Genomic DNA, 72,089 nt, shown 5'->3' with positions numbered 1-72,089 from the left:
TCATGACAGCACTAGGGTTCACTCTTACTACCGACAAGCCCACACACAAAGCAGGACACTCCCTTGATCTAACATTTACTAATCATAAACACTTAGAACACATCAACACCGAGCATACACAGATCCCTTGGTCAGATCATTTCCTCATTAAATCCTCCTTCAAATACACAGAAAAACAAAATAAGGGGATTAAGTGCCTCTACAACCCGCATCTAACGTGGAGTGAATCTAATAGCCTCATTCACATGCAAATGCATGTGAATGAGGCTATTAGGCATTCACTCCCGATGCAAAAAAAAAAAAAAATGTGCATCTAGGATGCACATTTAGCGATCAGAAATTAACGCCTGCTTGGAGCATCCATTAATAGCTGAGTGCTCCTTAAACCAGTACAGAAAAGCAGAAAAAACTGTTTTTTTTGTACTGCCTCCTACTTAATATCGTTGCGATATTAAGTAGGAGGAAAGACTAAAGTAACTTAATTTAAAAAACAAAGTGCCAGCAGTCAGGTGCAGGAAACGGATGCTCGATTGGGAAGCGTCCCTTTCCTGAACCCCTGGCTGTGCGGCCTTTAGCTAAACCTGCGCCGATAAACTCGGCGTCGATTTTCCTAACCGGCGGAGGGCCAACGCACTCGGGCTCTCCCTGCTATCGTGACCCCCTAATTTAAATATTGCATGGCGCCCCCCCCCCCCCCCCCAGGAGGTGCGTTAAGAAAGCGGGCGCAGACAGTTCAGCGCCCGCTTGCTGCGCCAAAATATTGCATCGGCCCCCTCTGTGCTGTTTTATATTTTCTTCTTCAATCTGTGCAGGAATGTCTAGGGCCAGAGCCAGGGGATGTTCTATCCTCCAGGACTTGGAAAAAATAGAGTCCCCGGGTGGGTAGTATGCGCTTTGAATGGACAGGACACCCCTTCCGACTGGCCAAGATTACAAAGTTACTGTCTCTGCACAGAGAGATAAACCTCTCTCTCCCCAGGGGGTGTCTTCAAGAATGTTAGGCTTTGCTTTACGCACAGTTAGTTGATTTTCCAATGTATTTATTTCTGATGCAGTCCATTTTCTTTGTTCTGCTGTGATCCCTGATGGGAGGGAACCCCTGAAAGCAGGACTGTCTGTGCTCTAGCCAGGAAGGAAGAGCAGCCAGAACTTCTTCCTGGATCTTAAAAACAAAATCTTCTCAAAAAGTGAAGATAACACCAGAGTGTATCCTTACGGCAGGTCACTGGCACCCCCTTCCTCGTCCAGGGTATGGAGGGCAGGTCTTCCCTAACCTGCCCAGCCCCAAACTCAGGAGTCCCCGGTTCCCTGGGCCCAGGAGGTGTAAGGCTCCTACCCACTTAAAAGGTTAGGACTAAAAAATGTACCTAGAGGGAAAAATCCAAACCAGCCAGGGAGTGGACTGGAAAGGAAAACCTCTCCCAACCCTGATCAGGACCACCAAACAGGTCTTGGTTGGCTCCTCTGGCTGGGCCTGTAAAACAAACAAAGGATAAGCTCCTATCTACCACCTTAACTTATGCATAAGTCACTTTTAAAAACTGCTATCGTGACCCCTCCCCCCCTCTCTCCCCCCCCCCCCCTCAAGCTCTAGACAGAGCACTGCTTTATATCCTCACCAGGGGGAAGGTCGTTCCATACCCCACTGAAGAGGGGCTTTATTTGACTGGAACCTCCCCCACGAACCATCCTGCACTAACCTAGCTGAACATAGCACCCAGGACTTACTGGTAGCGGGACAGTTGTGTCCCCTACAAATAAAAGCTTTTCAGCACAAGGAACGTTGATTACTTCAGCTGCCTTTATTGCTTGGCCTCTTTATTCACCTTACTACAATGCATCCTTATGTGTGAGAGTGCTCAGCAGGCCAGGCTCACTAATTGATCTCCATCCTCTCTCAGGGTCCTGAATCAAGGACAGAGCATCTTTTTCTTCCCTCTGGGGGAAGACAGATGTGTTTGTTTATGCCACTGTTCAGGTCAAGTAACACTTTAACCTATAATCTGTTTGCTGAGGCAAACATTCTGATGCCTGTGTTCTATAACAATACCCACAAATCAATTGAGACTTTTAAAGAATGAGTGCAAAGGGACTCTCATTGCTTATCAGTTTTGCTTACAAAATGTGCAGTAGTTATGACGAGGGTAATGTGTATTGATTTAGCATCCAGTGTCCTCCAAACAGGATTCCAGTGTGCATTTCAATTACTGTTCCAAATAATGTTGTGCTTAACTCTTTGGAGTCTGCATATTCTGTTTTGTTTTATTTTTTAAAAGTGATTGTGAATTGAACTTTAGTGTATAATTATCAGTGAGGTTTCCTCATACTGAGCTATTCGTCATGCTATGTATAATTTAGAACTGGATTCATATTTTCACCTTGAGATCAAGGTGTATAATAATCATAGCACTAGCACCATAAAATGCAGCTACATCATAGGCTAATGGCTAAATATACTGGATTACAAGCTAGTTTCTGTTAGAAAGGAGGATTAATACTGTTCTCATTCAATGATCATCTTATTCCAATCACAAACACAGTATGTAATCTGGGGGGGGGGAGGGGACTCCTGACCTCCCCAAGACTTGCCAAAAGTCCCTGGTGGTCCAGCGAGGGTTCTGGAGCGATCTGCAATCGGGTCATCGGCTGCCGGTATTCAAAATGGCGCCGATAGCCTTTGCCCTTACTATGTCACAGGGACTACCGGTGCCATTGGTTGGCCCCTGTCACAAGGTAGGAGCACAAGATGGTGCCGGCTGTCCATTGGAGAAGGTACAGAGAAGGGCTACCAAAATGATAAAGGGAATGGAACAGCTCCCCTATGAGGAAAGACTAAAGAGGTTAGGGTTGTTCATCTTAGAGAAGAGACGGCTGAGGGGGGATATTATAGAGGTGTTTAAAATCATGAGAGGTCTAGAACGGGTAGATGTGAATCATTTATTTGCTCTTTCAGATAGTAGAAAGACTAGGGAGCACTCCATGAAGTTAGCATGGGGCACATTTAAAACTAATCGGAGAAAGTTCTTTTTTACTCAACGCACAATTAAAATCTGGAATTTGTTGCCAAAGGATGTGGTTAGTGCAGTTAGTATAGCTGTGTTTAAAAAAGGATTGGATAAGTTCTTGGAGGAGAAATCCATTACCTGCTATTAAGTTCACTCAGAGAATAGCCACTGCCATTAGCAATGGTTACATGGAATAGACTTAGTTTTTGGGTACTTGCCAGGTTCCTATGGCCTGGATTGGCCACTGTTGGAAACAGGATGCTGGGCTTGATGAACCCTTGGTCTGACCCAGTATGGCATTTTCTTATGTTCTTATGATCTTAAATACTTGAAAACTCAGCAGCTCATCTTCTCTCTAATGCCCCCATTCATGATCATATTACTCCTGTACTATTCTTTCTACACTGGCTTCCTATTGCCTTCCATATACTATACAACCTGACTACCATCATCCAAAATCTACTCAACAATATCTCTTCTCTTGGATCACTGCCCACCCTGAAGCTTTACACACCTGCATGGACTCTTTGGTAATGAAATCAAAGCCTTCTCGACATCCCGTCCTACACACACACCTAGATGAGACACATAAATGCACCTTTTCAATTGCCGGCCCCTGCCTGTGGAACTCTTTGTCTGTCAAGTTACAATCAATAATAGAGCCGAAATTGTTCAAGAAGATGCTTGTGGGAAATATGCGCTTGCCAGCAAGCCATTTCATCAGGGTTTAAACACTAACTTCCCTTCTCCCTGACATTTGCCTGAATAAAAGCATCATTTGTGCTTAAGTCTCTGCCTAGGAAAGGATACCTGACTATCATGTATTTCTCTGGCTTGTGCTTAGCCCTGAATTCCTGGGGGAGGGGCTGGGTGTTCCCTAGTCAGAGGCAGGACAAAGTCAGGAGGTATAGATTTCAGCAGCCAATGAAATGATCCGTGCACACCCCCTGAGCCAAAGCCAATAGTGTAGGGACTCGTCTGTTGCTATGGGAAAGTAGCCAATCATGTAATGACACATCATCTGCCTTTGTATGAATGTACAATAAAAGGAAGAGCCTCGTGAGGGCTCACCCCTTCCCTTCTCTTCCTGCCTGCGATGAAAGCTGCCTCAAGTGTGTTCTTTGCCTCCATACTCTACATCTGGTGAGCCCGACAGTGATGATAAACTCCATGCTCATTTCGGCTGGTCATAGCTTAAGGTACATACCGTTCAACAGATTTGCAATCGTAATAATTTAAAAAAAAAAAAAAAAAAGGTACTTCTTAGTAATTTTTAAAGTATTTCTCAGCAAGTTTGTTCCCCACACTCGTGAGCATGGGCAGTGATTTGACTGTACAGCAGAGGCTACATGCCAGGGAGCTGCAGAAAATAATCAATAATCATTATTTCATCACCAGAAAAGAAATAGCGCAAGTCAGCCTGGGGGACTTAGAAAAATTAATAAGTGAAATAGCTTGCTGTTGCCCTTGGTATTCACAGGCTGGAACTCTAAATACCCAGGACTGGATTTCAATCGGCAATTGTCTTCATACGGCTCCCAGAGCTCCCATAAAGCAAAGATTAATCTGGCAAAAATGTACAGAGGCCATCGAACACATAGAAAAAAAAAGTTTAAAGACAGCAGTTTCAAACCATGTGCTTTTAGAAGCAGGCAGACTCAATCAGAATACCCTTCCCCCATCTTATGCTCAGTCTCCCTCAGAGACAGCAAATTCTTTGTATCAGCTCTCCATACCCACACCCAAGCCCATTCACACCTCTTCAGAAAAGCAACCCTTGAGCACAATTGAGCCACAACCTGGCCTGGGTGGGGCGATTAGCATTGAACTTCAGCAGAAAGAAAACCTTACTGAAAAAGAATTGTTGGAAGGACTTCAAGCCTTCCCCATCACAGAAAAGAACCATGAACAAAGGGGGACAGAAAATGAAATAGAACATCTGGGGACACACACTCACATGGCTCCTGTGGCTTCCTCTGCGTCCACCTCAGAGAAAAGGCCCCAGGAAACTGAAAACACTGAGGTCAGAAAAACTAGCCTTCCTCCATCTTGCCTGCAACCCCCTTCCCCCACCAACCACTCCCTGTACCCCCATTTGCCATTGCCTGAGACAGTCATTGATTCTGCATCACCAATTTGTCCAGGTAAATTACCATCTCAAACCCCTGCTCCCGGTAACAATTTATGTGCCACGGTCAGCATGGGATTTCACCTAGAACATGGAAATCTCACAAGAGAGGAATTATTGAAAGGGATTCAAACCTCTCCTATTACAAAAGGGATTAAAGAACTAGGTGTGGCAGCAATAGAGTTGAGTGCCATGAGCAGTGGCTATGCCCCCAGGTCTTCAAAGAAATCAGCGTATAAGACCTTGGCCCAAGCAGCTGCACTCTTGCGTTACAAGCAAAGAAAATATCAATATGAAAAAAAGGATTTAATTAGACTCCTGCGTTACAAGCAAAGAAAATATCACTATGAAAAAAAAAATGGTTTCTCTTAACAAACAGTACAGATTTGAAAAAAAAAATGGTTTCTCTCAACAAACAGTACAGATTTGGAAAAAATGGTTTCTATTAGTCTTTGAATTCAGTTACAAAAAATCTGCATACTTTGAGAGTATTTCCCCCACAAAGTGTATGCAGAACCTTATGTTAAAACTGTACTGAAATTTGAACAATTGCTGTGTGACTTTCCTGTGAAATGTTCACTTTTTACAAAATTAATTTGGCTCACATTTAAAATGACTCCATTTCTCTGAGATTTAAGTTTATAGCTTGAATTGCCAGTGCACAGAACTTCTACTTTTATTGTAATTTGCCCTACAGGAGAAAAATAGAATCTGTCTGCAAGGAATCAGCAAATCCTTGCCAAGCCATTGTCTGTGGTCGATGTTATCAATTGTTAAACAATGCTATCTTTAAGTTCCTATTGACTGAAGGATTAACTCCTTGGGTGCAGTTCTTTTCTTTTGAGAAACACTGCTCCTCCCCCCCTTTACTGTAACTCTTGCTTGCCACTCTTGGGGGAGGGAGGGAGAACTTTTGAAAAGAAAAAAAACTGGACTTAGTACTGCAGTTTCTCTCTCTAGTTTATATATGTTATAACTCAGACAGATTAATAGTAGTTACAGTCACTTTAGCGTGCAGCAGACAGAGCAGAGCAAACAGTGTGTTTAATTTCCTATTCTAATAATTATAAGAAGAAATTCTATTCTGATATTCCACATTGAAAGTAAGCTCAGAGTATTATTGATTGCAACCTGGAACAATAGTTGCAATCTATAAAGTAATGATGGGGTCTCCACTAGGAGGCGCTATGCTATTCTACAAGTTATATTATATTTTTGTTTTAATAATTCTGTTGTATAATAGTTTTTATTTTTCAGGCCTACAGACCTTCTGTATTAAAGAAACTTCAGTTTTATTTTCTTTTTCACAAAATTTATACAGAATTCTGAACCTTAAAATTTTTACTGACAGAGGTTGCTACATCTAAAGCAATCCCTCCCAAGCTTTTTCTTGCAAATCCAAATTGATTTTATTAAATTGAATAATAGAATTGATTTCTTCAAGGTTAAAAAAGTAAGAAGCTCACTTTTATCCTTACCTTAGTAATTTTTTGCTGTATGCCAGTTTTTAATATTTTCCAGATTTACAGCCTTCCTGCCATGAGGAGATGAGAAGATGAACACTTTGCAGTTTATTTTAACATTTTTCTAACACCTTTTGACTTTTGATTTTTGATCCTTGATCTAATTTTGTTTTTGATAACTTTTTGATAAGATTTTTAGCTCATATTATGTGTTATCTGTTGTCTGTCTTGATGCCAAGAAGACTATGAATGAATATTTGCAGGATGGATGAATATGTGTCAGTTTTGTGTAACATATGTTTAATATAGTGTCTGACATACTTGTCATTTGATTCTGCTTACTGCAAATGACTTTTCCTTTAAATGATTAATTTACATTTATTGCTATTTTACTGAATGAAAATTGATCACTGCATAAAAACTTTCTTGATAATGGGGTTACCCTCTGTTCGGAAAACTGATAATGGCTCTATTTACTGCAGCCATTCCTTTACATGAATTTTGTCAATAATTGAACATTAAATACTTATTTGGCATCCCCTACAACACCACAGGGCAAGCCATTGTGGAGAGAGCAATCATACCCTTAAGAGCTCTGGACCAAACAAAAAGAAAAAGGAGGGATTTCCCCCTAAGAAGGACTGGCTGAACAAGAACAAAGTATTGTTTTAAATCACTTTAAATCATCCAAACATTTCAAATTTAAGACCACAGCCATGAGTAATCATTATGGGACTAGGGTTAGTCACCCACAGCCATCAGTTTTGTATAGAATATTTAATGTCTGGTACGGTCCCGTTCCCTTAAAATGGGGAACGAGGATATGTTTCTCTGCTTGCTTCCACAGGTATATCAAGCCGTGGAAAGATGGAAAGGTGTCTAGGTCTACAGGACCCGATCCCCAACTTCTCCATAAGCCTCCACAGCCCTCAGAAGGACAGAGACTGGACTCCTTGCAAAAAGCAGCACCACATGACCTGGGGACAGATCAAGGCCCTATCCAACCAATCTGCACAACTCTTAGAACAGCAAGGCCTTGAGAAAACTCCAGAGAACTTATTAGCCGTTTTTCTTGCCTGAATGCCAACTCATTAACAATTGTGTTCTGCACCCTCCTCCTTTGCCTTATTTCTCCAGCTATGGCGATTTCAGAACAAGGACTCTGACAGAACAACATGTACATCCTCTGCACAGAACTTTTCACACCTGTTGAATCGAACAGACTGTTGGATCTGCGCACACATGCCAACCCAAGCCCGCGGAGAATGACTGATGCATGCTGTACCATTTAACCTTACAGTATGGACTAATTATCCTTTACAGAGAGGTTTTCATTAACTCTCCAGTTAATAATACCATACTACACATTGGTAGCTGTATTCAAGAGACTGCCGCTCTTTGTTGTTGGGACTATGATACAGGGGATGGGAAAGGGAATTCAGGTGGGAAATTTCCATATTGTAACCGAACATTTGTATTAATCACTGAACACTTGCATAATTATACCACATATATGTATGCAATTGGCAGATTTCAGGATGTGCAGTGGGAGACCCAAGCAGGTACAGAAAGTATAGAGGGGATGAAGGATTTACCCTTTGTAGTTATATAGCCCAAATGATAACCAATGACATGTCCACTAATCTGTTAGGAAACATATGGATGTTATGTGGGCGTAGAGCATATATGTACATTTCCCCAAGATGGAGAGACAGATGCACTTTAGGCTACATCCTCCCCTCATACTATGCAGTCAAAAATTTACCCAAAGCAAGGCTCTGTAACAAAAGGGAGGCGATAAATAATCCCATAGAAAAGTATACAGAAACTCAGATAGCTAGAAGCCTGTTTCCCCCAATGGGGACAGCTGTGAATTACAGAGACTTACACGTCCTAGCTAACTGGACTACTGCCCTATTTAATCAGACAGTCCATGCATTAAAACTACTCACAACAAAAGTATCTCAGATTAGAGAAGTAGCATTACAGAACAGCTATACCTTAGAAACCATTTTAGCCTTTAAGGGTGGTGTTTGTGCATTAATTGGATCTCATTGCTGTGTGTACATATCAGACTATAAAGCAAACCTCACACATACCATAGAGCAGATAGAAACCATGGTTGCTGATGCACCATTTTCAGACAGAATACCAACTTCTCCATGGGACTGGCTATGGTCCTGGCTCCCTGCTATTTCTGGTCTCAAAGGGGTGATTTCTATTATAATTACTGTAATTGTCTTAATTATCTGCCTGTGATGCTGTATTCAGTGCATACCCAACCTCATATCCATACTGGAACCTTGCTCTCAGCCCGGATACAAAGATGCCTTGTAAGATGCCTAATAGGGAACCATGAGCCCTGCAGCGTTGGCACACCACGCTGCACCAGCTCTGGGTGATATGGAGATTCAGGAGCTCATCAGCAGCTGGCACACCACGTCGAATTAGCTTTCTTCTCTCCATAATCCCCCTTCCCCTATTTCCAGCCCTTACCAAGACATAACAGATTTCAGTAAGGGTCTAAAGCTTTACTGAGCTGCTTAAACAAAAACAGAAAGGGTGAGATGTGGGAAATATGCGCTTGCCAGCAAGCCATTTCATCAGGGTTTAAACACTAACTTCCCTTCTCCCTGACATTTGCCTGAATAAAAGCATCATTTGTGCTTAAGTCTCTGCCTAGGAAAGGATACCTGACTATCATGTATTTCTCTGGCTTGTGCTTAGCCCTGAATTCCTGGGGGAGGGGCTGGGTGTTCCCTAGTCAGAGGCAGGACAAAGTCAGGAGGTATAGATTTCAGCAGCCAATGAAATGATCCGTGCACACCCCCTGAGCCAAAGCCAATAGTGTAGGGACTCGTCTGTTGCTATGGGAAAGTAGCCAATCATGTAATGACACATCATCTGCCTTTGTATGAATGTACAATAAAAGGAAGAGCCTCGTGAGGGCTCACCCCTTCCCTTCTCTTCCTGCCTGCGATGAAAGCTGCCTCAAGTGTGTTCCATGCATCCATACTCTACAGATGCTTAAGACTCATCTTTTTCAGCTTGCTTATCATGACCTTATTTTACCATTTTTAAGAACTGTGATGTATTTTTATTGTTCTGTAAACGACCTGCTGCTGTGAATGTTTTATTATGTACCCTGCCCTGAACTATGGAAGGGAGGGTAACAAGTATTTTAAATAAATAATAAATAAATAAAAATAATTATCCAATTATTGTTGATAGAAGAGAGGAAGAAAGGAAGGGATATGCCAAATGCCATGGTGCTGATAATAGTGCGAACAGCTATAATCCTAACTCTCAATCCTGTGCCAAGCACTAGACCACATTCTCACCCAATGACCACAAGTACACAAACAATTTCACACCTAAAGCAAAGAGGACAAAAATTGATCCTTTCATCCCTCAATCCTTTACAGGTTATGAAGAAATTTAGATTTATCTGATAATTTCCTTTCTATTATTTCTGCAACATGGTCCAGAACTAATAAGTTTAGTGCCCTTAAAAGATGATGGAGGCAGAGGGGGTTTTTTAATACCTATGTCATCGCTAGTATATACATGCTGCTCAGAACCCAAGTGGACCAGTATCCTACTGCTAAAACTCATAATTAAACTACAAAAACATCTAAAACTTCTCAACTGCACTTAGTAATTACATTTTATCAATCTGATTTATGAAATGTTGAAGACAATCATTCTCCTTATTATAAAACAGTTTAAAAATATTCTGTAAGATTTTCCGTCCTACTTTTTTTTTTTATAATGAGAACCGCAGGTGGATTTCTGGACTGGTGTAGTAGAGATAAAGGAAATGAAATTATAAGGTAAATCTAAATGTCTCCTTCATTTGCTTTCTGCTACACCAATCCAGAATTAATGGGAAGTGCCAAAGCCCAATTATTCTGGATGGAAGGATACTAATCTTGCCCTAAGAACACCTGCTTCAAAAGCAGTATGTTTCTTTGTGAGCATATCCATTCTATAATGCTTTTCAAATATCTAGTGAAATTACAGCACCTATCTCTGCCCAAGAGGTGCACTGCGCTCTTGAGTAAATTTGGAGGCTTTTTACCTTTTAAGATATAAGTTGATGTTATTGTCTCCTTTAGCTACATTGTTATCATAGCTTATGAAGCTGCCTCTCCTTTACGTGGTCTTCCGAATAGTATGAACAACTTATCTGCCCATCAGATAGTTTGAGACTTCCAAATATTTTAACAGAGTCCATCGAACATCTAAGTATTTCAATCTCTTTTTCTTTCGCTTATATTCTGAATTTGTGAATGCTAGTAGTATTATAGCATGATTGAGATAAAAGGCTGAGATCACCATAAGTCAAAATAAAGGGACTGGTCTATTTGATACTAAATCATCTGTAAATTTTAGAGATGTGAATCGGAACCGGAATTGGTTCGGATTCCGGTTCTGATTCACATGTGGGGTTTTTTTCATCGGGCCCGATCGCGGTTTTGTTTATCGGCTGCGCCCAAGCCGATAAAAAAAAACCCACCCCAACCCTTTAAAACTAATACCTTAGCTTCCCCCACCTTCCCGACCCCCCCAAAAACTTTTTACAGGTACCTGGTGGTCCAGTGGGGGTCCCTGGAGTGATCTCCCACTCCCGGGCCATCGGCTGCCACTAATCAAAATGGCGCCGATGTCCCTTTGCCCTTACCATGTGACAGGGTATCCGTGCCATTGGCCGGACCCTGTCACATGGTAGGAGCACTGGATGGCCCACGCTGAACTAAACCATCTCTTCCTTTGCTTCCTTGCTCCTTCCTTCAGCTGTAGAAATGATTGACAATTGCATTCATGTGAGTTGCCATTAAATTCATCTGGGTATCCCCCATCTTTGATATACAAAGGTATTTCTGATTACGTTCTTGAATTGGAATGTAAAAGATTTCTGATAAATCCAAATGACTGATCAAAGGGTCTCCATTCTGAAATCAGGGACAGATAAACAATTGTTTATGCCCTTTAATTCCAAAACCAGTCGATATGAACTGTCTTTTTTTGGAATTACAAAATAAATTGAGTAATACGCCTTTAACGCATGCGATAGCACCATATCGTATGGTGCAATGCAAATCCAAAAAAGAGGAGGAGTTAGGGGTGGGAGTGGGAGTGGGCTGGGTTTAGCATTTTGCAAAGCCCTATTGCATTTTGTGTTGTGTTCTCAAATGCCTGTTTTAGTACTTTTCCGGAGCACCAGCCAAGCTAGCCAGGCCCAGAGAGACAGAGAGCCTAGCCATAATGCCCCAACACTAGATAGGTATTTATATCTCTATAGGAGGCCCACCTAGTAACTCTGGGTGAGACTGAGGTATTAGTGTAGGGGTTAGGGGCCACTTTGTCATTCAAAGTGGGATGTACGAACAGAACAGTGCTCTCTTGTGAACATTTGATGACCCTCGGAGTGAGGAAACTCACTCAAAGATGAGATTTGTGCAATGTTCTCTCAACCTAGCTTGAAGAGGCCCCTAACCCCTACTCTAATTCCTAAACCTCACCCCAAGTTACTAGGTGGGCCTCCCATACAGGCCGATACAGTACAGTGACGGAGCGCACTGTTAGCCTGCTATTGGACGCGCGTTTTCCCTTATCCCTTATTCAGTAAGGGGAGGAAAACACGCATCCAACCCGCGGCACCTAATAGCGCCCTCAACATGCAAATGCATGTTGAGGGCCCTATTAGGTATGCGCGCGGGATACAGAAAGTAAAATGTGCAGCCAAGCCGCACATTTTACTTTCAGAAATTAGCGCCGACCCAAAGGTCGGCGCTAATTTCTTCCGGACCCTCCGACTTAATATCATAGCGATATTAAGTCGGAGGTCCCGAAGAGTAAAAAAAGTAAAAAAAAAAAAAAAAAATTTGAATTCGGCCCACAGCTGTCGGGCCGAAAACCGGACACTCAAATTTGCCGGCGTCCGGTTTCCGAGCCCGTGGCTGTCAGCAGGCTCGAGAACCGACGCCGGCAAAATTGAGCGTCGGCTGTCAAACCCGCTGATGGCTGCCGCTCCTGTCAAAAAGGAGGCGCTAGAGACGCGCTAGTGTCCCTAGCGCCTCCTTTTCCCCGTTTCTACCGCACCACCTAATTTGAATACTGCATCGCGCGTGCCGGGAGAACGGGCGTTCGTCCGCTCTCCCGCAGACTTTACTGAATCGGCCTGATAGAGATATAAATACCTATCTAGTGTTGGGGCATTATGGCTAGGCTCTCTCTCTCCCCCAACCCCCCAGTGGTTGTATGTAGGAAAGTTATCGTTAACTTAGCCCTTCGCATAGGTATTAGCGCAAATTGCAACAAACTGCCTAATACCATAAAACACGCCCCTTTTTCTATCACATGCGGTATTTAGTGCATTTTGATAAATCCAGGACACAGTTTTCTGAAAATTGTTTGAAGTATTTCTCATTTTCATTTTTATTTGTGGCAGTTTTCTGTTGTCCTACTCAAGCCCTTCCTCGAAGAACAGAAATATATGTTAAATAAGTAATTTTGCTTTCTTTATGCCAACTTGTACACGTTTCCCCTTCATCTTTGAGTCTTACAATCCCATTTTTGCACGTCCTCCTGCCATTAAGAAAAGTCTTGTCCCCCTGTTTTACTGTATTAGCCATTTTTTCTTTCATGGGTGCCTTCACTCTCCAGACTACTTTCCCAGCTTCTCTTAGTATTGTTAGATATTGTTGCCTATCTTCCTTTTTCTGTGATCTCTTTAGTTTATGAACATACACTCTTTCACTTTAAGGTGAATTTTAAAAGCCTGACGTGTCCCAAAACCAAGAAATACACGAATATGTTGGACCAGCGCACACTGAGCAGATTTTAAAAGCCACCCGTGTATGCGCATATCTCCCGCTGCTGACATAAAAGAAAAGTTCCCCAAAAAGGGGCGTGGCATGGGTGTGGTCGTTCCTGGATTTCGACTTCAAATTAGCCCACAGGCACACACTGGGGTCCCCTGCCGCGTAACTTTACTTCTCTATGGAGGACGTGTAAGTAATAAAATAAAGATAGATAGATCAGTGAGGTTTGAAAGATCAGGGTAACAAGGAAAAAGGGAGGCTTTTAAACTAGTGGGGGGGGGGGGGTTGGAAGTAATATATCGCTTACCTGGGCAAACTGGGAATGAACTGGGAAAATTGGTAATGGCGTTGGCTCACCCGTCTATTAAAATCCCTCTATTTATCTGGTAGCAGTGGCATTTTCACTCATAGGAGCTCACCCACTTAAAATTGTGCACACGTGTGCGCAATCAGGCTGTTTCATTACATGAGTGAATATACATGCGTATGTTGTAAAATGTTATAGATCTAAGGCTTACAAATCATCCTTATGTAAATCTACACATCCAACTACCCCAACCACAGAGGAATTTATTTATCAATATGCACGCTCAAAAATGTTTTTTGGGAAATTGTATCAGAAAAATGTGGTCTTACAGTCGTCTGGCTCTTGCCCGCAATGGGCTGCAACCAGTATCGTGTATTTGGCACACACAGTCACCTCATTTATTTTTTCCCAACAACTTTTTTCAAACTCTTTTTCATTTTCTTAAAACCCACTCCCATGACCCAAACTCTAGAACCAATTTTTGAGATACTTATTTGAACTATTGCTCCAATTATTTGTTCTCTCTTTCTTTCTTCGATGTTACTTTCACATTCTACATTCGTGCCCTGCTTGCACTTCAATCACTATCTCCTTGTTGTCCCCACTGCAGAGTGTGGCCGTTATCCAGTGCCGTTATACACACACTTCTATGCGTCCCGACATTGGCGATGTTTCGGCGGTTAACACCCGCCTTCTTCAGGGGATTTCTCTTTCAGTGCTCGGCCGTGCCCGGCTCCTTTCCTCAGCACACAAATTCAAAGATGGCACCCACCGCTCAACCTGTTATAAAATGGCCATGTCCCTGGGTACGGGCCGATGAACGCGAGCACACGCGTGCACATGTGCGCCCGTGCATCTGTTTAAATGTTAACATCTTATCTTTTTAGCCACTTCTTTAGAAAACACAATGGCCTCAATTCCTCTTACCTTTATTTGCTTTTCTAACAAAAAGACTTCTTGCCCTTTCAATACCTCCTTTTAGTTTTGCCCACTGCTCTTCTACTTCCCCTAGCTTGTCCCATCCATCTAAATGCCTCCTTGAATTACTCCCCCATCTTAACAAACAGATCGATACAGAAAAGTGCGGCCGCGGTTACCCTGCTCCTAACTCGCCTTCTACTCACTTTCCGGCCGCGTTAGCCCTTCCCACGATACACTATCCCCTTTAACTCATCCCTACCGCCTCTTAAAATCCCTGGGTGACTCCTTCCGCCCGCGGCATGTATATTAAATGTAAACGAGCGAATTAGCTATTCCCTCCCATACAGTAACGCGCGCCCCGACTATCGCTTTTTTACCCTGCCATTTTGCCGCACGTTTACCCTGCTAACTTACCGCCTACCCTTACCCCTGCATTAGAGGCAGGGGTAAGGGTAGGCGGCAAACTTTCCCCCAGCCCCCGCTCACCTGCCCTGGTGCGTCCGGTCTCCGGTGCAGCCCCAGTCCTGTCCCCTCCTCCCGAAGAAAAAAAAAAAAAACCCGAAAAAAAAGTAGCAAGAGAGCGAGGGGAGAGACGGGAAATCCTACGCTCGGGCCTGCCAGTCCCTTGCCCTCTCCTCCCGAAGCAGGGCGTGAAAAGCAGCCTTGCTCCGGGAGGAGGGGGCAGTTTAAAGCGACGAAGCGACTTACTTTTGCAGCCCCCCTCCGGACATCAGCGACGACGACCGGGCAATCCTAGGCTCGGGCCTGCTAGTCTCTTCTCCTCTCCTCCCGAAGCAGGGCGCGAAAAGCAGACTTGCTCCGGGAGGAGGGGGGGGGCAGTTTAAATCGACGAAGCGACTTACTTTTGCAGCCCCCCCCCTCCGGACATCAGTAACTCGCTGTCCGGAAAGCGGCCCCTATGCGAGTTAGGAGCAGGGTAACCGCGGCCGCACTTTTCTGTATCGATCCTGCCTCCAGCCTCCAGCTGTCAGACAGACGCATCGCACGTGGGAAAGCGGCCCCTATGCGTGCAATTGGCTGCTCAAGACGTGACGTCACATGCCGTGACGCCAAATGTCGTGACGTCACGTCTTGAGCAGCCAATTGCACGCATAGGGCCGCTTTCCCCACGTGCAATGCGTCTGTCTGACAGCTGGAGGCTGGAGCCGCGGTCATCGCCGATGTCCGGAAGGGGGGGCTGCAAAAGTAAGTCGCTTCGTCGCTTTAAACTGCCCCCCCTCCTCCCAGAGCAAGGCTGCTTTTCGCGCCCTGCTTCAGGAGGAGAGGAGAAGAGACTAGCAGGTCCGAGCCTAGGATTGCCCGTCTCTCCCCTCGCTCTCTTGCTACTTTTTCGGGTTTTTTTTTTTTGCTTCGGGAGGAGGGGATAGGACTGGGGCTGCACCGGAGACCGGACGCGGCCAGGGCAGGTGAGCGGGGGCTGGGGGAAAGTTTGCCGAGCATCGGAGAACATAACTGTCCACTTCCTGGTACCTGTCATTTCAAATGTCATTTGAAATGACATTTGAAATGACAGATACCAGCGTGGCCGTGAAGCGTTAGGCCCGTGCACCCAGGATACTGTATAGGCGCTCTATACAGTAAAATGGGTTGCGCGGGCCTAACCTTCGCCTAACGCTTCGCAGACGCGGCATGCATTTGCATGCAATTTGAAGAGAGTATCGAGCGGTAGGTGAAGAGAACTGTGCGTGCGGGGAACGAGGGTGCGCCTGGCACTGCCGCACTCTTTCCAACGCGGCATAACTGTATCGACCTGTCAGTTAGTTTTTCTGAAGTCCGGGACCCTCATCTTTGAATGAACCACCCATTACCTGTGTTCTAATATTGAACCACAGCGTCCTTTGATCATTGGATCTCCCCACTAAGATATCAGAAACTCTCTTGATATATAAGCACCAGGTCCAGTAGCACTCCCTCATGTGTCAGTTCTATTACCAGTTGGTGGAACAGTTCTTATGGTTGAAATATCTGCAGCTTGGTTACTATTGGGCTTGCGACCTTGGGATCATATACCTCCAGATCTTCCTGCCTTAAATTGGCTCTCAGTTGCTATTAGATATAAATTTAACCTTTTAAGATCTTGCACAATTCCACTTATCTGAAGAATGGACTTTTCCATTATTTTTCCACTACGCAGGTATGTTCATCCAGTGAAATTCTTTAATGTCACTTCAACAACAGATTTGACATTGATCAGCACAAAAAAAAAATAGTTTTTTCCATCATACGTTCTAAGCTATGCAATTCCCTGAGCTCTTTAAATAGAGATTCAGATGACAATTGTAAATTCAAGAAATTGGTGAAAGGTGTTTTGTTCTCTCAAGTATTTTTATGAGGTATGTATTTATTGCTGGAATTAATCAGTGCTGCTGAGGGGGTTTGTGTTAAAGGCTATGTGAAGTTATAAATTTGTTTTATTAGATTTTATGCCTAATATTTATATTTTTTGTCCTATATTTTATTGATGTATTTTGCAGCAATATTGTGTTTTATTATTTAATTGCTGTATGTATGAGTTATATTTTATTGTTGCATGCTGCTGTGGGCATTTTTTGATATAGCAATTCATAGGTATGAATAATAAATAAATCTCTAGAGACCAACTATACCATTACATCCCGTTGGTCTCTTTATTCCTCTAACAGCTTGTCCAAGCATCTTTTTAAGATATTTATGGATAAAGTTTCAAAGACTTTGGTTCCTTTTCCATGAGTAAAAACAGAACTAACCTTTCAAAGTCAGCTATATTCAAGTAACTGGATTTGTAGCCACTAGTAAGTATGAGCATACTTTTGAACATGTAGAAAAGATAAGGGTTGTTTTTTTTTGAGGGGGGGGGGGAGGAGGCATTTCAGAGGTAATTTTACACACTACGGGCCGGATTTTAAAAGGGTTATGCGCATAAGGTACGCGCGTAACCTTTTTTAAAAAACCCCTGCGCGCGCCGAGCCTATATTGCATAGACTTCCGGTGCGTGCAAAGCCCCGGGACACGCGTAAGTCCCGGGGCTTTCTTAGGGTGGGCGTGTCGGGAGGCGTGACGCGGACAGCGCGTCATCGGGGGCGTGTCGGACATGGCGCGGTCAGCGCATCATCCGGGGGTGGTGCCGCGGGCATGGTTTCGGCCCGGGGGCGTTCTGGGGGCGTGGCCACAGCCTCCGGACCAGCCCCCGGACCCAGGTGTTCTATACCCTTCACAATCCAATCCTTGTTTGTAAGGTTCAGATCAAAAAGTGTGCTTAATCTGGTGGGGGAGATATCCAGAAACCTTATCCCCTTGGCATGACTTAACCAGTTAATTTCTGATAGTGTTCTACACTGGGAGTGGGCAATTCTGGTCCTCCAGGGCCACCAACCAATCAAGTTTACAGGATATCTCTAATGAATATTTGTGAGAAAGATTTGCATGCACATTATCTCAATTGTATGCAAATACATCTTATGCATTTTTTTTTTTGGATTCTGATAATGTTTACTGGAACATGAAAACAGTCTCTAGATGTTGTAGAACATGAGCTTTCGAGTGCAGATCAGCACATGTGAAAAGACATATGTGATCTCGAAAGCTCATGTACTACATCATCCTTTGAATCTTATGTTAGGTCCAGTAAAAGGAATTATAATCTATAAATCAAATTTTCTCCAAGACCAGTATGATCCTATAACACCTTCTTGCGCCTGTGATCTTTCATGACTAAGTATCATATGAAAACTGTATTTCAGACATTAATTATATCATACATTTTTTATGACAATAGTATTCTCATAATCTTCCTTTTTAAGTAAATGTTTTAGTTTACAACTGATGCAACTCTGGTAATAAGCAGATGGACCATGGTTTCCCTATTTATTTATTTATTTATTTATTTTTAATTTTTATATACCGAAGTTCTTGTATCAGATACAAATCACTCCGGTTTACATAAAACAGTGAGATGCCCAAACGGGAGGGGCTTTACATATAACTATAAGACAACTTTACATATAACTATAAAACTATAATAACAACGTACAACTGTAACAAGGTATGGAGGTAGTTACAAGAGAAGGAAAAACTTTTGATATCAACTTTTGATATTTTGAGAGAATTACATTGGCTGCCAGTTGGGAGAAGCAGGATTTGAATCTAAGTTTCCCTGGTGTGCAAACTTTTGTTCATGTCACTAGCAGAGCATTCCTTTTCTTTAAGCTGCTGCAAACCTTACTCTTGCAGGAGGAAGGAAGCAAGACTGAGATGCCCTTAGTCAGAGACAAGAGTTGGCGATTTAAATTGAAAGTGGATTTGTGGGATGGACCACTTTATTGAGATTTTATACTGTGTGGGAGGTTTATTTAATTTTCACTACTAGATAATGTGTTGGTATAAATGTATTATAATTATAGATTTATTTAATTGATAGTTAAGTGTTTATTAATTATTATTCTTGAGTTATATTATAATCAAAGTCCATATTCAGAGGCTGTTAGCCGGATAACTCACAAGTTATCCAGCTAAATGCTGAGTTTTGAATATTTTCCCCCACTTGTCTGGTTAAACTTTAGCTTGATATCTTATTATCATACTAAAATTTAGCCAGATAACTTAGGGGCATTTCTGGAGGAGTTATGTTAGCTGATATTCAGAGTTAGCCAGATAACATATCTGGATAACTCTGCTATGTTGTAGAGCTGTCCTAGAGTTAGCTGGGTAAACTTATCTATAAGATAAGCCCTTTCTATCAGGAGCAGGCAATTCTGGTCCTTGAGGGCTGCAAACCAATCAGGTTTTCAGGATCTCCCTAAAAGACATGCATGAGAGAGATTTGCTGCACTATTAAATATATCCCTCTAAATTAACCAGAGTTTACACAGCTAACCTTTGCAACCCAGCCAGTGACTGAAGATGGGCCTCATCATTTCTTTAATGATGAACTGATTTTGACTTCTTTTTTACTTTATTTAAAGATATATTGGTTAAACGAGTATTTGGGTAAACAATAAATTGGATTTGAACTTGATTTAAATTAGCATGCAATTAGCAATATTTAATGTCCAGCGCGGAGACTTCTCCCAATAAGTCTCAGGGACTTCAATAATAATTCTAATTCTCCAATTGTATCTATTATGCTTTCTGCATTTGGGCACAGACATTTTATCATTCTATGTTAAATATTATTGGAAATAGATTTTCACTTTTCCTATGTATGCAAGTCTTATTAGAAATAATCCTCCTATTTAACTGAAATCAATTGGGATTTTGCTGTTGTCAGTTGCCCCTATTACAAATATATTTATTTTCATGTCCCCACTGGCTCCTTTTTCACCATTCTCATAATCCTAAAATTAAAATATGAGATAATCTGGGATGCAAAAATGATATCCAATTATCCAAAGACTACTCAGAATATGACATACTATCTGAGAGATTAATTGAGCAGCAGTATTAGTCCTTCTGAAAACAAATGAATTATGGCTGCAATTTACATCTCAGGGTTTTATAATATTTACTACCATACAGAAAACGACAATTTTGCTTCTTTCTTCAATTGTTCACCGGGAGGTGGGGGAAATTTCAGACTGCCCAATCTGGGACAAAATCCATGGCTCCTTTTTACCTGTGGACTCAGTACCCGTGGTAAATTTCAAAGAGAAAGTATATGCATGAAATTTCCCTTTTGAAACTTGCTGTAGGTAAGATCAAATGTTTGCACCCATTTTTTCTGCGGGTAGACTTTCTATGCAAAATAATATGCATAGTCTTAAAAATGTAATTTATGCATCTTGGAGTAGATTTTAAAAGGAGCACGCCCCCGCACCCGGACCGCCCCACCCCATCCTGCCCCCTCCCCCACCCCTTTTTGCAAGCCCCGGGACTTACATGCGTCCCGGGGCTTTAGGCCCAGCGCACGTAACCTTTTTAAAATCCGGCCCTTTGTTTTCTGATCATGCCCAAACAAGATCATTAGGAATGCCTCCCATAAATGTGACTAACAGTATGTATTAAGGAAAAGTGGTTTTAAGCAGCCTTTTATGTGGGAAATTTGCTTTGAAAATAGCACTTTGGCTGACCCTCAACAGAAAGACAGATATTTGCATGACTGCTTTTTTGGAGCAATTTGATGAACAATCTTCCTTCAGAAGAACAGACATTTTTAACCTGTTTGCCTCCACAGTGGGATTATTATAAACCTAGAGGTGGAAAGATCCAATTCCAGGATTCACAGTCGGGGTCCTATCAATTTGTAATTCATTTTAAATGTTTGATTCAGACATCAGATCATGAATCACAATTTTCATTGCAAAAATAGCTTTTTATGCTCTTTCTCACGCTAGACATGAGCTGCTGAGTATAGCACCACCTGCTGGTGTGAGACCAGCAACATCATTTAGGAGCTTCTTGTTCTTCCTCCCTTTCCTCCATAGTAATATCACTTCTGCCTCAGTTCCAACGTTCCTGAGCCATTTTTAGGTCGGGGAGGGATATAATACATATTAATTACCTATTTAAATTTTTGCATGTTATTTCCAAGGGGAAAAGCACCTGCAGAAAAAGCAGGTGCACATCTCTGTGGGTATATTTTTCCTGGAGTAATAATCACAGTAAAACTAAGTGCTTACTTTTTCTTTGTTTACTACTGCAAATCTCAAGAGTAAAAAGTACCCTCAGAGTTTCACCAATGTGGGCAGTTTGATTATTGCCCCTAAAATTAACAAGTATAAACAATGTCGCTTGCAAGTGTCAGCATCAAAGCACTACAGCACAAAGTGTTCGAGGAGTGGTAACTTCCTAGAAAAATTTACCCTTCTGTGCATGTGGTGGCCCAGCTGCATGAAGAACTCTCCATCTTGGGTGGCATCATTCAGAGAACCTGTAGAAAGGTGTATCTTTGCACTACCAGGAATGTATTTTTATTTGCACAGATTCAAGTCAGCAGGGATGTGATGCCACCCTGAAAAGAATTGTTGGGCTAGGGATTCTGAAGTCAAGCAGAAAAGGACCAACATATGAATATTCTGGAGGTAAAAATCATGTGCAATATGCTATTAGTTTTTCAACTAGAATGAATAAACTAAAGAATTATGAGACTGTCAATACCATTCACAAGCAAGAAGGGACATGCTTTCTAAATATATTAGAGACTGCCACGATACTTTTCTGAGTGGAAAGGAATCTCCATGATCTATCCTGCTGTCTGTGTAGCAGAAAGACTGAGTTTTTGTAACACCTTATTGACCATAGTGCCCATCCCGCAGCCGGCAAACCCTAACCAGCAGCCGGGCCCTGGTTTTAACATGCACCGCCACCAGCGTCCCATATTGATGCTCCTCTCCTCAGGCACGCGTGCACATGTCGGTCTCTCAAAGGGCTGCCAGTGGGAAACGTCGGTGGTGCACTCAAATGACATCAATAGCACAGGGAAATTAATAGAGATGTGAATCGTGTCCTCGATCGTCTTAACGATCGATTTCGGCTGGGAGGGGGAGGGAATCGTATTGTTGCCGTTTGGGTGTTTAAAGTATCGTGAAAATCGTGAAAATCGTGAGCCGGCACACTAAAACCCCCTAAAACCCACCCCGACCCTTTAAATTAAATCCCCCACCCTCCCGAACCCCCCCCCCCAAATGCCTTAAATTACCTGGGCGTCCAGCAGTGGTCTGGAACGGCAGCGGTCCGGAACGGCCTCCTGAAATTGAATCGTGTTGTCTTCAGCCGGCGCCATTTTTCAAAATGGCGGCGCAAAATGGCGGCGGCCATAGACCAACACGATTCGACTGCAGGAGGTCATTCCGGACCCCCGCTGGACTTTTGGCAAGTCTTGTGGGGGTCAGGAGGCCCCCCCAAGCTGGCCAAAAGTCCCTGGGGGTCCAGCGGGGGTCCGGAAAAACGATCTCCTGCCGCGAATCGTTTTCCATACGGAAAATGGCGCCGGCAGGAGATCGACTGCAGGAGGTCGTTCAGCAGCGGTCCGGAACCCCCGCTGAACGACCTCCTGCAGTCGATCTCCTGCCGGCGCCATTTTCCGTAAGGAAAACGATTCGCGGCAGGAGATCGTTTTCCGGACCCCCGCTGGACCCCCAGTGACTTTTGGCCAGCTTGGGGGGGCCTCCTGACCCCCACAAGACTTGCCAAAAGTCCAGCGGGGGTCCGGAACGACCTCCTGCAGTCGAATCGTGTTGGTCTATGGCCGCCGCCATTTTGCGCTGCCATTTTGAAAAATGGCGCCGGCTGAAGACAACACGATTCAATTGCAGGAGGCCGTTCCGGACCGCTGCCGTTCCGGACCGCCGTTGGACCCCCAGGTAATTTAAGGCATTTGGGGGGGGGGGTTCGGGAGGGTGGGGGATTTAATTTAAAGGGTCGGGGGTGGGTTTTAGGGGGTTTTAGTGTGCCGGTTTTCCTGCCCTCCCCCTTCCCCCGATTTACGATTTTTTGACGATAAATCGGGGGAATTGGTATTGTATCGTGGCCCTAACGATTTTTGACGATTTAAAATATATCGGACGATATTTTAAATCGTCAAAAAACGATTCACATCCCTAGAAATTAACCACCAGCTAAGCACGTTCAGATGCCTCATCAACAGGTCATCCAGCATTTCAGCTGCTGTGTATTACTTTGTTTCTGCTTCCTGTCTGCCTGCCTTGCCTTTTCCTTGCCTTGTTCCAGTTCCATGCCTCATTACAATACCCTGCCTTCTTCCAGCTCCTCACCTTGCCCTGCCTTCCTGTTGCCCTGTTCCAGCACCTTGCCTTGCTCCTGCCTGGCCTTGTCTCCTTGTAATCATCCTTCCTGTCTGGCCCTTTTCCATCCCTGTCCTTCTCTGATTGACCTCCCAATGTCGACTTGGACTGGCTGTCTAGATACCGACCTTGCCTAACTGCCGCCTCCCTGGATCCTCTCCCTGGATACCAACTGCGCCTGCCCACCACCTGTCTTGAACGTCTGCCTGGATATTGGCCTTGCTGGACCACTGTCTACCCTGACCCTTAGGCTGCTTTTCTCTGCTGTGTACATTCTTCTAAGTCCTGCTGGCCTCACAACCCAGAGGCTCAACAGGTAGGGGAAGAGCCTGGTAGAGGTGAAGCCACCTACAGTGTCCTAGTCTGTGGTGTGTCTGCCAGCTGCCATCGTGGACCCAGTCAGTGCTTAACAAACTGGGTAGTAACAACTCTGCCGCAGCCCGGGGCCTCACACTACCTGTGTGTGACACTTCTTAAACAGATTGACTGAGCAGAAATGTTCAGACGCCAGGAAAGTGGGAGCTGAAACTCACTATCTTTTCAAGTTATTTGCAGTAGGTAGGGGGTCTTTTATCATCAACTGAAAAAAAAAAAAAAGCTTTAGAGACAGACTGCAGTTCACCTGCAAGCCTCTGAATGCCTACAGTGGTCTTTGGTCACAATAATGTCAATGACAGCAAAGACCTTTGTCCTCTGGCAATCTATTGCTAGGAATTACATTTGCCTGATGTGAAGAAAGGTGGATTTATTTTTTTAAGCTCTTGTTCATTTCCTCTCTTACCTCTTTCTCCATCATTCTTTCCCTTTCTTTCATGTCTCCCCTATCCTGCTGGTACTCCGTGAACATTTTCTCTTCACATTGGGGAACAAAGTGTATTGAGAGGACTGGGGAAGGGGGGTTTCCACTTGACCATGGGGAGAGCTCCCCTACGATTGTAACTAGCCAAGAGGTGGGTGTGGGGTTGGGGGGCCTCACAAAATAAAGTACATATATTTAAATGCCAGTTTTAGTCACTGGCCAGTAGAACCACAGCAAAAGAGCAATGATCCTGACAATCTTGCCAATACCTTGAGCATCTGCTTATGAATATTTGAGAAATTAAATTATCATGCGGGCTCAGGGGTAGGTTTACGTGTGGCTATGCAGAGGACCTGGGTTTGATTGCTGCATCAGATCTTGTGTTCCCTAGTTTGGTCCGGACCGGGGGATGCTGTGGTGACAGCCACCGGCGGGAAAGAGTGTCCGGTGTCACAAGTACTGGCCAGATTTAGGATGCACTTGTACTGAGCTCTGGAAGGAGCCGCGATCTATGATCCACGGCCAAGGCTCATCATTGCAATGGCTGGGATTTGTGGGGGAAGGGTTTATAAAATTAGGGGACCCCCCCTCACATAGTTGTGAATGAAGGCCTATGGCATCATAGCCCAACAGAGGCTGATTTGAATTGAACTGGAAGGTAGGGATGTGCATTTGTTTTTTTTAAAGAAATGAAAAGCACAACAACAAAAATTATTTTTTTTAGAAAATGAAACAAGACCACCCCATCCCCTGTTGAAAAACATTGGGGTTTTTTTTTTAATTTTTGTTCATTTCGGAAACTAAAAATCCACTGCATGCTGGCATTTAAATAATCAAACATCCCTTCCCTCTTTCCCCATCCATGGGATTCTAGTAGTTCAAATTGGACAGGAGTAATGCTCAGTTGCTCCTGCCCCACTGGGTCCTGGTTTTCAAAATGGTGCTGGTTGGCCTCATTTTATTATATAATATGTTGTTGTACAACCAAATGGTGCTGGCCTCAGGACTGTCTGGTGCCATTTGGAAAGAGGGAACTTGCAAGGCAGGAGCGACTGAGGATTGCTTCTGCCTGATTTGGACTACTGGAACTCTATGGACGGGGAAAGAGACATCTTGAGCATGGAGGAGAGGTTGGGTCAGCTGGCGGAGGGTCCTTCGTTTCCTCTAGTATTTTTTCCTTTTCTCTTTGGTGCTTATTTCATTTCTTTTCATTTAATAAAAGAAAACATGAATTAAAATGATTCCCTAGATAAAAGGCAAAAGAGATTAGGACTCTTCAGCTTGGAGAAGAGATGGCTGAAGGGAGATATGATAGGGGTCTATAAAATAATGAGTGAAGTAGAACGAGTAAACATTAATTAGTTTACTCTTTCAAAAAGTACTAAGATTAGGGGGACACACAATGAAATTACTAGGTGACACATTTAAAACGAATAAAATAATTTTTTACTCAATGCAAAATTAAGCTCTGGAATTTGTTGCCAGAGGATGTGGTGAAAGCTATTAATTTAGCTGCATTTAAAAAAGGTTTGGACAAGTTCCTGGAGGAAAAGTCCATAAACTATTCTTAAGGTGGACTTGGAGGAACTCTACCCCTTGGGATCCCACCAGCTACTTGTGACCTGTATTGACCACTGTTGGAAACTGGATACTGGGCTTGATGGACCTTTTTTCTAACCCAGTATAGCATGTCTTATGTTCTTATGCAAAAAAAAAAAGAAAAGAAAAGGATACATTTTCCATGCACACCTCTATTGGAAGCCCAAAATAGCAGAAGAAACCTGCCAGGTCATAAATAAATAAAAAAAAGAACTGAAATTATACCATCTTCATGTATCTCTAATTAGAAACAGAGTGGTTTACCATGAATCCACCCTGTGTGTGTGTGTAATTCAAATATTCCATCAGGGTAGCTCTGTGAGATTACCTTGCACAGTAAAGTTCCAGGTCCCCTCTTCTGTCAGAGATCAGTCTACAGTGGGACAACAGAGCCATCCCGTTCCCCTTGATCTGTCTGTGCTCCCCTCCTGTCAGAGATCATGAAGGGATATCCCTCAAACCTCACTTATGATGTGGTGGCAGCCATTCCTAACAGGATTCTTGAACGAGTTACAGCTTACATTGGGAGTACAACTAAATCAGAGAAATACGTTGCTTTAACTCTATGTCAGTAGGTAGGAAGTCCTGCTACAATAATATGCAAGTCCCTCTGCTTATGAAGTTTGTAGTCTGAAATAAATATTATTCTTTTGAGAATTTTTTTCTGTAAGGAACATCACCAGTTCCTAGTTACCACAGGAAATGTCCCTTTTGCTTTTGATAAGTGCCAGCTGGTGGCAGTTTGCCATCTTTTGACTTTTAGAAAATTTAGCTAAATGTAGCTGTTCTTACCTACAATAATGATCATGTAATGACTCAGTGGTCTGGGTGATGATTTGAAGAATTCTGAAGACATTTTTTTTATTTTACTTAAAGCCTTTATTCAAATGTGACTGAAAAGTGAAAGAAGTGTGATTTTTTTTTTTTCATTATGAATTCTGGTCTCTGTCTCTCCATGAATGTACTTAAAAATCAACTCAGCCACTGTTTTGAAACTGTTTTCCTGTTTATTGATTTGGCTTAAAAAAGATTATGTATAGATATTTTACAGTTTTGCCCCAAAACATATCTGTATTTATAAGTTTGCAATTTGTGGTCCAATTAACTAACATTTTAATTTATTTTTTTTACCAGCTTTTAAAGAATCCTTAGTATTCCCCTGATTGCCCAGGGGATCATATTTATTAGCTGTACCTATTCATCAGGTACCTGAGCCAGTGTTTGTGATCCAATTCACAAGCCACTCTATACCCATTTTGCACAGCTGCTGGATATTTAGTAGCTCTGTTGTTGAAGCACCATTACTGAAGGACGTGCAAAAATCTGTCCCAAAGACAATACTATTGTTCTGCTATAGTTCTATTGCCCTTCATCACTACAACTGGAAGAAAGGGAGATAAGAACAAGTTATATGGGAGTTTAAAATGAGATAATAAACTTTTGAAGGACATGCAGCAGCTGATGTGAAACACTGCTTGTGCACATAGCACTATCCATTTAAAAAGAGGTAAGGAGATCTTTCAGTTTACAAGTAGTTTTCTCCTGGAGGAAGTTACTAGGGATAAGAGGAAGGCTGGGGTGAATCTGATTAGGATTAGTAATCCTAATCAGATTCACCTAATCCTAATCCTAATCACTAATTCACTAATCCTAATCCTAATCAGATTAGGATTAGTAATCCTAATCAGATGGGAGAGTGCTTTTATAGAAAGTCTTTCAAAGTTTCCAAATTCTACAGCAGTTTAGAATAGTGATATCTACATCTTATACGTTAAATTAATTCTATACTAATTACAATTAAACTTTCTTTTTTCTGCTTTATTCCCACCCACCCTCACTTTATCCCCCTCTTTATCTTCCTAATTACAATTAAACTTAATTTACTCACCACAGGAATTTTTATGGACCATTATTCCAAGTGTATTCAGTTAACAGATGCTGACCATTGCACAGCAACTGTCTACGTAGGGCCTGATTCATCAAGGTATTTTCCCATAGACACAGAATGGGAGAAAAGCTTTAGTGAATCTGGCCCTATGGAAACTGGTTTAGATAATACAACTTAGTATTCTATTTTTTTCTCATCAGATTCTTTTAACAGTCAGCATACTCAGTCCCCTTCAGATCTCAGACAATTCTCTTCTTTTCCTCTGTCCCTCACCTTTTCTCATGCTAAGCCTCTCCCTTCTTTTTCCTACATTGTTCCTTTTGACTAGGTAGCGTGGGCAGTCTCCTCCAGCTCGCTCACCTGCCTCTTGTTCCATCAGTTGTTTTTTGTTACTCCGTATCCTCTCTCCACCATATTTTCTCCAAGGTGCATATGTTTTGAAAATTGATTTGATTCCTAGTTAACAAACTTTCTAGATTCAGTTTTAAGTTGCAGGTACTTTATATTAAAATTCCCTGAAAACCTGAAAAACAGGGGGTAGAAAAAGCTTGCCTTCCAAAACTGTTCCATTCTTAAAAGAATTGGGATCTTTGCCTTTTGGTTTAAAAAATGAAAATACTTCCAAATATACTGCATCATTCTCATGGGAAAAAGTGAAATGGATCAAATCTCTCTCCCTCAGCCAACACCACAAATCAATAAAAGCCCACTGCAGCAAGTCAGCTGTCAATCAGAAGTGGAAACCAGCTGTCCTAGTTAAGATGGATCCATCCTTTCATCTCTTAAATTGCAAGAGATATCAGCCTAAATGCTTTTAAAATTTCTGTTGACCACATTCAGAATAGGCAGAGCCCATTGGACTAAAGCAAATTCCAAATATATGACATGCACTGTAAAATATTCAGGACTATTTTGTTTGGAGTGTGCAGCAGTGACTTCCTATTTTCTATTAGTTGCCCACAAAAGTGTGAATCAAAAGGTGGTAAATCACATCATACATAAAATCTGTTCTTTCTGAAGCTGTCATTTTTATTAAGGGCACTTAGGCATTTCATTTTAGCATGTCCCCTTAAACTTAAATCATTAAAGGCATTCTTATGGAAGCAAACAATTGGTACAAATAGCTTTGATGGTCATTCTGAAAGATTCAAAGAGAAGCTATACATTGTGGGGGTGATTTTGTAACAGTTTGCATTGGTATAAAGTTCACTAGTACCTTTTACCTACAGACGTTACATTAATTTTCAAAGTAAAATTATGAATGGACTTTGACTTTAAAAATTGACCCAGAAAAACTACCTGGACACATTTATACCTAATTTGTGTGGAGTTTTTTTCTGAGTAAAATATACATGCATACTTTGGAAAATGTAAAAGTATGTGGTAGTTCCAAACTCCTCCCAAACCTTGCCCTCGAGAATGCTTGTTGTCACTACAGGTAGAACATCATGTATAGAGGACCTATGTGCATACATTTAAATTGCCCCATCACACTGGCTAAACGTATGCAGGGATTTCACAACACATGTACTTCTGTACATGTACTTCTTACTGTACTTCTAGTAGAATTAAAAAGAGACTTTCCAGGGAAAAGGGGGGGGGGGGAGGAACGAGCAGGGAGGAAAACAATAGCCCAAATTTTCGATGGACCGCAAGCATAAAATCAGGGGGTTATGCGTGTGGCCGGGCCCTGCGAGCGCAAAGCACATTTTTGAAAGGGCCCGGCCACACGCGTAACCCCAAGTATGCGCATAAGTGCTGGGCCATCAAAAAGGGACAGGCTGGGGGCAGGGTCTGGCCAGGGAGGGGATTGGCTGGGAGAGCAGCCATTAGGCCCTGTCCTGGGGAAGTGCGCATTGGCAGCCAGCCGGCGTGCATAACTTACACCAGCTTGGAGGAGTGGGTAAGTTAAAAAACCAAAAAAATTTAGGGTAGGTACATAGGGGCTAGGGATCAGAGGGGAAAGGGTAGGAAGATTAAGTAGGGGTATAGGGAAGTTCCCTCCCAGTCTGCTCCTTAATTGGAGCAGACCGGGAGGGAACTAGGACCATGCCAATTGCATTGTTGTGCGTATTTTTCTAAAATTTCCCCCCCTACGTGCGCGGCTGGTCACCCACCCACACATGCACACGCGGATATTAAAATCCAGCAAGCATGTGCGTGCAGAAATTTTATTTTATAACAAGTGTGCATGCCAATGCACACATGTTATAAAATGGCCACATCCATGTGCACACACCCGGAACCGGACACACGCGCGCGGGTTTGAAAATCGACCCCAATGTGCATACAATTTAATTTTCAAATGTATGTATTTTACCCCCAATTGGCCACCCAGAGAAGTAGCAGGTACTCATATACGCATCTACTTGCTACACGTATTCTTTTAGTTGGTCTTCAAAAGGAAACTACATGAGTAGTTTCTACATGTAGAAAATGTAGAAACTACATCTCCCCCATCTTAAAGAACTTACATTGGCTACCAATTAACTATAGAATCTTACACAAATCCCTCACCATAATTCACAAAACGATCCACAAACAATACCCGTTGGATCTCCAGTTCCCCCTCAAACTCCACTCCTCTCCCAGACCCATCAGAGAATCATACAAAGGATCTCTTCAAGTGCCTCCTAACAAAACCTCACGCCTCACCGCAACCAAAGAACGAGCATTCTCGATAGCAGGACCCACTATCTGGAACAATTTACCACCGGACCTCAGGCAGGAACCCTGTCTGCAAACATTTCAAAAAAAACTTAAAACCTGGCTATTTAGCCAAGCTTTCCCTTAATCTTCTCACTTTAGATACTCTACATCTCAAGCCTTCCTTACAACTTACATAACCATTGTGATTAAAGGGTTTTGCTATCTCTCTGTCCTTCTTTCTTCAATTCCCAAGTTTGATCTCCTTGTTTTATGTAACTTTTTACCTCCTCTGATTATTTTATTGTTAATCGGTTGATAAGAATGTTTTCCCCTTCGTTCCATGTAAACCGATTTGATATGACACCCGTCATGAAGGTCGGTATATAAAGAATTAAAATAAAATAAAAAATAAATGAGTAGTTTAGCTACAAGATATGCACATACCTTGCAACAATCATGGGCTATTTTTAAATGTTTGTGGGTAGTTTCAAAGTCCAAGGGTACCTTCCTCTTTGAGAATTGGTGCAAAGTCCACAAGGGAAAGTCCACACATATTTTCCCTTTGAAAAGTGCCTAGGAAACAGTGCCTAGGAAAATCTATATACATTGTTGTATTGTCCTAGGAACACCTCAACTCAATGTGAGTGGTACAAGTGTACTTTTACCCATGAGTAGGGAGTTTTCAAAAAGCTCATTCGCCCAACTAAACAGCCATTTACATAGTTGCATTTGAATGTAACTCGCTTTGAGCTACCAATGAAAAGGCTTGAGCTAAATATATATAAACAAATGGCTTTTGAAAATGTCTCTCCCTGTGACTAGGTATTGAGATATACTTCATATGGTGTTGCTATTTTAGTTTACACTTTTATATTTGATATTATCATTACTTCAGTATTGTAATGAAATTGAGCTTTTACAATTTTTTTTTTAATCTAATCCAAGGTATTTTTACTGTAAGCATTTACCTGGGGAGGTAGTAGACTCACTATTATTGGACATTTAGGATTAGATTCATCAAACTATCGCATGCGATAGGAAGAGGGACGTGTTTTATGGTAATAGCTTATTTATCGCAAAATGCGCTATCTTAGTGCTTCGCATAGGTATTACCACAGAATGCAATCAACCTAGCTTGATGGACTCTCTACCTGGGTAATATCAAGCTAGGTTGAGAGAATATTGTACAAATCTCATCTTTGGTTGAGTTTCCTCACTCCGAAGGACATAAAATCTTCACAAGAGTGCACTGTTCTGTTCACAGTGTCTCACTCTGAATGTCAAAGTGGCCCCTAACCCCTACACTAATACCTAATAGGGATGTGAATCGTGTCCTCGATCGTCTTAACGATCGATTTCGGCTGGGAGGGGGAGGGAATCGTATTGTTGCCGTTTGGGGGGGTAAAATATCGTGAAAAATCGTTAAAAAATCGAAAAATCGAAAAACCGGCACATTAAAACCCCCCAAAAACCCACCCCCGACCCTTTAAATTAAATCCCCCACCCTCCCGAACCCCCCCCAAATAACTTAAATAACCTGCGGGTCCAGCGGCGGTCCGGAACGGCAGCGGTCCGGAACGGGCTCCTGCTCTGAATCTTGTCGTCTTCAGCCGGCGCCATTTTCCAAAATGGCGCCGAAAAATGGCGGCGGCCATAGACGAAAAAGATTGGACGGCAGGAGGTCCTTCCGGACCCCCGCTGGACTTTTGGCAAGTCTCGTGGGGGTCAGGAGGCCCCCCACAAGCTGGCCAAAAGTTCCTGGAGGTCCAGCGGGGGTCAGGGAGCGATTTCCCGCCGTGAATCGTTTTCGTACGGAAAATGGCGCCGGCCATACGCGTATGGCCGGCGCCATTTTCCGTACGAAAACGATTCGCGGCGGGAAATCGCTCCCTGACCCCCGCTGGACCTCCAGGAACTTTTGGCCAGCTTGTGGGGGGCCTCCTGACCCCCACGAGACTTGCCAAAAGTCCAGCGGGGGTCCGGAAGGACCTCCTGCCGTCCAATCTTTTTCGTCTATGGCCGCCGCCATTTTTCGGCGCCATTTTGGAAAATGGCGCCGGCTGAAGACGACAAGATTCAGAGCAGGAGCCCGTTCCGGACCGCTGCCGTTCCGGACCGCCGCTGGACCCGCAGGTTATTTAAGTTATTTGGGGGGGGTTCGGGAGGGTGGGGGATTTAATTTAAAGGGTCGGGGGTGGGTTTTAGGGGGTTTTAGTGTGCCGGCTCACGATTCTAACGATTTATAACGATAAATCGTTAGAATCTGTATTGTATTGTGTTCCATAACGGTTTAAGACGATATTAAAATTATCGGACGATAATTTTAATCGTCCTAAAACGATTCACATCCCTAATACCTAAACCTCACCTCGAGTAACTAGGTGGGCCACCTATAGAAGTATAAATACCTAACTACGATGAGGGCCTTAAGCTAGTATCTCTTTCTCTCTCTCCAGCTTAAAAGACTAAAAATGCTATGTGCGAAAACATCACAAAGTGTGATAAAGCCATGTTGCACAGCTTAATGCAAATGAAAATGGTGTAGTTATTTGCCATGTTAAAACTGTGTGATATGGCTTTTCAAATTGCAAAGCCAGCCCACTTGGCTAGAAATCCCGCCCCAAACTCCACCCCTTTTCTAAATTAGCATCGCACCATGTGTTATTATGGTGCTTTTCACATGTGAAAAGCCCATAACGTGGCTTGGAAAATAACCCCCTTAGAGAGAAGTTACATAAAAAGAATTGTCTGAGATGATAAATAGGTACAATGGATCCTGCTGGGAGATAGGGGTACAGCTTGGGCGTTCTCTTGAAATCCCTTCCAGCCCTATTTTTCCATCTATTTCAAACTGCAACTAGCTTGTAATCTCTTTATACTTCTGTTTTACATTTATCTTTTATATTGACTTCTGTTTCTCCCGTTGTACAATACTGTAATATGAAAATTAATAGCATTATATATAATGATCCATTTTGGTTTTGTTTCCTTGAAACTCCCTACTTATACCTCAGAGATCTAAAGCTGACAGTATAGCAAGAGTGACAGAGAAACTGGGAATGTTCACAGAGATGGGTCTCTGAATCTAGAGGATCGCAGCTAAAGTGATAAAAATTCTGATCTACTGGGAACTAGACAGAGATCCTAGCTTATGTCATTACACAGCAATGAATCATTACTGTATTAAAACAGAATTTTAACTAGTGACCCAGAGGTGAAAGGCTGTGTCCTTGTTCCAATCCAACCATTAAAACAAAGCTTTTAGATCTCGTCTGATCAGTCAGAAACAGAAATATTTCTATACTACTACATATTGTTTAAAAGCAAAAGCTCTTTTTGTCTTGAAAACAGGTTTTGTGAATAGCAACACACTGAAGTTCCATGAATTATAAAAGACTGGTACATTTAGAGCAAGCTCCTGATCTAGAAATCATCTTCTAAATTTAGGAGAACACCCAAAATGCAGCACTAGGTTGTGTGTGTTAACCGGTTAGAAGTGAACCGTATTACTTCACAACAATAGTTACAGTGACGGCAATTCTGAAATACCACAGAGACTGCAAGCTCATTTTCAGAGGGAGCTGGGCTTCTTGCAGAATCCTGCAAGCATGGGCTCTAAATATGGCCACTAGGTGCCAGCATTTTGAGGCCTCTGCAGCATCCCCAGCCTTGGCCTACATGGGGAGTAGAAGATCTGAGCTGGGAATTGAGCCCAGCTCACTCCACACTGCTACAGAGCCATCGGGCCAACATAGAAGTTCATTTAAATGGTGCTTTACTATCGGTTACAAGCATTCAGATATATCCACCTTCCAGTGTACCCTCAGTTAATTTAATATATGATACACAATCTGAAAGTTGGGAACTGCTGGGAATTAGCTTCCATCTTGTAAAACATCACTTCCTATTGTAAAATGTCATTGAATGACTTGTCTTGAGTCATTCTAAGACTGAGAGACATGGATAATAGTGACTGTTGTCTATTTACTCAAAAGTGCTGATTATCACGAGAACTCCAAAGGATTCAGTCATAGAGGGGGATTCTCTTCCAGAGGTATCTCCCTGCACAAGGGCATGCATGATTGATGCTGGTGGGAAGGTCTATGTAAGGTTTTTGGGGAAACTGAACTGTAAACAAGGCTCTTTATTGACTCATGGATTAGAAAGGATACCAAACACTAAAGGTTCAGATAAAATAATACACATTCTGAAATGTGAAACTGAATGTAGTAAATGAATTTGGAAAATAATTGCAAAAAAATGTAATTTGAAATAAAATCTGTTATAAAAGGACATTTGGAGACTATGATTGTTTTGAGGTAACAGAGAATATTTAGTATACTGGCTTTTTTTTTTCAATAGTCCATCTCTACATGCAAGAGACTTGAATGTACATGGGCAATGACTCATATTTTTATAGTATATACACATTTATATATTTGTTCTGTGCACCCAGACTATGCTTTACCATCATAGTCTTATCAACAATGCAATAGGTATAATAAATAAAATGTCTATAAAACACGTGGATGCATTTCCACAGACAACTCTTTTCCAAGGTATATTTCATGCCTTGTATCACCCCTTTGGTGAGAAGTTATTTCAGCATTTGAGAATGTACAAACATGACTTTATCAGGAATCTGTTTCCACATTCTCTCCTGTAAAAGGATCATTAGCTTTATACCTACAGCTTCTTAGTGCTGCTTTTATATTAGAGATAAAACATTAGATCCCTGATCTGTCTACTTCAGGTGCACTGCACATCATTACCACTACCACCACTAGTAAGCATTGTACAATTGCCACTGTTACCACTATTAAATGTTGTACAATCAACATCTTGTTTTGATCTCATGATAAATTGCATCTTAAAGGAGAAAGTTATACTTAGAATGGGGCATATTGGGAGCCCCCTTTTAAAGATTAATATTGGATTTTATCTCTAAAGACACTTAGTTCAAAATCCAGTGTTAATCTTTAGAAAGGGGCTGGCTCAGCTCTTGACTGATAGAAGAATATAGGTTGGCAAAAACCATGGGACTCTATTAGAGAAGAATCAGGAAGTAATGTTTTTTGGAGACAAAGCTGCCCAAAGTTTGCAGAAGATTTTGCTTCTTCGGGGCTAACAGAAATAGATCATTTGGTGCAGAGGTATCAAATATTTTCTCCAGTACAAAAACTGATTCAGTTTTGCACCAGCCTTATTCCCATGGAAAATAGTGGGGATTTTTCATTGATCAATCTGGAGCAAATTTTGCACTACAGTGCGTTTGATAGATTTAGCCCCAAGGTTTGCAAATTAATATATCATGTTGATAGTAGATGTAGCTTACATCTAGTTCAGTCTTCAAATACTTTGTTAATAGGGTGCAAGATGGGTACAGACAAGTTTGGATAAGACAGGTTGGGTCTTCTGTATGACACTGAAAACACATTTATACCCCACAATGCCAGTGCTGAAATCTACATTCAGCGGGACAATACATCATTTTTCCTGTATTGGTTTTTATTCCAGTTTTTTCACTAAAGATTATGTCTGTATTATACCACATGGTAGGAGAGGCATGCATAGTACTACTAAACAGGCATTTCTTACATCAACCTGTTGACAATCTCATGTGATTTGCTTGGAAAAGAAATGAGAAATTCAGAAGACCTCTACATTTCATAATAAGAAAGTTTAATAAGCAATAAAAAATATATTGACAAGTATAAAACAAAGAATCTTCAGGGTAAACTAATACCATAATATTTATTCTTAGGCTTTCACCCTTGGTGTAATTATTAGTGGAATGGCTTTATAACACTGGTTGTCTGCATGAAGTGTTGCTGAAGTTCCTTATACTGGAGTCATCATCTGGAAATACAAACAGGGGTTAGTAGATATACTGCAGGAGGTTGTGTTCATTGATATATATTCATGCTAAGACATTTATTTTTCTATTTAGGTAGAAATAACAACTAGTGCAGACTTACACGAAATAAGTTCCCTGTTGCACAAAAATAGGCAGAAAACCTGATGTCATGCATATATTTGTATGTGGCTGAAAGTGGCATTCCAGGAGATGGAGTTGGGGAGGGGAAAGGATTTAAACACATATTTTTATCTTCAAAAGTATGCACATGGATATAAAAGCACAAAGTTCCACATGCTTGAGAGTATGAGTAACTTTGTGTGTGTATGTCCACATGTATAGCAAGACAACCACAAATTTTCAAAGAGGACATAAATGCATAAATCTGCCTTTAAAAAATCAAGATAAAATCTGCAGGGGCTTTGTACCCGCAGATATTTGCCCTACATGGTCTGTAGGGCAACCACAGAGGCAGAGATTGTCAGTTGAAAAGTTATTTACATGCTAGTTTACTACTAGGAGTGATTTGTATAGTAATATGACCTCACCCATAAAAGTTTTGATGACATAGTCTAGTTCTAGTTTTCTTAAACTCAAATTGCATTGCATTTCAGGAGGTATAGTCCTATTTTGTAGTTTTAAAAGTCCCAGAATCCAGTAGAATGGGATGAAAGAAAGCCAGGATTGCATTGGCCTATAAAGGTTGACCATTATGCATAAGGTACCACAATATATACAAGAGAATAAACTTTTACACACACAAATAAAAAGCTCAGGTCAAAACATTTTATTCTTTAACTGCCAGCCATCAGAGAGACTACTACTTTATCCTGGTTTTCAGATGTTTGATTTTGCTCCAATATTTCTCTGTAGTGGACATTTATTCTTGTGCACAACAGATCTTGCAAGTAGTTATTACAAATTATATCAGGGACATACTTTTCTTTGTAAAAGAGGTTGGTACATTTTTAAAGATGGCGCCGGCCGTCCATTACTCCTACCATGTGACAGGGGCTGGCCAATGGCACGGATACCCTGTCACATGGTAAGGGCAAAGGGCCATCGGCGCCATTTTTATTAGTGGCAGCCGATGGCCCGAGAGCGGAAAAATCGCTCCCGGGACCTCCACTGGATCACCAGGTAATTTTAAAAAGTTTGGGGGGGGGGGGGTCAGGAGGGTGGGGGAAGCTAAGGGATATGTTTTAAAGGGTCGGGGTGGGTTTTTTGTTTATCGGCTCGGGTGCAGCCGATAAAAAAAAAACCGATCGGACCGCACGAAAAAAAATTCACGATGTGAATCGGAACCAATTTCGGTTCCGATTCACATCTCTACTCTATACCCTCCTGGACATAAAGTGCCATAAACTCACCAAGTTGATTCTCCTTATTGCAATATAATTTGTACCCTGATATGCCACTGTCCCATTGTTTATCCTCCTTCCACCAGGTCTCTGAGATGCCACTTATGTCTATGTCATCATTCACTGCTATACACTCTAACTCTCCCATCTTACTTCTTAGACTTCTGGTATTTTGAAGGCAAGTAAGTTTTTCCACCCTTGCTGTCTCTGGTTTATTTTCCCTATTTTTGGAGTAAAGTTGATTGCTTTTCACCAGAAACTGAGTGCCCTTAGTATTGGAGTCAGTTTTCATTATATTGGGAAGAGGTGTCTTTCATGCACATAGAGCCTAAGGTGAAGGCTTTTTCATTTAAGAAGTGGAGTCCGGTCCCTAGAGGTAGGGAAGAAGTTGAGAGTATTCAAGGACTGTGTTTGCTGCTTATGTGTGCTATACTTGAATGGAGAGTGCTCATCTGGTACTTCCATAAGGAGATCTAAAATATTTAAGGCAACTTCAGGAAAGGTATGAGAACTGGGACTTATGTTACGATAAACTACTGGGACTTTATTCTAACCACTCCACAATAAGGAGAAGATGTGTGATATATTTGCGAATGAAAGGAGGATTAAACTACCTTTAATCTAAGTTATCTGAGTAACTGGGAAGAGAAAAAGATCAAGTGTAACAAGTGTGTTTCCAGAGAAATTAAAAGACTTTGCTAGAAGAGTGAGCTCACACATTTATTAATTTTGCTGCTGTTCTATTATTTATTGACTTTATTTGAAACACAAAGGGCCGGATTTTAAAAGGGTTACGCGAATACCTTATGTGCGTAACCCTTTTAAAACCCCCCTGCGCATGCCAAGCCTATTTTGCATAGACTTGGCAGCGCGCGCAAGCCCCGGGACGGACTATTTCAGAGCGGCTTCGGAGGAAACGGGCGAGCGCGTGCAGCGCTCGGCGCTTGCAAGGTGCACAAATGTGCACCCCTTTGCATGCGCAAACCCCGGATTTTATAGGCTACGCACGTATCTTATAAAATCCCGCATACTTTTCTTCGCGCCTGGTGTGCGAACAAAAGTACGCGTGTGCGTAGATTTGTAAAATCTACCCCATAGTGAGTGCTGTAAATACTCTTCATACATTATACCATAATTAGTGACATATATATTGATTAGAAATTTTTTATTGTATACAAAAATTTTATCTCAACACTTCCTTTCACCAAAAAGAGCACAAAGACGCTCCCAACTTCTCAGTGTTCTTACATCCCGCCTCACAGCTGTTTCTAAGAGGAAGTTGGGAGCGTCTTTGTGCTCTTTTTGGTGAAAGGAAGTAAGAAACAAAAGTAAAATTGTGGTGTGGACCCGTTGAAAGATTGGGAGTGCAGCACTTTGGCGAAAACAAAGGTGAAATTGTGGAGAACTTTTGCTTATCCTCGGAGTAGAAGAATTAGGAAGAATTGAAGAGAGAGAGGATACATTTGGGTGAATTGTTGGAGATGATTGTTGAAGATTGGTGTTAGTATTGATTCACATTATGCTCCCCTGAAGAAGCCTATTGAGTGGCGAAACATGTTGGGAGTATAAAGGGAGTGTAAAAAGAAGCATCAATTTGTGGGGAAATGGTGTTATAAATAAAGGGAGTGCAAAATTGTCATAGAGATTTTTTTAAATTGTATGGATGTGTGTATGAATGGTAGTTTTTATTGATTGTGTTTTTTGAAAATTTGATATTCACTTGGGGGCGGATTTTAAGAGCCCTGCTCGCGTAAATCCACCCGGATTTACGCGAACAGGGCCTTGCGCGCCGGTGGGCCTAACCGGCGCGCGCAGAGCCCCGGGACTCGCGTAAGTCCCGGGGTTTTTCGAGGGGGGCGTGTCGGGGGCGTGTCGGATCAGTGCGGCGTTTTGGGGGCGGGACGTGGCATTTCGGGGGCGGGCCCGGGGGTGTGGTTTCGGTCCGGGGCGTGGCCGCGCCCTCCGGAACCGCCCCAGGGTCGCATCTCCCTCCCTCCGGGAGGTGTAAATCCCCCGACAAAGGTAGGGCGGGGGGGTTTAGACAGGGCCGGGGGGGTGGGTTAGATAGAGGAAGGGAGGGGAAGGTGAGGGGAGGGCGAAAGCGAATTCCCTCTGAGGCCGCTCCGATTTTGGAGCGGCCTCGGAGGGAACGGAGGTAGGCTGCGCGGCTCGGCGCGCGCCGGCTACACGAAATCGGAAGCCTTGCGCGCGCCGATCCAGGATTTTAGCAGATACGCGCGGATCTACTAAAATCCAGCGTACTTTTGTTTGCGCCTGATGCGCCTACAAAAGTACGCGAAGGCGCCCTTTTTTAAAATCTACCCCTTGATGTATCCGATGAAGAATAAATATTGTAAAATGTACTGAAGTGTTTAGATAAAATTTTTGTCTACAATAAAAATTTTCTAATCAATATATATGTCACTAATTATGGTATAATGTATGAAAATATGTGATATATTTTTATAATTTCCAATTTTTTGAATCTTGTAAATATTCTTCAGTCATCCAATTAACTGTCAGTAAAGAAGTTGGAAACCACCTTGTTTTTCTCAATGTGCTTTTTGGATGCAAAAGACTACTATTATTATCAGTGCTATTTACAGTCAGGCCGATACAGAAAACCTCGCGGGAGAGCCGGCAAGCTCCCACTCTCCTGGGCTCGAGATTCAGGAAGCCATGCTATGCAAATTAGGGCCCACGGTAAAAAGGAGGCACTAGGGACTCTAGCGCGTCGCTAGCACCTCCTTTTTGACAGAAGCGGCGACTGTCAACAGGTTTGACAGCCGACGTTTAATTTTACCGGCGTCGGTTGTCGAACCCGTTGACAGCCATGGGTTCGGAAAATGGATGCCGGCAAAATTGAGCGTCCATTTTCCAACCCGCGGGCTGATTTTTTTTTTTTTAATCTTTAGGGCCTCTGACTTAATATCGCTATGATATTAATATCGCTATGATATTAAGTTGGAGAGTGTACAGAAAAGCAGACCATACCATATTTAATTGCGGCAACTTAAGTATTGCCACTTCGTAAGGAGGGTTAATATCTAACTTGTAAGGAGTAAGTTTGAGCTCGGGTTTTTTTTTTACTGGTAATTAGTAGTGCACGCCTCTATGCTTAGACCTGGGGAAGTGAAAGATATCATAAATGTAATGTTCAATTTGATTTAAGAGAACATTGTCATTATTAGTCAGCCAGGTTTCGGCAATGCAGAAGATGGCTGGTTTTAATTCTTCAAGTAAATCATTTAGTAGTGGAATTTTTTTCAAAATCGACTGCACATTTAGGAGCAGAAGTGAGAACGTTAGGTAGGATTAAGATGCTGAGGGCTTGTTGTTTCTCATGGGGTGGATATGATTAATGTTTGTTTGCTGTTTGATTTTCATGGACCTCCTAAGTCTTGCTCTATCTTGGTTTTTATGAGAGGTGTTCCTGATCCATTTTCCTTGAATGATCTGGGCAGAAGAGTAGGAGGGAAGAGCAACTGCAGGCTGAACTTCAAGCCATGCATGAAGGGGCGCACAAAGGTGCAGGCTCCTTTGTCACATTCCTTCGTGTGCGTGCCAAGTGCGCACACAGCAAGCACCTTCAGTGTGGCAGCCGGACTCTTGATTGTTGGCAGTAGTGGTGGGTGGGCCAAGGGGTGTCAGGGGCGGGTGCCGACCGGCTGGCACTGGAGTCCCCTTTCCCTTCGCTCACCTGTTGGAGGAGGGAGTGCCCATACCTGCCACTTGTCCCGCTGCTGACCTCGCTTTGGGAGTCGGTCTGGGCTCGGTCAGTGCAGCTTCTGCTGTGGACTCCCTTTGGTGTGGCAGCCAGACACTATCCAAACAGGATAAAACCTAAATTGGATTTCTTTTTTCTCTTGCTCTGTTTTAGTCTAAGTATTTAAAATAAAAAAAAAAATAGTGACACCGGTCCTTTAAAATAAGTTGCAGGACAACTATTAAGTTATCAGCAATAATATTAAATAGCCATTAAAACTTTCTATTGCTCAATCTAGTTCTTCTTCCAGTAAAATAGTTACACTGGTCTCCTACAGCACTAGCATATACTGCTAGATCACTACATTAAATGACTACATCACCCCCTGTTACCAGATCGAGTCATACTGATGATTTATAGTATCCCCCTGCTGCGAATCACACTAATTCACCAGTATTATTGCAGAAATGATTCAGTGCACTGTACCCCTTGCATTACACCCAGGCAGACTGACCCAGTTAGGAATCATCTGTACTAGCGATGTTGATCTGCTACATCATCCAATGTTCCCATATCTGTTTCATCAGCTCACTATGTTGACCATTGCTGCTATATCTAATACTATTATAGTGATTAATACTACTACAATAAGTCACAGTCTTTTACATTGTAACCTAGTAATGACAGCAGAAAAAAAAACAACAACAAATCCAGCCTGCCCAGTGCTTTTCTTATGTAGTAACTGCCACTCTGTGCAGGTTACCCCCATGCTTCTGTTAAGGGTAGTAACAGCCGCTCTATTCAGGTTACACCCAAGCCTTATGTTAAAGGTAGCATTTCTAATGATCAAAACAAGTACTGTCAAACTCTTAACAAAATTATTCTTGACAACATTTTTTACATGGTAAGCAGCCTGCTTGAATGTGCTTTGCTTTTGGACTTGGCCATTGAAGCAGTTCCCTAATGTCCAGAGCCCAATGTTGGCTGTCATCTGAATCCTATTCCTATTTTTTCCTCCTGCCATCGAAGTGGAAAGTGAAGTTGCAGTTGCATCAAAATCATGAAAGCTAATTGTAAAGAGTAGTAATTTCCATGTCTTCTGTTAGGGGAAGTAGCTGCTGCTCCATGCAGGTTACTCCACCCTTTCCTTCATTTCTACCTCTAGCCTTTAGGGATTCACAGTGTTTATCCCATGCCTTTTTGAATTCAATTACAGTTTCCATCTTTACCACCTCTTCCGGAAGGGCATTCCAGGCATCCACCACCCTCTCCGTGAAGAAGTGTTTCCTGATGTTGGTTCTGAGTCATCCCCCCTGGAGTTTCATTTTGCTACTCCTAGTTCTACTGTTTGCTTTCCAACAGAACAGGTTCAAGGATCGTGCATCATTTAAACCTTTCAAGTATCTGAAGGTCTGCTCATATCTCCCCTGCACCTCCTCGTTTCCAGGGTATACATATTTAGATCCTTCAGCATCTCCTCATAAGTCTTCTGATACAGACCCCACATTATTTTGGTCACCCTTTCTGGACTAACGCTGTCCCATCTCTATCCTTTTTGAGATACAGCCTCCAGAGCTGAACACACTAGTCCAGGTGAGGCCTCACCAAGGACCTGTACAAGGCATTATCACCTGCTTTTTATTACTGGTTATTCCTCTCTATGTAGCTCAACATTCTTCTGGCTTTAGCTATCACCTTGTCACTTTGCTTTGCTGTCTTCAGATCACCAGAAATTATCACCCCAAGGTCCTTCTCCCAGCCTGTGTACATTAGTCTCTCACTTCCCATCACATGGGATTACTGCAACCCAGATGTAAGGCTCTGCACGTTTTGGTATTGAATTCCAGCTGCCAAACCTTCCACCACTTTTCAAGCTTTCTTAAATCACTTTTCATTCTCTCAGCTCTTTCAGGTGTGTCTATTCTGTTGCAGATCTTAGTATCATCCACAAATAGACAAGCGTTATCTTTCATAGTGCTCTTGCTTGTTACTCTGATCTCCTAAAGTGATATTTGCTTAGGCTCAGATCTCAATATTTAAAAGTGTTTGTCCAACTAAGTTCAGGACCTCATCAGACAAACCTGGAATTTTAAATATGTCCCCCACTGATTGGATAAGTTTTAGCGGGTCAAGTCATTACCCAGCTGGATTTAAAAAAGGTGGTATGGGGATGTTCTAGGGACAGTTTTCAACTTAGCTGGATAGTGCTGAATATCAGCACTGGCCAGATAAATTTAGCCAGCTAAGTCTGGTTGTGCTCAGAGCAGGCCTAAAGTTATCTGGGTATATGTACCAGGGTAACTTTAAACTTACCCAGCTATATTCAGAATAGAGCTAGGTAACTGAAAATAGGTTACGTTTTTGCCCCTTCTATCTTCCACCCCTCATACTACCAATCTGTACCCTCACCATCCACTTGGACCCCCATATCCTAGTGGGTTTGGGGAAAAGAAGGTCCAGATGGGTTGCTGGGTAGGGTAGGGATTGACAGTATGTGGGGAGGAAGGGGCCTGTAGGCAGCCTATTTTCTTTAAATATTGTGGGGAGAGGAGTCTCTGACTGCTTTGCCCATGACATATTTTGTAAATTTTATTTTTGGGGGGTTGGGGGGGGGTGGTGGGCTCAGGCTCTAACCACTTTCTTTTTTTTTTTTTTTTTTTTTTTAAAGCTTTTTGGAGAGTAGGGGCCTGGAGCATCAAGCCTGTTAGTCCAGAGTGTGTGCATGTGCATGGGAATTATTATTTTTTAATTTAAACAGCTATATTAAGCATATAGCCAGTTAATTTTAAAAATTATCTAGGTAAACTTACCCAGATAACTTTAGTGGCATACATTCACAGTGTGAGAGCTAAAGTTATCATAGTAAAATTATACAAATAACTTTGGCAAAGATTATTCCATGGAATGCTTGTCCTGCTAAATATCAGTCCTGCTAAATATCAGTCACAAGTTATCTGGCTAACTTTAGCTAGATGACTTGACGGCTTGCCAGTTTACTTTTCTAGTAAATTTTATTTAGCTATAATATGCTCTTTTTTCATTTGGAGGTTCTACTGATGTTTTATTCTGATTGAATAATACTATTTATTTATTTATTTTTATATACCGGTGTTAGATTTTACATATCATATCGGTTTACATTCAAACAAAACTGCAGGAAATCAGGCGTTTCCTTTGTCTAATACATTGAACATTTATAATATGGAAATTGTTAACAAGGGATATAAAAAGAACATGGAGAAGGTTAACACTACTGGTTGCACAAAGGGGTGCACAAAGGGGAGTACCCCTTTGTCACGCCCCTTCGGAACGCGACACACGGCACATGATGCCTGGTGTTCTGGCACCATTTAACAGTCCTGCGCTGTCATCAGTAACGTCGTGGGGGCGGGTCTCCCGATCGGGGATCTCACATTGCCCCTCCCCTCACAGTTCCAGATTAAATCCCTTCACTTTTCTTTCCTTTCTCATCATTGTGAGTTGTAGCAGGGTGCCCGGTGGTGGTGGTGGGTGGCAAATATTTCTAGTGATGTAAATAGATTATTGGTGGCAAAGGGGACATCAGATAGATAGTTTGAAGAAGACTTCCCATGTTTGGAAACAGTGACATGCACAAGGAAAAACCATCACAAAAGAACTTTGAGGATTAAAGAAAATGGTAATGATTATTTTCAGAATTTGTAAGACTTCTTTGACTCAAATAATCCATACATTATTGACTATACATAAAAGAACACATTTGTTTTTTTCATTTATGTCAAATAGCTCAACTTTACAATACTCATCTCAAAAGGACGATCATCAGAATGTTATAGCCGAGTGTCATTACTGTAATATAATAGAAAATACCAATTATTAGGAGAATATATTATACATGAGACTATTTCTTCAAAAGTAAGGCAGTTAAGGTAATTTTTGGCAGATTTTTTTGTGATGTACAAAATAATTTGCACATTCCCAACCATGCATTGTTTGGCCATTAAAAGATGCTGTAGGTGGTGTGTTGTAGTGGCCATTGTGGAATAATTATCCAGTCTGAAATATATGACAATAGAAACATATATATATATGGTTACTAAATCCCTGAACATTTGACTTTTTCCAAAATCTAATATTCTTTCCTGACAAGATTGCTTTACTGTATGAGCAGTAGCTCTGAAAATTGGTTAAATATAGTTTAGAATCTTTGCAGATTGTTTTTCAATCAAATACACAGTTGCTTACTTGTAACAATTGTTCTCCATAGGCAGCAATATAAAGTTGTTTACCTGTAGGGCAGAAGATAAATCAAATAGATAAGATTTGTAACTGATGTTCTCCATGAACAACAGAATAAGTCAACTATACATGTGGGTGATGTCATTCGACAGCTGTGAAGACAGAATGAATCCTATCTGTAGATAGAAAGGGCAAGAAAGTCTTTCTATATATGTGTGGCTGGTACCAACAGAAACATGTGCTGCAAGGCTCCTTGAGTAATATAGCTAAACACAGGGACAGTAACTTTCAAAGAGGCACGTGAGTGCACATTGATGTATGTGCATATATTATAAAATAGGCTAGATGCGCGTTTGTGTGCATCTCATTTTGCAACTGGGCATGCACAGCTGCACACATCCAGATATGAGCCATACAAGTGGGGGACTTTTATAACAGATGCGTGTCCTTGCCATGACCAGTTTTATCAGTTTGTCCACCAGTTCACCCAGTCTAGAGCTAGGTCCTTGAAACTCCCTTGGTTATTTAGCCTGCACTTCCCCCAGTTACTCCAGACCCCTTTAAATCACTCGGGGATGCATGCTTTATTTTTATTTTTTTTTACATCTCCTCCATAACAGAAGTAAACTTTCACAGTGTAGGACCTGGGTGCTTGTGTGCACGTTTCTTAGCCCTGGTCCATGCCCCTTTTTCATTCCAATTGAGATATTCACATATCAGAAGATGCGTGTGCATGTAGGCAGCTTTTAAAATATGGTCGACACACGCATGTCTTACATGCACGTACATCACCCAATTTTGTTGTGCACCTGGCTTTTAAAATTCACCTTAAAAGTTTTTGAACTGAAGGAGGAGGTGGGAGAATATATGTGACTGATTTATCCCACTGTCTACAGAAAACACAAGATATAGGAAAGCAATTTTACTCTTTTCAGGGACAAGCAGGCTAAGTCAATTCCATATGTGGGGGACTCCTAAGTTAAAAATTGTCTTGAAGTCCCCTTTGTTTTCTCTCCCTTAAGACAATCTGCAAAAATGTGGGTAAGGTGGAAAGAAGTTGTCTAAAAATGTTGAGTACATTTTTAAACAAATTCTTAAGTACCGTAAACTTACACTCTTGGCAGAAGTAGGGTTGCCAACTGGCTCCACAGTTTCAGGACAAGTTGGTCTGGTCCTGGTTGTATCTCAGTACATGTAGGAACTTTTAGTTTTGACTTCCCTACTGCATTCCCTTAGAAAAGCAAGACTACAAGACTGCAGCCGCGCGCATGTTATAAAATCTAGGGTCGGCGCACGCAAGGGGGTGCACAATAGTGCACCTTGCGTGCGCCGAGCCCTTGGGGAGCCCTGCTGGCTTTCCCCATTCCCTCCCTCGGAGGGAATGTTCTTTCTGCCCCCCTCCCCCACCTTCCACTCCCTTCCCCTACCTAACCCACCCCCCCAGCCCTACCTAAAACCCCCCCTAGCCTTTGTTTTATAAGTTGCGCCTGCCTCTGGGCAGGCGTAGGATGCATGCGCCGGCCAAGTGCCGGCACGCGATCCTCCGGCCCAGCAGCCGTACAGAGGCCTCTGACCACGCCCCTGGACCGCCCACTCCCCACCCCTTTTTTCAAGCCCGGGACATACGCCCGTCCCGGGGCTTTACGCGCGCCACCTGGCCTTTTGAAAATAGGCCCGGCGCGCGTAGGGCTTTTAAAATCTGCCCCTCAATGTGTGGCAGTGGTCAAAAAAGCAAATAGAATATTAGCATTAGGCATGTGCATTAGTTTAAAAAGAAATAGAAAAATAAAAGGAAAAAGGGTCCGTTTGTTTCTGTCATGGGGCCCGAAAAAAATTGAAGTGGCCCCCACAAATTAAACAAATTATATTTGTTTCATTAATTTTAAATGGAATGATTTCTATAAGCATTTACAGTCAATGGACTCATAGAAATCATAGGAAAGCAACAAATGCATGTAAACCGTAAACTGATACAGGGGTAGATTTTATAAATCTGCGCCCGCGCGTACTTTTGTTCGCGCACCAGGCGCAAACAAGAGTACACGGGATTTTAATAGATACGCGCATAGCCGCGCTTATCCATTAAAATCCGGAGACGGCGTGCGCAAGACTGCCCAAAATCGGCAAGAGCCGCGCAGCCTGCCTCCGTTCCCTCTGAGGCCGCTCAGAAATCGGAGCGGCCTTGGAGGGAACTTTCCTTCTGCCTCCCCCCCACCTTCCCCTACCTAACCCACCCCCTCAGCCCTATCTAATCCCCCCCTATCTCTTGTTGTAGAAGTTACGCCTGCCGGAAGCAGGAGTAACTTGCGCGCGCCAGGCCAGCCGCCGGCATGCGATTCCCAGGCCCAGGAGCCATTTCGGAGGCCCTGGCCATGTCCCCGGGCCGGAACCACGCCCGCGGCCCCGCCCCCAAATGACGCGCCGCCGCGACATGCCCCCCGACATGCCCGTCCCAGGGCTTGTGCGCACCGCCGAGCTTACCCAACATAGGCTCGGCGCGCAGGGGGTACTTCGGCCAGGTTTTCGGGGGGGGGGGGGGGCGCGCGTACCCCTTTGAAAATCTGGCCCTCAGTGTAGAGCAGGCAGTCAGCAGAGAAAGGGAGCATGAGCATGTTGTCAAGGAGACAAGCGGAATGATGAATCACAGTGAAGCAATTTGCCAGTCTGACCTATCGAGCATACCAAGTTCAGTGACACTGTCACGCTAATCTTCAAGACTGAGCTTCTCAGATTTTCTCTATATTGCTTCTCAAGACATTGTGTGAAAGCATAGCTCTGAGCTCTCTCACTGTGGCATATTATATAATTTCACTGTGCCAGCAGCAGTCACTCAGACACAAGAGAGGAAGGCAGTGAGGCAACGATGCGTCACAATATTTTTGTCTCACAGCAGACTTGCGTTGCTTCACTTGCTGTTCTGTTTTCCCTTTCTGGTGATTGAAGCCTTAGGTATATTTGAGATTAGTCATGTATTCTGTGATTGCCTGGCAGTGGACACATTATGAGCAATAGGCAGTGGGCATAAGTGAGCAGTGAGAGCAAGGCAGAGAGTTCAGCATAACAAGCTGTGATGAAAGCCTGTCTGTGTCAGAGACGTAGTGCAGAGCATGGTACTGGGACAGTGGGCATTACAATACCAATGCAAAATATGAAATCATTGTTGCAATATTCACAACCCCGGTGACATAAAAACAATGTCAGGGATAGGGAAAGGCAGAGCAGATAAATTAAATGTAAATGTGTCCAAAATTGGCCAGGTTGGCACTGGAACTGGTAGTAACAACCAAAAACCCAAAAAGTAGTCCCAGTATAGCAAACCAAGAAGAGATCAGATGTGGGAGGAATATCCCAAGGCTCTAAAAGAGGTTACCACTTACCAGCAACAGTGCCATGAACCCTTGATGGCATCTCAAGTGGCAAACTGGCATCGAAAGTGGAATTAGCATCCTAAGTCAACATGAAGGGGGAACAAAGCAAAAAATGTGGGGGTAAAACCTCCAAAGCAGGCACTTATAAAGGGGCCAAGCAGCACAAAGAGTGACTTCAGTGTGTAAGATCTGGTTATTAGCACGTCACAAAAGATGCTCAAAGGAAAATATTTTGATATACCCATTTGATAAAACAGAGTGGTGCAGACATTTCATGCAAAACCAGAAAATCAAGAAAAGAAACAGGCTGAGGGCAACTCAATGATGTAGGAAATGGTCTCTAAATAAAGCAGCCCTCACTACTTTCCTGGAAATCCATCCCACAATCATTAGAGAAACCTTTCTGATGTACTAATTGTGATAATAACCTTTACATTTGACAAACCCATTCTACAAGAAAATTTAAATTCCAGTCTGCAACTTGGGTGTCTTTGTGCCACTCAGCCTTGCTTCTATGCCCAGACCTTACACCGTGGAGTTCCCTTTGCCACTGTGCGTTGCTGTCGTAACCCAGAGCTAACACCTTGTCAGTCTTGGGAGTTCTTTGCACCTCTCACAGTGATTTGGAGCCTTGCAGTCACTCTGTGTGTTGCTTGGCCCCTTTATCAGTGCCTGTCTTGGAGGTTTTATTGCCACGTTTTCTGCTTTGTCTCCCTTCATTCTGCCTTTGGATGTCCTAATGTCACTTTCAGTGCCTGTATACCACATGAGATGCCATCGTGAGTTTATGGCACTGTTGCTGATGCCCCCTTTTAGAGCCTTGTAGTGTTTTTCCCATTTTTTCTGTATCTTTACTCCACTTATAATAGTAGGGATGTGAATCGGGCTTCGGACGATTGAAAATATCGTACGATATTTTCAAAATAGTCAGAAATCGGGGGCGCCCCCAAAACGATAGGAAAACCCCATGAAATTGTTCGTTGGGGTTCTCTTATCGTTTTGGGGGAGGGTGGGAAAAACGGAACACAAAAATAACCCCTAAACCCACCCCAACCCTTTAAAACTAATCCCTTAGCATCCCCCACCCTCCCGACCCCCCAAAAACATTTTACAGGTACCTGGTGGTCCAGTGGGGGTCCCGGGAGTGATCTCCCGCTCCCAGGTCGTCTGTTGCCACTAATCAAAATGGCGCCGATGGCCCTTTGCCCTTACCATGTGACAGGGTATCTGTGCCATTGGCCGGCCCCTGTCACATGGAGGGAGCACTGGATGGCCGGTGCCATCTTTAAAAATGGCGCGGGCCATCGGAGCGGCCTTGGAGGGAACTTTTTTCCACCCCCCCCCCCCCCCCCCCCCGCACCTTTCCCTCCCTTCCCCTCCCTTCCCCTACCTAAACCCCCCCCCCCGGCCCTATCTAAACCCCCCCTACTTTTGTTGGCAGATTTACGCCTGCTAAAAGCAGGCATAAATCTGCGCGTGCCAGGGCTGCTGGCGCGCCATCAACCGACCCGGGGGCTGGTCTGGAGGCCTCAACCATGCCCCCGGGCCGGCACCACGCCCCCCTGGTCCCGCCCCGAACCGCCCCCTGACCCCAGACACGCCCCCTCCCCGCCCCTTTTACGAAGCCCCGGGACTTACGCGCGTCCCGGGGCTGTGCGCACGCCGGCGGCCTATGCAAAATAGGCCGCCGGCGCGCAGGGCTTTTAAAATCCGGCCCATAGGTTATAAAATAGCTTGTAATTTTGTGCGCAGCGAGATACACACTTTTATGGGCACAAGTGCGGCCTTTTTAAAATTTACCCTTAAGGTTCTCTCCCATTCTGTGTCTATAGGAAAAATGCTTAAGGCCTAATTTTAAATGGCCTATGTGCCTGGACATGCCATGCACCTGCCATGGGGATTTTCAAAGGTTCGCAGCCACATGCATATCTCCATTAGGCACGATTCTGCTGAAGTGCACGTCGGGATCAGACCGGCATGCGCAACCTGCTACTGCTCCGGAGAACAGGTAAGTTAAAAAACAAAAATAAATTAGGTTAGTTAGGGGGGTTTTAGGGGTTGGGGTGGACAGGAGGAAGGTTAGCTAGGGGGTTTAGGAAATTCCCTCCGAATCCGCTCATTTATTGGAGCGAATTGGGAGGAAACTGGGGAAAGGCCCTATCGCATCACCGCACGCATGTAGTAAAATTTTCCACCTTGCGCGCACAAGTTGGCACTCGTGCCCACCAATATAAAATTGGGCGTGCATGAGCATGCGGGTAGAAAATTTTATAATATGCGCGCGTCAATGCGCGGTTATAAAATTGGCACATCCATGTGCATGCGCCAGGAACCATGTGCACACAGGACCCATGCGCAGGTTTAAAAATCCACCCTTTAGTAAATAGGGCCCTAATATTGTACCTGAGGCAATGAACAATAAAATGGAAAATATCATATTGCCTCTGTAATCAGCCGTGGTGCAAGTATGCAGTTCTGATTGTCCTAACTCAAAAGAGACATAGCAGAACTAGAAAAAATGCTAAGTAGGGTGACAAAAATGATAAAGGGGATGACATGGCTCTGCTATGATAGGCTCTTCATCTTGGAAGAGAGCTGATTGGTGACATAATAGAAGTTTACAAAATCATGAGGGGGTAGAAAAGGTAAAGAAGGACTGTAATTTACTCTTCCAAAAAATACTAAAATAAGGGGACACTATGAAACTAAGAATCAGCAGATTTTTAAAAAATCATAGAAATTCCTTTTTCACTCGGCGCATAATCAAGTTGTACAATTTGTTTCCAGAAGACGTGATCAAGGTGACTAACATAAAGAGGTTTAAAAGAGATTTGGACAAGTTCCTGGAGGAAATGTCCATAACACACTATTAACCAGGTAGACTAAAGAAAGCTATTGCTTTCGCTGGGAGTAACAGGAAAGAGATCTACTTTTTTTCTGCCAGGTACTTCCGATCTGAATTGACCATTTTCGGAGATAGGGACCTTGGTCTGACCCAGCATGTCATTTCTTATGTTCTAGGGGTGAGCTGTAGAAGCTGTTATTGCTTTTAAATTATGAGCTTTTAAATGGCTACACCTCCTTTGCCATAACAATTCGATGTTCATTCTGAGATCCAATTTGCAACTGCATGTCCAGGTTTATTAAGGTTGTAAGAGTTGGATGGATTTTCTAAAAGTTTGCTCTTTTACAATCCAATGTATATAGAGTTGCCTCAGCCCTCTGAACATGAGGTCTGGCAAAGAATTTTGGAAGAACAATATACTGATTTAAATGAAAATCAGAGATTATTTTTGTGCATTGAGGGTAAATTTAATACATTTTTTAGTTTACAATTATCTGTAGACTGAAAGGGAGATCTCATCAACTGAATGAGGACCACATTGAGATTCCAAGACAGTGCAGGTGGTTTTATAGGGGATTTTAGGTGAAGCAGGCCTTTCATAAAATGAATTACTAGAGAATGGGGAAAAACCTGGTTTTCCCTCCACTTGATTTTGGTAAACAACTATTGTGCTATAATATGAACTCTGACTGAGTTTGTTTTTAAGCCAGATTTAGATAGAGTAGATAATCTAGCAATTTTGGTATAGGACAGGAGACAGGGTACAATATTCCATATGAGACTCTTGGTCTAAATGATATTGGGGTAGATATTCAAAGCTTAAGGCTGAATTTTCAAAGGCCTGCACACGCCTATACCGGGAGATAGGCGCGTGGCTGGGACGTGCACGTACCGTGTGGATTCTCAAATGCCCGCGGCCACATGTATATCTTGGTATGCGCAGAAGAATGGGCTTGGGAAAAATAGGCGGGCCAGAGGTGGGGTCTGGGTGGGGCATGGGCAGGCCAGGACAGCACCATTAGGCACTGTCCAGCTGAACTGTGTGCCGAGAGCTGACTGGCCCGCACATCCTGCTGCTGCCTCAGAGATCAAGTAAGTTTTAAAACAAAAAAATGTAGGATAGTTAGCAGGGTTTTAGGGGTTGGAGGTAGTTGGGTAAAAGGGAGGCAGGTTAGGTAGGGGGTTTAGGAAGCTCCCTCCCATTCTGCTTCTTTACTGGAACAGACTGGGAGGGAACAGGGAATAGGATCGATTGCAGGTTGTAAAATACCTCCACTTATGTGCGCGATTTGGCACGTGGGTAGCAGATTTTATGACATTCGCGCGTCGACATGCACGTTATAAAATTGCTACATCCATGTGCACATGGATGCCCGGGCGCAGGTTTGACAGTTACTGTCCCAGTGTTTAAGTAAGTTAGCCAGATGTGACGTATCTGGCTAATTACAAGGGATATTGAGCAACACAGCTATGCTGCTAGATATTCCTGAGTTAGCCTCTAATTAGCTAAATAAGCCTTATCCGGCTAACTTTAGATCTGCTATTGAACATGTTTAACTTATGCAGTTAACATAGCTGAGTAAGTTTAAATATTGCTATTTATCTGGATATGATAACTGGATAAATAGCTCCTACCCAGAATGCCATTTCCTACCCACCACTTAGCCAGATAAGTATTTATCTGGCTAAGTTCTGGCCACTAAATGTGGCGAGTTTTATTTATTTAAAATATTTATGAATCACTTGACTTGACAAATCACACTAAGTGATAAACGTATTAAAGATATACATAAAAGTCTATCATGTCAGTACAGTACAATACAACATGAATCTTTATAAAAATGCTTCTTGAAAAAAATGGGCCTTTAAACATTTGCAAACATTTTAATATCAGGTATGGAACACAATGCAAATGGTAACTCATTCTAGAGGGAAGGATAAATAAAAGAAAATGAACGAATATGGGTAGCAGCTAGTCTAGAAGTTTTAAATGATGGCACAGTAAGTTGCATTGGTCTAGAAGAGCATAACACTTGAGCAGGTTGAGAAACTGTTAACAACTTTAAGAAATAATCTGGGTCTTCATATTTTCGTATTTTGAACACTGACTAAAACCTTAAATTTTATATGTTGATTACTGGCAGCCAGTGTGAGTGAAAGAGTGGCTGCCTAGCTGGAGTCTGAGACATTATGGAGACCCCTTTCGCAGGACCATCTCCTTTCCCGAGCCGATAGAAAATGCTGTTGGCAGCTCTTCTGTTTCAGTCCCACACTGTAGTTAAATCAGGGAGACTCTTGGCTTGGAGATGAAGGTGGAATGCTGGCCGCATTTCTGGAATGAGAGCTGTGAACAACAAAGTTCACCCGATAAAGGAGAGAACAGGAGGAGGATAAGCCTCTGTTCCAGGTTTAACCTTGAATTCTAAGGTTTTGTTTCGTTTCTTTGCTATTGAGAAATTCTATTGAGGCAGTAGCTGATGTGGGCCACCCAGGCATCATGAAACCTCCAGTAGTTACACACTTGACTCATTTTAAAATGAGTTGTTCTTTTCAAAATTTGCCTCTGAACTTGTTATTTTATCTAAATCGGTTCAATCCTTAACATAGTAAAAGGAATTTTTTTTTCAAGATTATTAAGTTAAGACTGAAAATTTGGAAACTTCTGTTGCTGAAATTAAAACCTTTAATGTGGCTGTGGATTCGGAATAAATCGGTAATGCAACATAAGCTGGAACAACTGGAAAATGTTGTAGATATGTGAATCTGCATTTTTTTTTTAATTTTCCTAAAATCCTGGTATTATCTCCTTTGGAGAACTTCTAAAACTATCTGAGACATATCGTAAAAATACCATCAGATGGGCTGCCACCTGATTTAAACTTTATTATTTGCCAATGAAGAAGAGTAGTGGGCGGCAAGATAACTTGCAAGAGAATCAACAAGTTGAAGCTAGTTTAGTTTTAACAGGTTTTCTTGAGTCCCAGAAAGAGTCCAACAGGGCCACTTTACTGGTGTCATTTGTGTTTGAATGAGATTTGAACACAGTGATGTATCTGTTCTTTAGGAATATACAATCACTATTTTTGTGTCAGAGTCTAAGTTTTCCCAGATTTATGTAAAGAAAAGCTGAAGAGAAAGCTTTTGTATTCAGTGTTACTGGAGACTAGATCTCTTGGTGCAGATATGTTTTTGCGACAGCCCTTTAAATGTAAAATATGTTTTCTTTGATTCTAGCCATTTAAGATCTTTCCTGGACTCTAAAAAGTGTGACCTCTTGAGGTGCTAAGGCAATGTCCAGCAAATAGGTGGCTCTCCTCTACAGTCTTGGGTTGCCTGGGGAAGGATTGTATGCCAAAAATGTGGTCAGGGCTCTAAGGAACTGGGTTTTTTTTCCAACCTCTTTCCTCAACAACTTCTAGTTTCAGCGTATTTTGACCCTTCGCTATATCCATAAGGATGCAACACATCCCTATCAGTGCCCCCTCTAATGGCATAGGCCTATTATAGTATAAGCAGGATGCTAATATAGGGAGAACATGCAATCATACGAAAAATATCCCCTAAAAGAAATTTATACCATTTATGTGGCCATCATACTAGGCAGTATCAAATACCTTCGATTGCCTTGTATATAAGAATCAGCCAATAAGACTACTATTTCTTTTTTGTAAGTTTTTTTATGCAAATAAAAATGTATCTTACCTGATTCCCAAGTGAAACAAGACTCCCAGACACGGGTCCATGTTTCACGTACTGCATCGGGGGAATTCTTTCAAACAATAGCCATTTCTTTAGTTCATTTAAGTTTCAGTTTGTTGCCTGCATTGCTATAGCATCTCTCTTGGTGCCAAATCAAAGCAGACCGGAAGATACATTTTCTGGAATGCTTTGATTTGCAGACCAGAAAGATGGTTGCATCTTCCGGTCAGCAAATCAAAGCACATGCAACTTACGGTCTGCTTTGATTTGGCGCCAAGAGAGACATTATGGCGATGCAGGCAACAAACAAACTTAAATGAACTAAAGAAATGGCTGTTTGAAAGAATTCCCCCTGATGCAGTGCGCGAAACACGGACCCGTGTCAGAGAGTCTTGCTTCACTTGGGAATCAGATACAATAAGATAAGATTTTATTTGCATAAAAAAACTTACAAAAAAGAAATAGTAGTCTTATTGGCTGATGACTATATATAAGGCAAATGAAGGTATTTGATACCGGGAGTGTCTAGTATGATGGCCACATAGATGGTATAAATTTATTTTAGGGGATATTTTTTGTATGACAGGACTATTATAATCATACCTGTGGTTAAGACTCCTTCTAGTCTTGCAAGGCATTTCCCTTAATGTGGCTGTCCTGTCTCCTATAGGGTTTCACCTTCCAGTACCACTCCATTTTGGTTTGTCTCATCTTCCTTTCAAAATGGAAAATATTTTGAAACCACTCATTTACTTTCTTATTTAATCCTTTAATGCAGTTGTTCTAATCCACATTATTCTTATCAATAACTTTTTACTCTAAGTCTCCACAATTAAGGATTTATTAACCTTTGAAAGTTTCAACTTTTCATACAGTCCCTGGGTTTCCTCAAACAATATACACATTCTGTCTCTTAACATTATAAATTGAAAGAACTCGCTAGCTATTGCTTGCTTAATTACTAACAATGGTTCTAGTTCTTTGTGGATTCCCTGTAACATTTTCCACTTTCAATTAGCAATTAGACAAAACATAAGAACATAAGAAATTGCCATACTGGGTCAGACCAAGGGTCCATCAAGACCAGCATCCTGTTTCCAACAGAGGCCAAACCAGGCCAGAAGAACCTGGCAAGTACTCAAACACTAAGAAGATCCCATGCTACTGATGCCAGTAATAGCAGAGGCCATTCCCTAAGTCAACTTAATTAATAGCAGTTAATGGACTTCTCCAAGAACTTATTCAAACCTTTTTTATATCCAGCTACACTAACTACACTAATCACATCCTCTGGCAACAAATTCCAGAGCTTAATTGTGCGTTGAGTGAAAAAGAATTTTCTCCATTTAGTCTTAAATGTGCTACTTGTTAACTTCATGGAGTGCCCCCAAGGCTACTAAGTTATCTCCCCCCACCCTCCAACCTAGGTTGGGGAAAGAGCTACAGCTGACAATCTGAGGCAGATCTATAGTGCTCTATAGAGGTTCAATGGACAAGCTTTCACACTGCAGCTTTTCCAGCAGTGCTTCTATGGAGGAAATAAATTACCAGTTTTTCCTATCACACCTGATCTTCTTAAGCTTCAAAGCACCCCAACTAACATCCACTTCCTGGAGGTATTAATTCCTTTTATCTGTAGCCATATTTACACAAGTAGATTTTAGTATCTTCACAGAAACAAACAGACCACAGTCCCTAACTTTATAATATGTTCAGCTTTTCCCATTCCTATCACTTAATAAAAGGAGGGTTCCTTCAAATGTGCTGTTCACTCTGTTTAACTTAATTAACACTCAGATCTTTTTTTTTTTTTCCAACATATTTTATTGAGTGAGCAAGCATTTAACAAAAACCAGCAAACAATAAGGTAGCTTTTACATACAGCCCAATCTTTATAGCCTCTAGAAATCACAATATTGCCCAGCCCAGATTAAACTAACCTTTTACTTTGTTACTGGTCCTACTGTCACAGAGGGTCTATACTGAATCCATTTCACTGTTCCACATGCATTGCAAAAGGGCCTTAATTCAGTAATAGAATAAAGTTTCTGTTAATAGCAATCAAAAGAAACGTAGTGTAGATGCTAGCAACGTCTGTGCTCCATCTCAGCACAGGGTTCCTCCATAATGGGACCAGAGCTACTCTTCCTTCCTCCCCTCTGCCCCTTTCTGGGGGTAAACTCCCTCTCTTATAGCCTATAGCAGTAAAACCGCTGACTCATCCTGCCTCAGCAGATTGCTCTTGTTTTACAGGTGCTAGTTATCAGGGACTCTGAGAACTAAAGCCCCAGTGGCAGCCTTCTTAGCTTTTGTCAGCCCGCTTCTTTCCAATAGCTCCTGTCCAACCACTCTATATATTCTTCTGCACAAAAGACTAAGGTGATTTCACAATTGCAGCAGTAGTAAGCCAACCTTGTTTGTAATGTTCTATTATATGTTTTTCTTTTTTACTTTGCTTCTAGACTTTTCTCTCTTGAATCCCCTAAGTTTGCAGACTATATGTGAGGTCATAACAATATTCTGCTTTTCCTTGTTTGTTTAGTTTTTCCATATTGCTATGTCTGCTTTTCTTTCCAGATGCCTGATATATTTTTTGGGAAATGCAAATTATAGTGACAATCGTGTCCTCCATCGTTTGCTTTGTATTCTATTGCTACTGTGATGAACCTTATTTGTTATCAACGTCAATAAAAATGTTTAAACACACACACAAAAAAAGAAACACTAAGACCTAGTCCTTTCTTTAATGAGCTGCCACTACCATTAGATATTTGGTAAAGAATCTTGGGGCTGCTGAAAGACCAAAGGATAGAATTTTGCACTGGTAGTGATCTTTTTTTTTTTTTTTACCATGAGCTTGAAGTACTTCCTGTGACATGGACAGAATGTGGGAATGTGCGTATAAGCATCTTTGAGAACCAATGAAGTTAACCAGTCATTTAACTCCAGAAGAGGAAGGATGGCAGATAATGAATTAAATTTGAATTTCTCCTACTTTAGATAACCATTTAAGTCCCTTAAATTTATTTTATTTATTTATTTAAAAACTTTTCTATACCGTCGTTTAGTGATATACCATCACAATGGTTTACAGATAGGCACGTAAATAGGTTTGGATTGGTTTATAAATTATCTAGAAGGTGCCAAAAACTTTTGGATACATGATTCAAATAATATACACTATATGGAATGCGGATTGGAAATTCCATTTATATGATTAATAGAAATTCATACATGAGATACACTGTATTTTTCTTTAAGTTAAGACTTAAGTATGAGAAAAAAATAATAAAAAGCATATATGTTATTTGGTGACTTTTAACTGTGTGTAGAAGTTCTTTTTCTCTTTCTTGTTGTTTTTTTTTTTTTTTAATACTTTTCAGGTCTGGGCAATGTCCTCTGGTCTTTTTTGGGAATCAGGAAATATCTGGAGTAAAACCCCTGTTATTGGAAACGGTTCTATTGCCTTTGCAGATAGAAGAGATATTATAATCATGAATACCTGTTCCCTGCTTATACCATCAGATGTATGGGGAGAACTGGGTGGTAATGTTTTGGTATCCTTTTTAATGATGTTGAGCACCCACTGGCCAGTATTAATCATAGACCACTGATAAGAATGTTGTATCCTTCCTCTCATGGAAAGGAGTTTGCCATCAAAATCCCTGTTCTTGCTTCTGACTTGTTTGTTGGATTGCCTTGGTCTGTGGCCTGTCTCTTGCACAGGGCCTGGATTATACTTTTTTGATGCAGCTGATAAAACTGTCTTTGACAGTGGAAAGGAGGAAACTGCTTACATGAATAATAGCATTACTTTCTGTATGGCTGATACTCTCTCTGGGATGTGGATGAGCTGAAGTTACTGTATGAGTCTATCATATTATACTATACATCATTCTTTTATAACATTTACATGATCTCTTTATCTCCGAATAGATTATCACCCATGCAGGGTGCATCTGCTCATTTTTCATGCACATCCTTTCTTAAGCTGGATGCTTATAGCTGTGCCAATCTTCTGGTCACTCTAAGGATCGCTGATTCTCTGGAAGCAGTATCAGATTTATTGTAAATAGATTTTGTTGGCTGTCTTGAACACTCATCTGCTTCTAGTAAGTTAGAGTGGAATCTTTGTTGAAGCTCCAGTGTAAGTGTTGCTGTAAGATATAAGGATCTATAAGATATATGATATTGTGTCTTCTGAAATTGATGAGTGGAGGTTTTACTCTGAAATATCACTGTCTGTTAAAACTTTTTGACCATACTATCAAGTAACTTACACTCTTTCCCTGGCGTATGAGAATAAATCTTTGATTTCTTTGCTTTCCTCAAAGCTGATTCCACAACTGCTCAGTCATGTGGTAGTTGTACCCTGTTGTTACATGGACAATCCTTTATCTCATATTTAAAGTCAATTCTCCTTGCAATGGTGGAACAGAAAGTGGGGTAGCCCAACGTTTTCTTTGGAGATCCTTCAAGACTTTGTAAACTGGGACAATAAATGACTGTTTTGGGGCTTTGATGTACTTGCGCACCCCAAACCTTTCTACCAGTTGGTAAGAGGTTGTATATGTGCACTCGGTGTAAATCGCTCCTAGACCTCAGAGAACGAGTCCAATGAGCCAGACCTGAAGGAGCTAAGAACATCATAAAGGTATATAAAAAAGACCATCAGAGACATAGCAGAGATCTCCCACCTCCACTCAGGTAGCCCCTGTGCTGAAATGAAGGAGAAAGGTAAACTTTAAGGAGAGTATCACTTTGGTATGCCAGGAAGCAATCTCATGGTGATGCAGTATCCTCTTGCACCGAGGATATGTCTCAGAATGTTTTTTCTTTCTGAGTTCTGAGAGGGCTGGCTAGTCAAGGCCCACACTATCAGATGACGTCACCCACTTTTGTGCCTGATACTCTCCTCAGGACTGGGGAAAGGGTATTTGGTGCCCTAGGCGAAAGTTACAGCTTGCACCCAGCCCCCATCACACTCTCCCCACATACAATAAAAAAAATTATGCATTTTAATAATAGATTTTACATGAACAAAAACATTTAAAGTATTTTTAACCTTCTGAGGTTAAAATACTTACAACATGAATATTATATTTACATGTACTGCTGTATTGTCAACCAGTAAACCTTGCAAAAAAGTAAAAAAAGATCCTTGGAATTGGTATTAGATTATTCTAATGTGTGTTGGGAATGGGCTTGGCCCTCAGAAAGCCACAAGTAAACTTAATTACAATTTCAATATAGTAAATCTCCCATACCAAAACAGCAATAACTGCCAGCACTCAAATACTAACAACCTTACATATGAAAAGGCAAACACTGCAATTATTATCTCAGGTCTTAGAACGCCTATTAGGAAAACAAAAACCAAGCTGCTATAGATCCCTACACAGAACCTACAGGCTAACAGAATATGTTAACTTGGTCACACATGCAAAATACAAACAAATCCTCAACAAAAGCACAATAAAGTAACCATAAAGTAGTAATACAAACGTACAGACAAAATCTGAACTGTAAACCACAAGCTAGTGCCAAAATGGAAAACAGAAGCATTACAATTCCTCATAGAACATCAAATAATAAAATCAGGAAATAAAAATCATTAACAGAAGTAAAACCATACTAATAAAAAGAATATTTCAAAACAGCTGATGAATAGAACATCCAATCATTTTAAAATTCACATAAAATTTCCAAAGACCAATAAAATATTTCAGATCAGCAGACACAAACACCACCCAATACTTAAAACTAATTAAGAATAAAGAAAAATCCCCTGTTGTCCATACCTGGGATCTTTTGATTTCCAGATGCTCTGAGATTGTTGTGGATTAGCAGGGGAGAAGAGAGGGGTTGTTACTCACAAACATTCTCCTTTTTCTCATATATACCCATAGTGCTCAATCACAGGAATATGTTCTCACACACACATCACAGACATGCTCTTAACAGGCCTGGCACTACTGGGTGTCCAAACCATGCAATTGCAATGGGTGGTACACATAGGAGGGTGGCTGACGAGCCCACCAAAGGGAGCAGCAATAGGTCTATGTACTTGCCGGTGGACCCCATTACACCAGCAGCAGAAGAAGAAAGAAGCCTTTGCTGCCGCCGGTGGATACCATCCTATTTTCGACAAAAGAAAAGAGAAGCCTGCACTCCGGATGAGGAAGAGGGAGCTCCTTTTGCAGCTCCTTCTCGTGTGTCAACCAGCCTCGCGGTATTCAACACTCACAGTGCTAGCACTTCCTGTATGCTCATCTCGTGCATCACAAAATGAGCATACAGGAAGTGCTAAAATCAAGGTGCCAGCCAGTACACAAGGAGAGGCAGTAGGATGACTTCTACAGCACAGTAAAAAATCCTGTTCTCCCCCAAGGAACAAGGTGCGGGGTGGCAGCAGCAGCTGCAGAAGAGGACCCTGTCTGCATAGAGGTTGCTTGTACGCGTGTGTGTGAATGGGAGCCTGCCTGAGATGAGTGGATGTGAATGGGAGCCTGCCTGAGATGGGTGGGTGAGTTGTGAATAGGAGCCTGCCTTGGGGAGGGGGATGTGTGTGTGTGAATGGGAGCCTGCCTTGGGGAGGGGGATGTGTGTGTGTGAATGGGAGCCTGCCTTGGGGAGGGGGATGTGTGTGTGTGTGTGTGTGTGTGTGTGTGAATGGGATCCTGTCTAGGAGGGATGGGTGTGTGTATCTGTGTGTGAATGAGAGTCTGCCTGTGGGGGAAGGTTGTGTATGTGTGTGTGTGAGAATCGGAGACTGTGTGGTGGGGATGAGTGTATGTGAGTCAGTGGTAATCTGCCTGGGGTGTATGGGTATGTGTGAATGGGAGCATGCCTTGGAGGGGGGATGTGAAAAAAGTTTGTGCCATCCCCATCAATCCACGACAAGCTCAGGGTGACTGGAAATCAAAAGTTTTCAGATATGAGAAGCAGGGGATTTTTCCCTTCTTGTTTTCATTATTGAACATGTGATGTGTCTGCTATTTTTAAATATTTTGTTGCTGTTTGGAAATTTTTAAAACCCTTTATATGAGTCCTTAATTATTTGATGTTATTTTACTTGTCATCTGTTTGGCAATAATCTTTTTATTAGTAAGATGTATGATGATTTATATTTCCCGATTTTATTATTTGATTTATGAGGATTTTTGATGTTTCTGTTTTTCCATTGCTTCATTGCATACGGTGTCTGGTGTGTTGCAGTTTTCAGTTCAGTTTTTATCTATACATTTCTATTTATACTTTATGGGCTCTTTATTTTGTCTTTGAGGGTCTGTGTAAGCGAGATGAGATATTCTGTTAGCATGTAGTTTCTATGTAGAAATTTAGAACAGACTAGTTTGCTCTGCTTTCCTAAAAGGAAGTGCTTTAGGGCCTGGTGTAATACGTGCCTTTTCATAGAGAAGGTTGTTCCACCTTTGAGTGCTTGCAGTTAGTACTGTTGTGGTTTGGAAATGTATTGTATTGCTGTCATTAAGTTTACTCAAGGCTGTCCAAGGGCCAAACCCATACCTAATATGCATTACAATAGGTCAAATACTATATGGGTTAGATGTGTCTTTTTTTTGCAGGGGTTTTCTGGGTGGCAATTTTGCCGATAAACATACCTTGTAAGTGACAGTTCAGACTAACATTTCATACAGCAATACCTAACATTTCATACAGTGCAGTAATACCTTCATTACCTTGGATTAGCTGGTACAGTGATGTTTTGGAGCTTTCCCATTGGTTTGAATTTTCGCGCCATTTTTTAGTCCCTTTAAATGTTTGCCTCCGTCTCAGCCGTCCGCTCTCCTTGCTGTATGAAATGTTAGACTGAACTGTCACTTACAAGGTATGTTTATCGGCAAAATACGCTATGGTCTATTCCCATTTTCTTGGACTTTGTTTGTATAATAAATTGAAGTTATTTTTATTTTATTTTATTTTTAGTTATTGAAATTGTCATCCCTCCCGACGCAGCCTGTTCGGCGAAACATGGGGTCCATGTCGGGGGATCTCATTGAGAACTGTATTTTGACAAATGAGCAATGGAGTTGCCGGTTCTGAAAAATTAAAAACACTATTATAGTACTTTATGAATTGAATTGGACCTTATTGAATTTCTTGCATCTCCTTGGAATGGGGAATATTGAATTGCTGGAGTGCAATTTCCTTTTCTCCGATTTTTCTGTATGTTAAAAAAAACAAAACAACAGAATTGTGGGGGGAAGCAGCACAGCAATTTCTCACACAGGCAGCAAAAATGTTAGCACCAGCCCTGGCTCTTACACAGAGATACAGACATGCTCTCACACACCACATTCAGACAAACACAGTCATGCTCTCATGTACAAACATGCTCTCTCTCCCTCATTCCTCCCTCCCCCTCAGAAGTACAAGTCCAGCAGCAGCCTCCTCCTTCAACTTCCATGGAAGATGGGACTCTTCATCCTTTAATTTATAGGCAGGTGTCACTTTCACACAAAATAATAATAAAAGAAAGAAAGAAAGAAAGAAACAAATAAATAAAATCAGCCTTTTAACTTAAACTCAGAAATTCATAAGAACATAAGAACGTGCTAAACTGGGTCACACCAAGGGTCCATCAAGCCCAGCATCCTTTCTATTATCCGAAAGAGTAAATAACTGATTCACATCTACTCGTTCTAGACCTCTCATGATTTTAAACACCTCTATCATATCCCCCCCCCTTCAGCCGTCTCTTCTCCAAGCTGAAAAGTCCTAACCTCTTTAGTCTTTCCTCATAGGGGAGCTGTTCCATTCCCCTTATCATTTTGGTAGCCCTTCTCTGTATCTTCTCCATCGCAATTATATCTTTTTTGAGATGCGACGACCAGACTTGTACACAGTATTCAAGGTGTGGTCTCACCATGGAGCAATATAGAGGCATTATGACATTTTCTGTTTTATTTACCATTCCCTTTCTAATAATTCCCAACATTCTGTTTGCTTTTTTGACTGCCGAAGCACAATGAACCGGCGATTTCAATGTGTTATCCACTATGACGCCTAGATCTCTTTCTTGGGTTGTAGCACCTAATATGGAACCTTATCCAAAGTTTGATCACTCCCTTGTAGTTTACTACCAGATATATAGTAAATACACTAATACATTTAAAGGACCCTAATTGTAAGCAATCCTACACCCATAGCAACCTAAAACTTAACTAGGAACTGAACAAATTTAAGATGATGGCAGCAGTCCAGCAGCAAGAGGGGGGGGGGGGGGGGGGCCTCCCAGTCTTTTGCATCAAGTGTCACATGTATGATTTTTTACCTGCCAGTGAGAAGTTGTACATGTGCATGTGAAGCAAAGAGCTCCTGTCTCTCAAACAACGAGCCAATCTCTGGGGGCTAGAGTGGCAGACCTGGAGGAGCTCAGGCAGACAGAGAGGTATATAGATGAGACCTTCAGGGACATAGTAGCCAAGTCCCAACTCCAGTCTGGCATCCTTGGTGCTGCCTTGGAGGAGGAAGGTCTCATGATCAGAAAGCATCAACCTGGTGCAGCAGAAAATGATCCTGTAGCAAGGACCTGCTCTCCAGGTAATGCATTCTCCTCTCGCACCAAGGATGTGTCTCCCATGGCTTCTGCCAAGGAGGAAAGGGTCAGGTCAGCTGTCGTAGTTGGTGATTCAATTATTAGGAATGTAGATAGCTGGGTGGGCTGGTGGGGCGTGAGGATCGCCCAATAACATGCCTACCTGGCGCGAAGGTGGCGGACCTCACGCATCACCTAGATAGGATTTTAGTCAGTGCTGGGGAGCAGCCGGCTGTCATGGTACATGTGGGCACCAGCGGCATAGGAAAATGTGGGAGGGAGGTTCTGGAAGCCAAATTTAGGCTCTTAGGTAGAAAGCTGAAATCCAGAACCTAGAAGATAGCATTCTCTGAAATGTTCCTTGTTCCACATGCAGATCTCCAGAGGCAAGCAGAACTCCAGAGTCTCAATGTGTGGATGAGACAATGGTGCAAGGAAGAGGGATTCAGTTTTGTAAGGAATGGGGAACTTTTTGGGGAAGGGGGAGTTTTTTCCAAAGGGATGGGCTCCACCTTAACCAGGGTGGAACTAGGCTGCTGGCGCTAACCTCTAAAAAGGAGATAGAGCAGCTTTTAAACTAGAACAAAGGGGAAAGCCAACAGTCGCTCAGCAGTGCATGGTTTGGAGGGAGATATCTTCAAAAGATACTAATAAAGCATTATAGTTAGGGGATGTCAACAAAGAGGTTCCACTAATAACAAAAGTAGTCCAAGTGGCTGAAATTAAAATTCACCTGAGTTAAAAGATTACAATTTATCCCTGACTACTGAAAAGCAGAATGTTAATACAAACAAAAAACACACTTTGAAATATTTGTATGCTAATGCCAGAATCCTAAGAAGTAAGATGGGAGAATTAAGAGTGTATAGCAGTGAATGATGACATAGACTTAATTAGTATGTCAGAGACATGGTGGAAAGAGGATAACTAATGGGATAGTGCAATACCGGGGATCAAATTATATCGCAATGACAGAGAGGAGCAACTTGGTGGCAGAGTGGTGCTTTATGACTGGGATGGCATAGAGTCTAACAGGATGAAGATCCTGAATGAGACTAAATGTACAATCAAATCTTTATGGCTAGAAATCCCTTGTGTGTTGGGGAAGAGAATATTGATAGGCGTGTACTACTGTCCACCTGGCCAAAATGGTGAGACAGACAGTGAAACGCTAAGAGAAATTAAGGAAGCTAACCAAATTGGTAGTGCAGAAATAATGGGAGATTTCAATTACCCCAGTATTGACTGGGTAAGTGAAACATCAGGGCATAGTAGAGAGATAAAGATCCTGAATGGAATAAAAGACAGTTTTATGGAGCAATTGGTTCAGGAACCAATGAGAGAGGGAGCAATTTTAGATCTAATTCTCAGTGGAGCACAGGATTTGGTGAGAGAGGTAACAGTGGTGGGGCTGCTTGGCAATAGTGATCATATGATCAAATTTGAATAATGACTGGAATGGGGACAGTATGTAAATCTGTCCACCTTTGAAAGTTTTAGTGCTAGCACTAACTTTCAAAGGGAAACTTTGATAAAATGAGAAAAATAGTTAGAAAAAAAACTGAAAGTTACAGCTACAAAAGTAAAAAAAGTGTGCAACAGGTGTGGATATTGATAAAAAAAAATACCATCCTAGAAGCACAGACCAGATGTATTCCATGCATTAAGAAAGGTGGAAGGAAGGCAAAACAATTACTGGCATGGTTAAAAGTGAGGTGAAAGAGGCTATTTTAGCCAAAAGATCTTCATTCAAAAAATTGGAAGAAGAATCCTTCAGAAGAAAATAAGATAAAGCATAAGCACTGGCAGGTTAAATATAAGACTTTGATAAAACAGGTTAAGAGAAAATTTGAAAAGAAGTTGGACATAGAGGCAAAAATGCACAATAAAAACTTTTTAAAATATATCCAAAGCAGAAAGCCTGCAAGGGAGTTGGTTGGACCGTTGTATGATCAAGGGGTTAAAGGGGCACTTAGAGAAGATAAGGCCATTGCAGAAAAATTAAATTTCCTTGCTTCAATGTTTATTGAAGAGGATGTTGGAGAGATACCCGTTCCGAAGAAGGCTTTCATGGGTGATGATTCTGATCAACTGAACCAAATCACGGTGAACCTTAAAGATGTAGTAGGCCTGATTGACAAACTGAAGAGTAGTAAATCACCTGGACCAGAAGGTATACATCCCAGGGTTCTGAAAAAACTATAAAAATGTAATTTCAGCACTATTAGTAAAAATTGTAACCTACCATTAAAATCATCCGATGTACCTGAAGATTGGAAGATGGCCAATATAAACCCTATATTTAAAAAGGTATCCAGTGGTGATTTGAGAAACTATAGACCAGTGAGCCTGACTTCAGTGTCGGGAAAAATCACGGAAACTGTTATAAAGAATAAAATCACAAAACATTTAGATAGACATGGTTTGATGGGACACAGCCAACCTGGATTTACCCAAGGGAAGTCTTGCCCCACAAATCTCCTACATTTTTTGAAGGGGTGAATAAATATGTGTACAAAGGTGAAATGGTAGATGTGGTATATTTTGATTTCCAGAAGGTGATCGACAAAATCCCACATCAGAGGCTTCTAAGAAAACTAAAAAGTCATGGGATAGGAGGCGTTGTCCATTTGTGGATTTCAAGTTGGTTAAAAGACAAGAAACAGAGATTAGAATAAAATGGTTAGTTTTCACAGTGGAAAAAGGTAAACAGTGGAGTGCCTCAGGGATCTGTACTTAGACTGGTGCTTTTTAATATATTTATAAATGATCTGGAAAGGGGTACAACGAGCGACGTGATCAAATTTGCGGATAACACAAAATTATGCAGAGTAGTTAAATCTCAAGTGGATTGTGATGAATTTGCAGGAGGACCTTGTGAGACAGGAAGATTGGGCTTCCAAATGACAGATGAAGTTTAATGTGGACAAGTGCAAAATGATGCATATAGGTAAAAATAACCCTTGCTCTAGTTACACAATGTTAAGTTCTATCTTAGGAGTTACCACCCAGGAAAGAGATCCAAGTGTCGGCCCAGTGTGCTGTGGCGATCAAACAAGCAAACAGAAGGTTAGGAATTATTAGGAAGGGAATGGAAAATAAAACAGAGGATGTCATGATGCCTCTGATTTGCTCCATGGTGAGACCACTCCTTGAATACTGTGTACAATTCTGGTCACCGCATCTCAAAAAGGATAAAGCTGCAATGGACAAAGTGCAGAGAAGGGCGACCAAAATTATATGGGGCGTGGAAGAGCTGCCTTATGAGGAAAGGCTAAAGAATTAGGGCTGTTCAGTTTGGAGAAGAGATGACTGAAGGGGGATATGACAGAAGTCTACAAAATCATGAAAGGACTTGAACAAGTTAATGTAAATCAGTTATTTACTCTCTCAGATAATAGAAGGATCAGAGGGCACTCCATGAAGTTAGCAAGTAGCTCATTTAAAACAAACTGAAGAAAATTCTTTTGCACTCAGCTCATAGTTAAACTCTGGAATTCATTGCCAGGGGATGTGGTTTCAGCAATTAGTGTTACAGTGTTTAAAAAAGGCTTGGATAAGTTCCTAGAGGTTAAATCCATAAACTGCTATTACGATAATTAATAAGATAATTAATAAGCTTGTGATCTATTTAATGTTTGGGTACTTGCCAGGTACATGTGACTTGGATTGGCCACTGTTAGAAAGAGGATACTGGGCTTGATGGACCCTTGGTCTGACCCAGTATGGCATTTCTTATGTTCCTATGTTTCTTCAGGCAATGGGGGCTGATATTGCTCTGCTTCCTATGCTTAAAGTCCTGTGGCCATACCTCTTCTCCTGCTCCTACGGGTCCCTGCTCCTCTTTCTACTGCTAACCATGGATCAGGATGGATGCTACCAGTTCCTGAGGGGAGGCAGGGGCTGTGTTAATGCTCTTTCTACATTCAAACACTGCGAGGGCCTGGAGCTGATACTGCCTCTTGCTGCGACAGGGAAGACACTGTTTTTTCTCTTGCTTCTGGTGGCAATGGCATGGCTTCTCCTTCTTCCCGTCAGCATGGACCCACACCATACCACTTCCTTTTTTGGGCCACGTGGGTGGGAAGGAGAAACCAATCTGTTGACCCCCATACCAGTGGTACTCTAGGCAGCCACCTAGTGCTTCCACTGGCTCTGATTCTCCTACTTGTCCATGGAGAATAAAACTATAGAGGATGTGTTCATATATATTTCATAAACACAGCTACTATTGTTGAAAGTTTACATCATTGGATAGTCAACATTTTTTAGCAGAAGCATATATTAGGGACAGACAAGATGGAGAAGTAAGCTGTTGTTATCTTGGCTTGTGAGATGTTTGGCGAAAGCTAAGCAATTAAACAGAAATTAGGATATGCAGTCACCATCTTAACAAAATGGACAAGATGGACTTGAACAAGGAGATGTGGAAATGCAGGAAGAGTTTAATTTATCTTCTGCCTCATGGAAGCCCTACAGTTTTAGGGCCTGATTTTAAAAAGCATTTACATGCGGTTTTACATGTAAGTGGGCTTTTGAAAATTGCTACAATATATGCCATTGAATTGTCCATAGGATATTTAGGTGTAAGTGCACTCTACGTGCACAAATAGATCTTCAAAATTGCTATGATAGTTATGTTACATTTACATATGTAACTCCTTTTAAAATTATCCTTTAAGTGCTCTGATTACATCTTTTGAATTTCTCTTGCTAGTTTCACTTGCTTTACTTTGTTATGCTATATAAATGGGTATTTTTTACTCAGTTTAAATGTACGCTGGTTTCACCTGCTTTGCTTATTTTTTGTTTTTCTTTTTGATCAATTTATTCTCTTGAGGCAAGATAGAATCTATTTAAAAATTGAACCCAAGTTTACCCACCCCACCTCAACTCCTAGTCATCCCACTTCCTTTTTCTCTTATACATACTGTTGCGCTTCCCAGCCACGTTCGCTCCGCAGCCAGGCCTTCTCTGTCCCGTCCACAAACTCCAGGCTTTCCTCTGCCACAGCCGTAGCTAGTTCGTGGCATCTCCAGCTCCCCCGCTTACCGTCTCCGATGCCGACCTCACAGGGGCTCTGCGTCTTCCTGCTCCTCGGCCCCACTCCTAGGCGCACGCGTGTGCGTGGATGATGTCGCCCTATTTAAAGGGCCAAGCGCAGGAAACCCGATCGCGACGCTCCCTGATGACATCACGCTACCCTGGTATATAAGGCAAGGCCCGTTCCCCTAAACGGTGCCTTGGCAATCGGGTCATACACGCCGGTGTCTCAAGTTTGCCTGTTCCCAGCGTCTTCTGTTCCTTTGTCTATGCATCCCTTCAGACTGATCTCACGATACTGACCTTTGCCTGTTCACTGACTACTCCTGATTGCTGCCTGGACCTGACCTCTGCCTGTTCACCGACTACTCTTGATTGCTGCCTGGAACCAACCTCTACCTGTCCACTGACTACTCATGATCACTGCCTGGAACTTGACCTCTGCCTGACCTGACTACTTTCGAATTGACTACAGGTACTGACCCCTGCTCCGGCTGACCACTCTGAACTGTTACTCTGGCCTTGATCCTCGCTATCCACTCGGACACTCTCTTCTGGCCTCCTGCGACCTCCGGACATTCTTGCTCTGACTTTGACTGCGCACCCTTGTTCGTGGTGGGCACTCCTCTACACTTCCTCTCTAGGAGACCCTGTGAGGCCTACCTAAGACCAGGCGGCCCAGGTAACCAAGAGCTCAACCTGAAGGAACCCCGGGTTGCTATTGGCGAAGCTCCAGCTATAGCCTCTGTCTCCTCCTGTGCTCCGCCTCCTGGTGGCAGGCGCTCTCCAGGTCCGACCGGAGGGTCGTACCAATCCAGGCCAAGGGTCCACCTCCAGCTCAACACATACTCCCTTAAGTTTGTGTATATATGTGGTTTGGTAGTGGAGGTAGCAGTGAAAGGCATGATCTTTATTTTTCTACAAGGATTCTTATTAGCAAAGTCATACCTGTGCATAATTTTTCTTCTGCTCTCTTAAAGGTTTTTTTTTCCATTGATCTGTTTTTTATTGTACATTTGACAGTTCTATTATTACAGTCGACTGTATGATACAATAACATCTGAATCCCAGTCACTTTAGACAACCTTGAACAACTTTTCAATAGGTTTAAGCAAACATTTGTCACAGTTAACCCATACAATTATCAAAAAGCCCAACAAGTTTTTTTTAACCAATATGAAAGAACATTATCTCCCCAAACCCCCTAATCCCCCACCCTACTACTGACAGCATTTAATATGTTCATCACACATGAGGAATTGTACTAATATTGATTCCAATAATAATGGGAATAATTGAATCATGACCAGATTCTTGAATAAAGCCATTTCTCAAAACAAAATTTAGATTATACTTCTGTTAGTAGTTTGCTGATAAATGCTCCCCAAGTTTTTTGAAATGTTATTGAAGATACTTGAAGTTTTAACATCATTGTTCTATAGACCAAAGTGAGTAGCTTTGTTAGTTCTGCCATCCAAAACTGTTTAGAGGGAGTTTTCTTAGTCAACCATTTTGCCAATATATACTTCCTTGCTATAGATATACCTTTAATCACAAAGGGGAATCAAAATTGAGAGCAACTGAGTTCTTCAGGTTTAATACCTAAAATACAAAGGGGCGGATTTTAAAAGCCCTGCTCGCGTAAATCCGGGCGGATTTACGCGAGCAGGGCCTTGCATGCCGGCGCGCCTATTTTCCATAGGCCCGCCGGCGCGCGCATTTTCCATAGGCCCGCCGGCGCGCGCAGAGCCCCGGGACTCGCGTAAGTCCCAGGGTTTTTCGAGGGGGGCGTGTCGGGGGCGGGTCCGATCGGCGCTGCGTTTTGGGGGCGGGATGCAGCGTTTCGGGGCGGGCCCGGGGGCATGGTTTCAGGCCGGGGCGGTCCGGGGGCGTGGCCGCGCCCTCCAGAACCGCCCGCTGGCGTGCGTGGATTTACGTCTCCCTCCGGGAGGCGTAAATCCAGGGATAAAGGTGGGGGGGGGGTTTAGATAGGGCCAGGGGGGGGGGGGTTAGGTAGAGGAAGGGAGGGGAAGGTGAGGGGAGGGCGAAAGGGAGTTCCCTCCTAGGCCGCTCCGATTTTGGAGCGGCCTCGGAGGGAACGGAGACAGG

The 72,089-nt window shown here is 42.3% G+C and overlaps 1 long non-coding RNA gene across 2 annotated transcripts; it reads right to left on the bottom strand.

The window, feature by feature from the left end:
- Positions 1-36,104: 36,104 nt before the first annotated feature.
- Positions 36,105-57,708, bottom strand: LOC115089467. Of its 2 annotated transcripts, none has more exons than XR_003856095.1 (3): positions 57,319-57,708; positions 41,243-41,423; positions 36,105-36,183 (listed from the first exon to the last, which is right to left on the bottom strand). It is a non-coding gene; the product is annotated as an uncharacterized LOC115089467 (long non-coding RNA). The 2 variants fall into 2 exon arrangements; XR_003856094.1 differs by having other exon boundaries at positions 41,268-41,423.
- Positions 57,709-72,089: the final 14,381 nt, after the last annotated feature.

This window comes from Rhinatrema bivittatum, chromosome 4, assembly GCF_901001135.1.
Source record: "Rhinatrema bivittatum chromosome 4, aRhiBiv1.1, whole genome shotgun sequence".
Classification (NCBI taxonomy): domain Eukaryota; kingdom Metazoa; phylum Chordata; class Amphibia; order Gymnophiona; family Rhinatrematidae; genus Rhinatrema; species Rhinatrema bivittatum.
Note: the sequence above shows the minus strand (reverse complement) of the source record. Positions and strands in the feature narration are given on the sequence as shown.